The sequence below is a fragment of the Cynocephalus volans genome, chromosome Y (genome assembly GCF_027409185.1).
Source record: "Cynocephalus volans isolate mCynVol1 chromosome Y, mCynVol1.pri, whole genome shotgun sequence".
Lineage (NCBI taxonomy): Eukaryota > Metazoa > Chordata > Mammalia > Dermoptera > Cynocephalidae > Cynocephalus > Cynocephalus volans.
This window is the reverse complement of record NC_084479.1, coordinates 7,283,754-7,355,842: the sequence shown is the minus strand read 5'-3', so window position 1 is coordinate 7,355,842 and position 72,089 is coordinate 7,283,754. Positions and strand designations below refer to the sequence as shown.

Below are 72,089 nucleotides of genomic sequence, written 5' to 3'. Positions count from 1 at the left end.
CCCAATTTGAGACCGCATCCACTGACTGGAACATGTTCATCCCAGCAACAAGGGACAAATAAAATCTGACATTAGACTTATTTATCAGTGATGATTTCAAATAAAGCTCTTGATGAAAGGGGAAAATGTAAAAGTTGATGAAATTAATTTCTGTAAGAGACAGAAAAAATAGAGGCAGAAAATGCACAAGAGGTGAGGGCTCCTGCTTGCTTGTCTGAGGTAAGAATTTTTCCAAGGACCTTCCAAAAATCTACCAGAAAGTCCTTCACATCTTCCATCATATCCACCTTTGTACAAACACACACTTCTGTAACAAAGTTGATCATTAGACATCACTTGCTATTGCACTAAATCAGATAAAATGCTTCAAACAGAAACTGCCTAGTAATGGCATCTCAACCAAAGAACTGATGACAAATCTGACTTTGAGGTTCCAAAACCAATGAACTCTGTTTCCAAGCAGCTTATGTGACCTTCTCCCTTAATGCCAAGAAAAGCTTCTCTCACCCTTCCCTCACAGAATGCCTTCATGGCTTGTCATGGTGTGCTTTCCAGATTTCAATCTAATTTTACATGCATGAGTAAACTCAACATACTTGGAGATTATTATTCTCTACTGTATTTTTTTCTAGGTTAACAGAAGAAAAGTACCTTAACATGATACATGCCACATATGACAGCCCCAAAGTTAACACCATCCTCAATGGTGAAAAGTTAGAAAAAAACTTTTCCTGGAGGATCAGAAACAAGATCAAGATGTCCACCCTCTCCACCTTTGTTCATCATAGTACTAAGATTTCTAGCCAGAGAAATTGAGCAAAAACAAAGCAAAACAAAACAAAGATAAAAGACAACCAACTAGAAAATTTGGGCTATATGCACTTCCTATTAATACACTGATACAAGGCAGGACTCCAAATGAGTGTTTCCACTACACCACTTCTAGCATTTATATATGTAAATATTCTGAACATACGTATGTTGCAATTCAACATATTTCACCCAAACTTAGATAGAAAAAATACATACATAATTACATTCCTTGTGGTGTACTGTTCCAGTAATTGTTCCAAATGACAAGCATTCAGGTATCCACATCCTCATGTAGTCCCCTCTGACTACATGGGCTTTGCCATTGGACTTGCTTTGGTCAAGAGGACATCAGTAAATGTGATGAAAACATACATTTAAAAAGTGTCTGCTACTAGGGCCTGCATTCTTAGAAGTGTTTATATTCGAATGAAGTCTGGGGCTATCCTGTTTTAGAAAACGGGAATAGCCAATAGTCAGCACACACAGGACATGTAGCAAAGCCATCTTGAGCCAACCAGCCTCAGTCAAGTCACAAGGTGCCTACAATCTCATCTGCAAACCAGAAAACACCAGAAGAGGAATTTCCCCACTGAGTTCAGCCCAAATTCTGATCCGCAGAGACATGATTAAATTAAATAATTATTTTTAAGCCAATACATTTTTGTTGATTTCTCACATAGGAAAGGATGATATATCTAAGCATTTGAAAGTCAACATTTTTACCTATTTGAAGAGTGGGAGAGACACTTTTCAATTACATGCCAAATACACAAAGTGGAAATTTATAGTCACATGTAGAAGTTTGAAAACCACAAAAAAATCAAGTGAGTAAACCAATTTGGTTGAAGCTATGTGCATAAAACAAAACCAATTTTCTGAAGATTAAGAGAACATGTCTTGTTTATTACATCATAACATAATTCTGATAAGGGAGCACTGTACTGTGCTTTATTTACTTTTCATGTGTTTTGAGCAGAAATGTGATGCAGTCTGGTTTTCCCATTTCAAATAATGTAAAATAGGATTCTTATTATTTTCCTGCCCAATTTATGGGAACAGATAACTAACATTAGGGAAAAACACTTGTTATCAAACATTTATAGTCACATAACCTCCAGAAAGTGTTGGGATTAAAAATAGGTATGAGATGTTTAAAATATGGCATTTTAAAGCAATGTTTGTAAGTTGACTTCAGTGTAACAAAACTGATCTGAAGTTGACTTCAGTGTCACAAAAATGATGGCAAAAACAAACACCTGTTTTGACTTAATTGTGACAAAATTGATAACACTAATCAAAGCAGAAACACCTCAGCATATCTCTAGATGCCAAAGATATCAAGTTCTAAAAGCAATCGTTGAGGGGAGATTTTAAAACTAGATGAGTGAAAATTAAAAACAAACAAACAAATAAATAAAAATAGAAGTGTGTTTAGAAAGCTCTGTAGAGAGATTGTCTCAACTGTAACAGGTTATCGCTGTTCCCCCGTCCACGACTTCAAGACCACTCCAATAAGTCACATTTTCTAGGGCCTTGTCTATCATTATCAGTCAGACTCACCTCTTCATTCTGGAAATTGGTTCAAACCCTCCAATATCATCAAGTCATTGATAGCTTCCAGAAAATATAGTACCACTCAACTCTTGTTCATTGTAGGCAGTAGGATCAATAATTGCTTGGGACATAGAAAGCTAGGTTCTTGCCCTTTCTGGAGCTCTTTTGCCTCTGTTCTGATGTGATATTGAGAGGATTCTGGCTGTAGGAGTATTCTTTTGTGTGAAATTTCTATTCATACCATGTGTTCCTCCAAACTTTGTAAACCTCCTTTACTCCAAAGAAAACCAGACCGTCATCTAGTACCCAAATTTCTCTCTTAGAAGTCACTGTTCTGGGAAACTAGGTCCTGTATAAACTTCTGTAAACTCAAACCAGGAATGCTAGGCAGGCTGCACAGGCCCAGAGGGGAACACAAATTTCACTTGCTGAATAGACACCAAGAAACTCCACAAATACAACTGCCACGTAGTAAGTCTTGGCCTAAGCACACTTCACAATTATTTCTCTTGGAATCCAGGGTCGTTACTCCAGTACCGTTAATATCCTCAACAACTTACAGATGGGTAAACTGAACGTTATTTAGGCTAGTAACGTTGCCCATGTCCTTCAGAGTCAGATCTGTAATGTGAACTCACACTACAGATCTCCCACATGCATGCTCTCTGAACAAAACCTTCCCCCATTCATTCACTCAGCTTCAGGAACCAGCTTTTGTACAACTAGACAAAAGCACCTGGCAGCACACCTTCTGATAAAGCAATCACTGAAAGCACAACTCAAGTGACCCCTTTCTCAGACCCGGATCTGCAAACCCCAATGCTAGTGTTGGTCACTTGGCCTGGCCTGGACCCTCAGCTCACAATGGCATGTCAGATCTGTCCCAAAAAAGATCCACCAAGGTTTCTACTTCACCACCTGGTAGAACACACAACCCACTCCCCAGGGTTCCCTGAGGTCCTCAGGAGCTCCTCTTTAATTCTTACATTTACCTTCAGGGACACAGAACCCAACTCCACAGCCTACAGACCAGTGTTGGGGAGCAGTAGGGTCTGAAATGTCTTGGCAGAAGATGGCAAGAATGAATGAAGCAGCACATGTGCAGAAGAAATATAAAATATCTTTTTTCATCTTCTTCTGCTGGTGACATTATTGAAGGAAGAGAACACAATTCCACAGGCCTCAGCTCCAGTCCCCTACAAACCAAAGGAGGAAGTTTTGTTCATTTCCTGGGGAGTGAATCCTGCTGCCTGTACACAGGACCTGGTGGTCAGTACTGGTTTCTACTCACATGACATGTGAAATCCTCCTTCTTTATTAAATCCTGGTTTGACAACCTGACACATTGGGAGTTGAACGGGGAAAATTTGAATGTGGGCAAAACAGTTGATGAAATGAAATATTAGCTTAATTTTTTTTTTATGGTCGGTTAAAGATATTGTGGTTGTAGAGCCCCCAACCATTCTAAAGCTAAATAAATAAATAAATATAGAGAGTCTCTATTTTTTCTTTTAATTTGTTACCAATCAAGGAATTAATATAACTCTCTTCTAATCTACTATAAAAATGTTCCTTCTCACCCAGTGAACTAAGTTGTGCATCTTCAATGGATTATATCACTCAGTTGAAAACTCTGCTGTAGTGGACACTGTATATTAGAATAAAATACCAAGACCATAGGGAACGTGCACTGCATAATTCTTGTTCTAATTTATACTCTAGTTTCTAAAAATTATTTGTGCAGACCCCCAAGATCCATCCACCTGTCCATCTATCCATCTATTCAATCTTTAACTAATTATTATTTTCTTGTATGGGGGAACCTGACCTCTGTGTTTCCTTCCCTGGTTTAAGGCATAAACTAGGCAAAGACTCTCACACAAGGGTTTCTCAGAGCTCCTGCTGCTACTTCTCTTCCTTCTCAAACAGGGCCTGTTTGAGTTATCCAGGTTGATGTGGACATGTGTAAAATGATTAGAGTTTTAAAAGTGTGATGTTTCAGGAGGAATGAGTTGGGAGTGTGAGAGGGCTGACTCTCGTTTAACACTGATCCATGGTTTTCTATTTTTCTAATGTAGATGTATGTTCTGATGTGTTTTAATTCCTGTGTTTCGTCTGATCCTACAACCACCCCTCTACTACTTACAAATCTAGGGAACTCAGCCTTGATCTCTCCAGGGCCATTTTGACTCAGAATTTACCATCTAAAGACTTTATTCCTCAGACCCCTGGATCCCAGGCTCTAACATAGAGAACTATTGATGTGATATCTGGGCTGTATTAATTACATGACGATTGGCAGGTGTGAACTGGGGGTGAATCAGAGACTGATAGTCTATCCCCTAAGATATGGATTGTCACTTCCTCTTTGTGGGTCTCAGTCTTCTGTCCATAAAAATGGAGACTGTAAAACACATTTGGATGGTGAGACATTATAATATTTATATATCATTTTCATCTACAATTCCTCTCTCATGCTACTCTCTTACCTTCTCCTGCCTTTTTTTATCTGCTCCTTTTTCCTCTCCAGGACAGGAAGTCCTCTGACCCAGCTTAACTGATTGTAGGTGATAAGATCCCATTTCAGGAGGGGCTCTGCCCTATGCCAGAGAGGAAGGAATGCTGCACAGAGAGGTCAAGAAGAACCTGAACAAACAGGACTTGTTGGGTTTTCCCACCCAGTCTGTTAGTGTTAGATCATACCCTTTTGGTCCAATCACATTTCTACAAGGTTGTCCATGCTTCAATCATGCCTACCTCATAAAACTTCTATAACAACCCAGGAGCACAGGGTTAGAAGAGCTTCCAGATATAGAAGCTCTGGAAGGTGGCCACCTGTGGAGGTCATGGATGCTCCACGTTTCATCCCCTGTACCTCCTAACATGCATCTCTTTGTCTGTATCCTTTGTGATATTCTTTATAATAAACCAGTTAGCATAAGTATGAGTTTCCCTGAGTTCTTTGAGCCGTTCAAGCAAACTAATTGAATTCAAAGAGGGTGTCATGAATCCCTAACGTATACCTGTTTGGTCAGAAGTTTCAGAGGCCTGGACCTGCAGGTGCCCCCTTAAAAGATGGGACATCTTGGGGACTGAGCCCTCGTCTTTTAGGATCTTACACTGACTCCAGGTAGATCATGTTAGTATTGGTTAGGATATCAAAATCATGGTGATGTCTCAATGGTAGTGAGGACAGACACTTGGTTATATGAAAACGGTGGTGATGTCACCATTACGATCATGTTAGAACCATGTAGATGTTAGAATTGTGGTGACATCAGAATGGCAGTGATGTAAGTAGTGTGGAGATGTCCGAATATTGGTGTTATCTCCATTGCAGTGATTTTATAATCTTGGTGAGGTCACCACGGTGGTGGTGTCCCTCTCTATGGTGCTGAGGTCACAGTGATGGTAACCTCTCAACGGCAGGGATTTCAGGGTTGTGGTGATATGAGAGTAGTGGTGTCAGAGATGTGGCCTTGTGAGAAAAGTTGTTATGTCACAATGGTGGTAATATCACAATATCATCTATGTTACAATTCCATGTGATTCACTATGGCCTGGATGTTGTGCTTGTAGTGATATGTGTGTTGATGTTTTTTCCTTGTTAGTGAAATCTTCTTGGCGATGAAGTGAGCATATTGAAGTTAGCATGGTGGATTTATGCGGAACGTGTTGGTGTCTGCATGTTTTGGATTTGACAATGCTGGTGATCTCAGCATTGTGGTGGTGTAAACTTTTCGGTGATGCCACAATGGGGTGAAGTCAAAATGGCAATTTTGGTCACTGTGGATGGGATGTCACAATGATGGCGATTTCTGCATGGCAGTGTTTTCTGCATGGGATGGATGTCTGCATGGTGGTGATAGGAAAGGAATGGGATTTGACCATGGTGGTGATCTCAGAACGGTGTGGATGTGAAAATGGTGGTGAGTTCAGATTGGTAGTAATATCACGATGGTGGTCGTGTAAGAGCTTTGAGGCAGACACAATGATGGTGATGTCACAATTGTGATATAATGATGGGAGCAATGTCAGATTGGTGATATCACAAGGGTGGTGAAGTGACAAAGTAGGTTATGTCCCCATGGTGTGGACGTCACCAAGAAGATGATGTCACAATTGTGGTGATGTCACAATTGTGGTGATATCACAATCATGAGAGTATGGCAGTGAATTCAAAGTCACGGGGATGTGACAATGATACATATGCCACGAAGTTGGTGTGAAGTCCCAATGTCAGTGATAACACACAGGTGGTGAAGTCAGAATGTTTCTATGCTCTAATTACCGTGTCCTCAGAAGGATCGCGATGTTAGCACAGCTGGCCTGTCCCAATGGCGGTCATATCAGAAGGCTTGTGATGTCAAACTTTGGTGAAGCCAGAAGAGAGGCAATGTCAAATGTTTTCCATGTCAGAATGTTGGTGAAGTGACAATGGTGGTGATGTGTAAAAGGACATGTTGTCACCATGGTAGTGATTTCATCATAATTTGGATGTCGCCATGTTGGAAATCCCTATGGCGTTGATGTGAGTATGATGATGGTGTCACCTAGGTTATGATGTCAAAATGGTGGTGCTGTCCCAATTGTAGTGAGGAGAGATTGTCGTTGATTTATTTAATAGTGGCAATGTCACCATTGGGATCATCTTGGAATCCTGGTGATATCAAAATCGCAGAGATGTGACAATGTTGGGGATCTTACAGTGGCAGTGAGGTACTCATGGGGGTGATGTCCCAATGGTGGTGATGTTACAGTGATGGTAACATCACAATTGTTGTGACGGCACGAATGTCACAGTTGTTGTGCTATCAGAATTGTGGTGCTCCCAATGTGGCGAGGTGAGGATACTGGTTCAGTCCGAATGGTGGTAACATCGCAATATCACAGCTGTCATCATTCCACCTCAGTCACTGTGGACGGGATGTCTGGATGATGGTGATATGTGCACGTCAATGTTTCCTTCTTGGTAGTGATGTCTCCATGCCAGTGAAATGAGCATATTGATGTTAGCACGTGGTTTATATGAGGAATGCGGTGATGTCTGCATGTTTGGGATTGGACAACGGTGGTGATCTCAGAACCATGTCGATGTGCAAATGGTGGTGAGTTCAGAGCTTTAGCGATATCGTGATAGTGGTGACGAAACAGATTTGGAGAAGTCGCAGTGATGGTGATGCCACAATCGTGATATAACGATTGTGGCGATGTCAGATTTGTGATATCAGAATGGCAGTTAGTTCCCAATGGTGGTGATGTCACAAGGGACATGTGGTCACAATGATGGTGATGTCCCAATTGTGGTATCACAATGTTGTTGACCTCAGAAGGGTCATGATGTCACAATGGTCGGCATGTCACAATACCAGTGACTCAGAATATCAGTGGTGTCACAATGGAGGTGAAGTCACCATGAAGGTGATGTCAGAAACATGATGATGTCACAATAGAGGTGTTGTCACAAAGGTAGAGTAGTCACAGTGTTTGTGGCATCAGAAGGTTTTCCTGGTATAATTATGGTGTTGTCAGAATGATTTTGATGTCACAATGGTGGGAATGTCACTGCGGCGGTGACCTCAGTATTCTTGTGATGTCAACGCATTGGTGATGTCAGTAGAGAGACCATGTCAATTCACAAATGGATCTGGAGCCAATTTGTTGTAAGGTGGAAAAATCATTCCCGGGTCATCAAGATTAAACTTTGGTAGGATTCAAGAGATATGTTTTGGCTTTTGTTTGTTTGTTTTGTTTTGTTTGTTTGTGTTTTCTTTTTAATTATTTTTTAAAAATTTATTTACTGAATCAAAATCGATTATACATATTTTGGGGGTTGTTCATTGAGATATGTTGATTAAGTCAATATTACTAGCATATATATTGTTACAAATCGTAATTATTCTTTATGCCCCTTGTCCAACCTCTCCCCTTCCCCCATTCTCTCCCCTTCCTACTCTAATTGCCCTAGATTTCTTCTCTCCTTCTGAAATAATGGTTACTCTGTTAACTTGTTGCCTAGATGATCTGTCTAATGCTGAGAGATGTGATCAAGTCCCCCAATATTATCATAGAGCAGATTCTTCTTCTGTCACTCTGAATTGGGTTTTTTGGAAAGAGACATCCTCTTCTTTTCTTTGTCTCTGCTCATGACTCTTCTTGTGTGAATGCACTCCACTGGCTGGCAGACCATCTGCATTGTGGTTGTGGTGTCCAGCCGCTTTTGCAGCAGCCATGGTTATTGTGGTGTCTATGGTGGGCCACCCACGTGGAGGTGCTGTTTTTGGCATACTCCTTGGCACTGGCAGTATGCCTGGTTGTGGAGTGTGTTTGGTCCTCTTCTCCATTCCTCTGGTCCCTGGGCAGCCCCCAAGGCGCTGGGGCCATGTGCCTGGTTTTGGAAGAGGGGTCCATTCCCCTTATCCATGCCCCAGGTCCCTGGTTGGGCTCTGAGGTGCTGGTATGTTCTGCCTGGTTTGGGGAGGGTGGCCTGGTCTGGACAGGGCCCAAGGTGCTGGTGCAGTATGCCTGGTTATGGGAGAGAGGTCCAGTCTCCTTCTCCTCACCTCAGGTCCCCAGGCAGGCCCCAAGGTGCTGGCGTGGTGTGCCTGGTTGTGGGAGAGCGGTCCTTTCCCCTTCTCCTGGCTTTGGGTTTATGGGCAGCCCCAGAAGCACTGGCGCAGTGTGCCTGGTTTTGTGAGAGAGGTCCAGTCCCTGACTCAATACCCTGGGTCCCTGGGTGGGTCCCAAGACACTGGCCCAGTGTGCCTGGTTGTGGGAGAGAGGTCTGGTCCCCTTCTTCATACCCAGGTCCCTGAGTGGGCTCTGAAGTCCTGGCATGTTGTGCCTGGTTGTGGGAGGTTGGTCTGGTCCATGACTCCACACCCTCGGTCCCTGGGTGGGCCCCAAGGTGCTGGCATGGTTTGCCTGGTTGTAGGATAGAGGTCCAGTCCCCTTATCCATGCCTCAGGTCCCCAGGTGGGCCCTTAAGTGCTGGCTCAGTGTGCCTGGTTGTAGGAGAGAGGTCCATTCCCCTTCTCCTCGCCTCAGGTCCCCAGGCAGGCCCCAAGGTGCTGGCATGGTGTGCCTGGTTGTGGGAGGTTTGTCTGGTCCTCTTCTTCATGCCCCAGGACTGTGAGTGGGCCCTGAGGTGCTGGTTTGGTGTGTCTGGTTGTGGGATAGAGGTCCAGTCCCCTTCTCCTTGCCACAGGTCCATGGGTGTGCTCCAAGTTGCTGGCATGTTGTTCCTGGTTGTGGGAGAGAGGTCCAGTCCATGACTCCATACCCTGTGTCCCTGGGTGGGGTCTAAGGTGCTGGCCTAGTGTGTCTGATTGTGGGACAGAGGTCTGGTCAACTTCTCCTTGCCTTGGGTCCCCAGGCTGGCCCCAAGGTACTGGTGCAGTTTACCTGGAAGTGGGAGTGGGGTTCAGTCCCCAGATCCAAGCCTCCAGTTCCCAGGCAGGCCCCAAGTTGCTGGTGGTGTGCCTCGGCCGGAACTAATTTTTTATCCTTTCCTTCAAACATGGGGGAACTTCCTGTGGGAACCAGTACTCAAGCTCTGTGGTTGTTTAAATTGCTACTTTGCTGCTCTTTCCCTAGGGAAGGCTTTTTGTGAATTTCAGGATTTAATGGTTGATCTTATTATAGGTACTTCCGGCTCTCCAGAGACCTGGTGATTCTGTGTTCTGTAGAATCTCTGATCTGGGCCTGAGTTTTTTCATCAAACTGCACCCCATGCAATTCTGCATTCCTGACCAGTCTCTTCTGAGTGGTCCTGTGCTGATTGGGAGGCAGATAGGCTGTACTTGTTGTGCCACACTGTTCTCCTGGTGGGCCTGTCCCCCCCACCACCCATGCTGCAAACACTTCCCATGGGACATGCCTTGTGCCAGTCCCTTGTGATGACTCACTGGCTTCTGCATGGCTCATTTTTTCAGCTGTTCTGGCTCCTCACTCCTGCATGGGTCTACGGGAACCCTATAAGTGGTCTTGCTGTCCTGGGGGCCACCAAGGCCCTCTTCTCTCCTGCCACCTCCAAGTAACTCCATCTGAAGGGCACAGCTGCAGCTTCTGCCAGCTCCTGCTCCATGTGCTCATCAGCTTGAGCCTTAAAGCCGACACAGCCTGAAATGCTAAGAGCAGTTTTCTCTATCTCACATTGTGGTTTCTCCTCCCTTCATGAACTCCATAGGTCTTTCCTCCTCTTCCCCTGAGCTCCAGTGGCTCCGGTTTGCTGACATTACATTTTTATAGTTGTAAATTTGGTTGATTTGTGGGAGAGAGTGATGCTGCAAACCATTTATTCCACCATCTTGATTGGATCTCTGAAGAGATATGTTTTGAAAACAAAGGATTTGATACTCAAATAGGGCAAAGTCTCAGAGGAAAATTTCACATTCCCTGTCCCAACAAATTCCAGAGGAGAAGAAGGCCGGCTCACTGAGATTGCCATCAGCTTCCATTGCAAAGATGGAAGAGGAAATGTCCTGACCACTAAATATTTTATTTCTCTGACTTAGTGTTTTTCCCATTGCATGCACAGTCGATTCTGATGAGGTTGAGAAATTTTCTAAATTTTTAAAAAACTTCATCAATATACATTATAGTTTATTTTCTTCACCCTTTACCAATTCCTCCTTCCCCCCTTTCCTGCACCCCCCAGAAACTTCATAAAAGTTCACTTGACAAGTTCCTGAAATTTTTGTGATTGTTGTGTCTTCTTCTCCATTTGTTTTTATACTTATTTATTTATCTTATTAGCTTCCACAAAGTAGTGAGAACATTGGGTATTTTTCTGTGCCTGGCTTATTTCACTTAGTAAAATTTTCTCTAAGTGCATCCAGTTGCTGTGAATAATAGTATTTCATTCTTTTTTACAACAGAGTACTATTCCATTGTGTAGATACACCATATTTTTCTTATCTGCTCATGTGATAATGGGCATTTAGTCTGCCTCCAACTCTTGGCCATTATAAACAGTGCAGAAAAAAAACATGAGAGCACAGGTATCCATAAAACATCATGATTTCCATTCCTTTGGGTATATACCCAGCAGGGGAATAGCTGGGTCATATAGTAGATATATCTGTAATTGTTTCAAGAAACTCCATGCCATTTTCTGTAAAGTCTGCACCACTTTGCAGTTCCACCAACAGTGTAGGACTTTTTGTCTGCATCCTCATCAGCATTCATCATTCTGAGTCTTTTGGATATTAGCCATCCTATCTGGTATCTCAAAGTAGTTCTGATATGCATTTTCCAAATGATGAGTGATGCTGAGCATTTTTTCCTATGTCTGTTGGTCATTTGTTTATCTTCTTTTGAGAAATGCCTATTCAGTTCTTTGGCCCATTTTAATTGGGTTATTTGGCTTTTTGCTGTTAAATTGTTTGGGTTCTTGTATATTCTGCATATTAATATGTTGTCAGATGTATATTTTGCAAATATTTTCTCCCACTCTGCTGGTTGTCTTTTTGCTCTGTTAATTGTTTCTTTTGCTTTACAGAAGATTTTCAGTTTTATATAATCCTATTTGTTTATTTTTTTTCTTTGCCTGCCTGTGTTGTGGGGTTTGTATTCATAGTCTACGACCAGTACTACTTCCTGACGTGTATCCTCTATGTTTTAGGAGTTTTATTATTTCAGGATGAATATTTAATTCTTCAACCCATTCTGAGTTGATTTTAGTATGTGGTGAGAGGGATGGGTCTAGTTTTATTCTTCTATATTTGAATTTCCAATTTTCCCAACACCATTTACTGAAGAGGCAGTCTCTTCCTCAATGTGCATTTTTGGTACCTTTGTTGAAGATCAGAGGGCTAAAGTATATGGGATGATATCTGGGTTCTCTATTCTGTTCCATTAGTCAGTCTGTCTGCGATTATGCCAGTATCATGCTGTTTTGTTAACTATAGCTTTCTGGTATAGTTTAAAGTCAGGTAGTGTTATGCCTTTAGCTTTTCTTTTCTTTTTTTTCTTATGCTCAGGATTGCTTTGGCCATTTGGCGTCTTTTGATATTCCATATGAATGTTAGAATTGTTTTTTCCAATTCTGAGAAGAATATCATTGGATTTTTGATGGTGATTGTATCAAATCTGTAGATCACTTTGGGTAGTATGGACATTTCATAATGTCGATTCTTCCAATCCAAGAGGATGGGATATCTTTCCATTTTCTTGTGTCCTCTTCAATTTTTCTCAACAATGGTTTGTAGTTCTCCTCATACAGATTTTTCACATCCTTGGTTTACTTTATTCCTAGGATTTTTTTTTTTTTTGGTGACTATTGTAAATGGTCCAATTTTCTTGATTTCTTTTTTCTGCTAGTTCATTGTGGGAGTATAAAAATGCTACTGATTTTTGCATATTGATTTTGGAACCTGCAACTTTGCTGTAATCATTTATCAAGTCTAGGAGTTTTTGGTTTTTTTTTTTTTTTTTTGTAGAATCTTTAAACTGTTCTCTTTCCAATCTGGATGCCCTTTATTTTCTTCTCTTCTCTGATTTCTCTGGCTAGTACTTCCAACACTATGTTGAATACAAGTGGTAGAGTGGGTATCCTTGTCATGTTCCTGTTCTTAAGGAAAAATTTTTCAACTTTTCCCCATTCAGGATGATATTGGCAGCGGGTTTGTAATATATGGCCTCAATTATGTTGAGATTCTTTTCTTTTATACACAATTTTATAGAGAGTCTTTGTCATGAACGAATGTTGAATTTTGTCAAATGTTTTTCTCGGATCTACAGTGATGGCTCATGTGGGGTTTTTTGGGGAGGGGTTGTGTGTGTGTGTGACTGGTAAGGGGATTGTAACACTTGGCTTGGTGTTGCCCACACAGCGCTTGTGCACCAGCCATCCTCATATAGGATCCGAACCCGTGGCCTTGGCGCTCCCAGCACCACACTCTCCTGAGTGAGCCAAAGGGCCAGCCCTCATGTGGTTTTTTCTTTGATTTTTTGATGAGGAGTAATACTTTTTTTTGATTCATGTTTGTTCAATCAGGCTAGCATCCCTGGGATGAATCTCACTTGGTCATAGTGTACAATTTTATGCATGTGTTGCTGTAATCTATTAGCTAGAATTTCACTGAGAATTTTTGCCAATAACGTAGATATAACAGAAAAAAAACTACAGGCCAACATCTTTCAAAAACTTACTTTTTATTGAAATAATGTACAATGGAAAATAATACATCAGATTGTATCACACTTTGAAAAGATAAGTATTTTGTGTGTGAAAATGTGCTTCAATTTTTCAAGACTGAATAAGCATTTATTACCATAGCCTGAATTTCAAAAATATCTTAAAACCACAAGTTTTGTTGGTCAGTTTTTTTTTCTGCCTTTGAGTATGTTCATCAAGTTGCCTCTTCCTTGTAATGTGGTCTCACAGAGATCTGCCTACTAAAATGGAAGGTCTTATTTCCTACTGTGCTTGCATGTGTGCATGTGTGTGTGCTTATGTGTGTTTGTGGGGCTGTATGTTATCCTTTCTTGTGTGTCCTGTGCTGCAATTTCCCACTGATCCACGGCCCCAAGCCTGGAATAAAGATCTCATCACAAGTGCACCAGCACATTATAAAATATAATTAGGGGTGTGGTGTCACCATGAGTACATGTTGACAATAAGGTAAAAGGCAGAGGAGCCTCAGGTGCCTGTGAGTGCAGGGCAACTGAAACTACTTCAGATGTGTCACAAATAGTGCCAGCTCTATCCTTATCAGGACTTTTCCATTCTCTTCTTTTCAAAAGTCTTTCTTTCATGACCTTCACACTCTCTTAATGTCTCCCTTTAAAAGCCTAAGCCCTGTCTTCCTCTCTGACTTGTCTATTCTCATGTGGTTTGAATGAGGCATTGGGACTCCAGGACCTACAGGCTGTGATCAGAACACATCAAAAACTCTTAATTGCCCATTACAGTCTCTTTCTTCTCACTTTTGGTTTTTGGACTCTCTCCCATCTGCTTCGTTCCCACGCTCAGTTCTTCATACTCCTCATTATGTGGCTCTCAGACTGGCAGAGACAGTAAGTCTTGACAGTCACTTGAAAGCAGCAGAGAAAAGGATTTACTAAAAAGATAAGAAAATTGGTGATAAAGCCATGGTTAGAATTTCCCTGTCGACCTTTATGGAAAAGTGTGTATTATGTTTCTAATATGAAAAATATTGTTGGCTAAGCAAGTTGCTAAAGCCAGCCTACATTTAAAGGAAGTTAGTTTTTATCTTAAAAGTGGGAGAATTTGTGACTGCCTTTACTCTATCACAAATGTCTTTGGTACAATAAATTTTGATCAACATATATTCTCATTTCCTTTGACATTTCTTCTTTTATTTCCAAATTATTTAGAAGTGTATTATTTAATTTTTAAATATTTGAGGGTCTTCTGGATTTCTTTTTCTTGATGATTTCTAATTTTATTTCATTTTACTTAATTTCAGATGACACATGTTATAAGATTTCAACCTTGAGACTTGTTTTAACACCTAGCATACGTTCTGTCTGGGTGAGTGTTCACATACTACTTTATAATTTTCAGTCAGGCTAGAAGAGTGTCATTTATGTTTATATTCTTACTGATGTTTCATCTGGTGGTCGCATCCATTAGTGAACAGAATATTAATTGTACAACTGTAGTTGTGGATGTTTTTGTGTTTCTTGATTAGTTCTTTGGGATTTACTTAAATGTCTTTTGAAGCTTTGTTTTTAGGCACCTATACGTTTATAATCACTATAATATATTAGATACATTTATTATTATGAAAGATCTCTCTTTATCTGTGGTAACAAATTTTGTATTGAAGCTTATCTTATATGGTAGTAAGATCTCACCATGAGCATTTTATTCTTAGAGTTCGTGTTATATACACCTTTTTTTAAAAAAATCCTTTCCTTTCAGCCAGTGTCTTTATATTTAGTGTGTGTCTCTGTGGATAGAATATAGTTGTCTATTTTTTAATCAAACCAGACAATCTCTGCCTTTATTTAAGTATTTACTCAATTTCCGTAAAATTATTCATACGATTGAGTTTCCTGTACCAAAAGAAGCCCATATCCAGAAATGTTATAGGTGAATTCTAGCCAACATTTAGGGACAATTTAGTCTCTTCCTAAACTCTCCCAAAATATAGAAGCAGTAGATACACTTCTCAACTCACTTTATGAGGCCAGCATTATCTGATAACAAATTAACAAAATCACTTTGGATTTCCCAGCCTCTGGAACCACAAGCAATAAATATTTTATTTACTTACACTGTCCCCAGTTCTATGTATTCAGTTAAAACCAACGGAAACAGGCTAGTTCAGAGGCATTACAAAGTAAGAGGGAGGATGGCTCATGAATAGAAATCCCACATGAAAGAACACTCATATGGCCCAAATCCTCTCACTGGTGCTTCAGACTTTAGGAAAAAGTGTTCCAGAAAGGGGAAGATGTGACCTTTGCATATAACAAGCAAGTATTGAACCCACTACCTACCGTGAACAAGAGTTGACTGCATTACATTTTCTGAAAAGTATCAATAACTGGAAGTTATTGGAAGGTGTGAAGCAATTTTGAAAAGAGGGGGTGAGTTAGGCTGAGAATGATAGACAAAAGCCTAGGAAATGGTACTTATTTGAGTGGTCTTGAAGGTGTGGATTGGGATGCATGGATACCATCTCAAACCTGAGAGGATCTCTCCACAGTGATCTCTAAACACACTTTCATTTTTAAAATCTCCCCTCACTGACTATTTCCAGATCCTGAGCTCTCTAAATCTTAGTGTATCACTCCACTTGGCATCAAGAGATATTCTTGTGTTCCAGGTCTTCTGAGGTCTTTCCACTTTTGATTAGCGCTACCCATTTTGCCACAATTAGCTGAAAACCAATGTTTACTTCTTTTTGAGATCATTTTTGTGACACGGTAGTCAACTTAATGCAGGTTGCTTTCAAATGCCTGATTTTATACACCCTTATCCCTTTTTAATTGCAGCACTTTCTGGAAATTATGTGAACCTAAAGGGTCAATAACACAAGTGTTTTTTCCTAATGCCAGTAATCTGTTTACAAAATCATAAACTCTGCAGAAAAATAAAAATAACTCTATTTTACATTATTTGAAATGGGAACATCAGATTTCATCCCACATCTCAAAACCAATAAAAAGTAAATAAAACACAGTACAGTGCGTGCATATAAGTAACAGTATTAAGTTATGATGTATGAAACTTAAAAAGTAGTCTCCTGATCTCAAGAAAATTGCTTTTGTTTTATTCTCATTGCTTCAATGACAACACAGTTCATTCAGTTGGCTTTTATTATGATTTCAAAACTTCTACATGTGGTTATAAACTTGTTTGTTGTATTTGTCATTGAACTGAAGAGTGTCTCTCTCACTCTTCAACGTAAGAGACATTGACTTGCAGGTGCTTAGATGTATCAGCCTTTGCTGTGTGAAAAATCACAAAAAATTCAACCAGCCACCAAGGGGAAAAAAGAGAGAGAGAGAGAGAGAAAGAAAGAAAGAAAAAGAAAAACAGAAAAAGAAAATCAAAAGGTAAAGAAATCAACAACAATGGATTGGCTTTTGAAGAATTTTTAATTTTCATCATTTCTAAATCCAGCTTTTGGGTTGAGTTAAGTTCGAAAATTCCTCTGTTGATCTTGCCTGGATTACACATGAGGCTGTAGGCACCTTGTGTTTTGACCAAGGCTGGTTGGTTCAAGATGGATTCACTAACATGTCCTGTGGTTTTGGAGACTCTTGGCTACATCTTGTGTCTCCAATAGCATAGTCCCATTTTCATCAAGGTATGACTTTGTCCAAGAAGGCAAGCCCCAGCAGCAAGAAATGTTTAAGCCTATGTGTGCATCACATTGGCTGATGTCCCCTTGGTCAAAGTAAGATATTGACAGAGGGGACCATATAAGGCTTTGGATACCTGGAGGCTTGTCATTTGGAACAATTGCTGGAAGAGTGTACCACAAGAAATATACATGTTTATGTTTTTTTCCTATATAATATTGGGTGGAAAATGCTGAACTGCAAGTTGGATATCTTCCAAGAAATTTAGGTCTGTAAAAGCTAGAGGTGTTGTAGAGTAAACATTCATATGGAATCCCTTGTCCTATCCCATATTAGCAAGAAAATAGATCATACAGCCCAAGTGCATTTTTATAACATTAACTTTAGTAAAGATGGAATGTTTCTTCCTCTACTTTAAATGATTTAATTATTCCTTTAGAGAAGAGTAACTGTTGCTAAATCACTAGGAAATATATGTCTTATTAATTCAAAAATAAGTTGTGTCTAATCTGTACCAATAACTCACTTGTGAGTTCATCTTCAGTAGGGACTTTCTACCCCTTTTTTACCCCCCTTTGAAAACATCAGTTTTCCTCCACAGGGAGGCTTTTAAATTTTTTGTTTATTTTTAATTAATTAATTAATATTTATTTATTTCTCTTTTCTACAAGTAGCATGTCTTCATCAGGAGAATCTAGGACCTATGCCAGTTCTCTCATGACTCCATTTCTTCTTCCTTCTCCCTCATCCATGCTTTCAGAGTCCTCTATGTGTGTCCAAGAGCATTGAATGAATAAATTTTGATGAGTTATTTGTTTATGTATTACATATGTTGTTTTGCATACATTGTACTTAATGAGCTTTTGGGGGTCAATAAATTCAAAATGAAAAGTAGAAATAAAACACTTTCAGTTGGTGTTTATGTATAGGCACGTTATGAGATCTCATAGTCATGAAAGTTGAGTACAAATTTGTCTCTGGTCTTTCTGATGTCCTCACTAAAAGACAAACATAATTGTTACATGATTAGGAGGGAATCTGACAAAAGAGCATGCTCAAGTCTCATCTGACATCAAGACTTGCTGACTCCAAACAATGAAACACTGTCTTCACCGACTGTATAGACAATGGTAGTGAAAGCTTTTCACTACTAGTCTGGAAATAAATATTTTCATGTAGAAAAGTGGACACAGCTACCTAATACTAAAGCAAAACTTACCTTAAACATTCTGAGACTGTTAAAATAATGTGATCCCGGACAGCTTTTGGAAGGCTGTACTTGATTCAGAGATAAAATCTGGAAATGTTTGGAGGACTGAGTGGGCCACAGGTCTTTAAGTAAATTTCTATTCATTTCTCCCATGTCGTCTCTACATGAAGTTTGTGTATCAGACTGTTCAAAGTTACATTTTCTGGCAAATATTCCCAGAGTTCATTTAAACTTTAACCCACTCAATGTAATCCTAGTTCAAAAAAATTCAAAAACTCACAAATAACCTAATCCATATTTCAACCAAGAGTTCCATCTTGGGCCCATTCTTTTCCCTTTGCAATTCTCCTTGGCTGATGTAGTCCTCTCTGGCTTGCACTCCTATTTGTCTACATCTTACACATCTTCTCTATCCTTTAGAACTTAGATTGAACTCTCTGTTGGATGTTTCTTTGTAGCTATCCAAAAAACATCTAAAGCTCAACAAATCAAAAAACCAAAAAGGAAAACCACATTCTTTCTTTCCTTACTTACACTATCACTGTAATCCAGCCAGTGACCCCAACTTACTGTCAGAGGGTAAACAAAATCAATGCCGTTTTGTGCCCAACTTGTCCAGCTGACTGCTTAACCTCATTTCTTCCCTTCACAGACCAGTCACATATTAACCTTAGAGCTAATGTAAAGGGATCATCGATTTCAGGGAGTGAATAATTTTTTTCAGACAGTGGCATCAGCGATCTGAGCATAGACATCACAAGACACCCCCACACCCCCCACACTTCATGCATTAAATGACAACTGCTGAATGGTATCATTCACCTCATTTTTCTTATGATGTTTCTTTGTACTTATTCCTAGTAACAGGGACTTTTACTATATAAACATTGTGTAGCCTGCAGAGTAGAGAGGGTTTTTCTGCTGCTATCTGATTCTTTACTGCATCCAGCTTCCTTGTCTGTAAGTCTCCCTGATTAATAAATATGCCTGATTACCAAATGGACCTGCCTGCTTTCTTTTTAAATCTCAAAGTACATTCTTAACTTGGGGCACCATATTTTAACCCCCTTCCCAAACATTCACCAAAAGGAGATATTCTTCTGAAATGATTTTTATTTTATTTGTTCAGCTCTAATCTCATCTGGTGTCAAGTCCTCTACTTTTGCCTGTTCTTTTCCTTTCACTCTAATGTCTTTATGTTACTGTTTAATATACCGAGGCGATATTAATAGAGGAGATTTGGTGCTCAGAAATGAATACCATAACTATGTAATCTTCCTTGGCTAAATGCCCTTCCATTGGTATTGTTTAACTTATTTTCCTCCCTGTTTGGTACAAATCAATTGTTTCTTTTTGCAATAATGAGTAAAAGACTCATGCACTTAGAACAAACAGGAAGGGGCCCCAGTATGTTAAAAGGGGAATTTTTACATTACTGGCAAAGCCTAATAAATTTTATTAAAAGTACTATTAAGTTAGTCAGGAAGTCCTTTCACAGTGCATTCTCAGGAGACTAAGATAAAAAATATCATGACTTACAACCTGGAGACTTTATTTATTGAAAATAACATAAATAAATAACTCCCTACTTCCTCATTGTAAGGGATTTTGTCCGGTATTGATAACTATTTTGGGGGCAACTAAACATACTCATGGACTCATATTTATTATTTTAAAACGTCAAATTCACCTGAGTGGACTCCTTTCATCACTGGAGATTTTCTGATAAAGACAACTCAGAAAAAATCTTTTAACCAGAGGAAGCAGACAAAATCTGGGTGTGCTGCTTATCCCCACATTCACAACAAAATCTCTTTAAATAGTTAGTTACAATACATCCTTCCACTTATTTTATAATTGCTATTTTTGTACATTAAGAAATTTTTTGTCTTCTAGATATTTCATTCTATGTAAATGTCAGCCCTTGCATTTTTTAGAAGTTTGTGTTAACTTGGGAATATTTATACTCTTAGGTCTCTGCCAGACCATAGGACCCATCACCTTGATAAAACTCCAAAAAGACCCTCACATACATTTCTATGCTCAGTTTTCTTCCCCAGTCTTTGGCATGGAATACAGTACATTGATCTGACTAACTCAGTGTGTAGCTGATTGGGGAAATTTGACTGATTGCTGGATATGTTACATTTGTGGGGGCTCAGGGGTGGTGGGCCCTGAACCTCCCAGTAGCCCCTTTAATCCTTCCACCATGGATGAGCAAGAGAGGGAACCGGTAGGATTACTTCTGCCACCCTAGTGGCCAGGAGAGCCTGGGATGAAGTTTGAGTATGCCGCCCACCTATTCAGCCCCAAAGAGAGACACTCAGATTCGGCAGGGGTTTCTTCAAGCAGTTCCATTTATTTTCACACAAGCACCTGCTTTTATAAGCATATGGCAAGGGGATTTCCTAACTTCAATCTACCATCTTAAAGGTCATGTGAACATGCATCTTGCTCTAATGTTCTTCTATTGCAATCACGCGGTGAGCACGAGCAGGGAAGTATCTTTTATCCAATAATTTTAAACTGTGACTTTCCTTGGCCACTACCCGGTGGCTTCCATCAGGCACCATCTTTATCTCTCCTGTCCAGGTGAATGTTTTCAACAGATGACATACATGTATGTGGATGGGGTTGTGGCTAGTTCTCTGCCCTGGGTGGAGGTGTGTGGCCTTAATGCCCCAACATTATTCCTAGGTCTTTTTATGACTAATATATGCCACTAGTGATAACTGACACTAATTTTACAGATGTTCCTGATGCTACCTCTTATATGGAACAATAACTACAATACTTCTATGCCAGGCTTCAATCTATTTCAAACAATAAACCTTGTTCCCCCAGGCCTGTCTTTTAAACCAGTCCTCACACCTGAGCCAGCCCAATATTATTGTCATTAGAAATATGTATTAAGGAATTGAACAACAAATACTTATTACTCCAACTACTTCATTCAGTAGGTTACTATGTAAATGGATTTAGAAAGCCCATAAAGGATAAGATCCATGGTTTAATTTAGTATTGTCAAACCTTCCCTTGAATCAATCCTTTAATGGAAATACCCTCTAAGGAACTACATGTACCCCTTCAAAACACATTTTTTGTGTTACATTTGTAAAAATTCCCTAATTCTGTGTTGGTTTTTGTCAGTGTCTTAGTGGCTGGCAAAAGGAAAGGTATGCTATTAGGACTTGTCCTATGCTTTTAATTCTTACATAAGACATGTTTCCAAGAAAGACACTCAAATGGCCAACATGTACATGAAAAAACACTCAACATCACTAGTCATCAGGAAAATACAAATTAGAACTACATTGAGATACCACCTCACCCCAGTTAGACTGGGTATAATAAAAAAGACAGTGAACAACAAATGCTGGTGAGGGTGTGGGGAGAAGAGAACACTCCTACACTGTTGGTGGGACTGTAAATTAGTACAACCACTATGGAAAAGAGTATGGAGTTTTCTGAAACAACTACAGAGAGATTTCCATATGATCCAGCTATCCCACTTCTGGGTATATACCCAGAGGAATGGAAATTATCATGTTGAAGGAATACCTGCACTTCCATGTTCATCACAGCTCTGTTTAAAATAGCCAAGATATGGAGCCAAACTAAAAGTCTATCAATGGATGATTGGATAAAGAAACTGTGGTATAAATGCACCATGGAATTCTACTGTGCCATAAGAATGAAATTCTCCCATTTGCAATAACATGGATAAGCTTTGAGAAACTTTTGTTGATTGAAATAGGCAAAGCACAGAGGGATAAATACCACATGTACTCACTCATATGTGGGAGCTAAGAGAAAGAATGAAGGAAAGAAAGACCACAGTAGTACATTGGACTTGCAGAGGGAGAGAATATTCCTTGGGCTTCAAGGTGGAGTGGGGGGGAAGAGGAGAGGAAGGTTGGGGAAAATTGGGTGGGTGACATGGAGTACAAATGCAATTTGTTGTAATGGGTATGCTGCCAGTGTGAATTTAGCCCTCATTCTACGGGCACAGAGGGTGACAATCAGATTTGTATCTCATGAATATTAGAAACAAATTTTTGAAATAGTGAAAAATAAAACTACTTCGAATCTACCCTTTCCTCATTATCTAGTAAAGACCAAGTGTACTATGTTAGCAAGATATAACTACATTGTTCAAAGTATATGGGACTCAATACCTAGTGCAGAAGAGTATGTCAACAGAGATCTATCATTAGCCAAACAGCTGAAGATACTGTCAAAAGCATTAATGCTCAACAAAAATCTCTTAATTGTCACAAGTCATACTAGTTTAATAAAAGTGCACTAGATTATTTGTTAGCTAAACAAGTCCTGGTTCCTTTATAGATTTTTCTAAATTATCTTTGAAAGTTGAACATTTTTCTATAGTTCATCTCTCTCCTCTCTTATTGTCTCAAAGGAAGAGAAATAAGACCAGATAGTACTTTGTGTATTCTTCTCAGACATCTCCTTAGACACATCCCTGAGATAGTGATAGGACCTTTCAAGTTTTCATGTTATTGAAGGCAGTAGTATTGCCAGTTATCCTCCACTACATAGTCCATGGTAACACTAAGAACTGAAAATCAACAGGTTAGAGGCAAAAGAAAGCATCTAATAAGGAACAAGGATTACAACCCAGGTAGCATTGAGGCACTGCATCATTTGAGAGGTACAAGAGGGCTTAAATTTATGAAAACTTATTAAGATTAGAGAAGGTATTTGTTAGATTATTTCATTGGTTAGTTTAAGAAAGAAGTCTTTAATCATTAGTAAAATGAGGCATTTGCATTCATGTGCAAGGGAAAGCTATACACAGAGTATCCTCAAAGATTAGGTCAGTTTTCTTGTACTGTACATTGTGGGCAGCAACTTGATTTCTCTTAATTTCTTTGTGGGTCTCAACTTTCATAAATAATTCCACTGAAATCAGCATCTCCAAATGGACTCACTGATGTAACAACTGGAATATTGTTAAGCTGTCGTCTACATGCCTTTTTCTTCAGTTTCCAAAGAGATTTACCTCACTGCACTTCAGTCCCTCTTGAGGTGTCTTGACAGACTTCCAGTCTGTACTAATGGTCTCCTTTGAGTTCCAGCTTCTACTCAGGCTCAGAGTCAATGCTGAGTGTTATAGCAATTTATTACTGCAGCATCCCATTTCCAGACAGAAAATTTTGTTTCAGTTATCTATTCTGCTTAAAAATCCACACCCATGAGATGGCAGTTTATAAGAAATTATTACCATCTTTGGTTCTCTTAGAAAATCTTGTAGGCTGGCTTATATCCAGCCACTAAGTAGGGTAGCAGCTGAGAAAGAGCATGTCAAAGCACAACTGGCCTTGTGTCCAAGAAGGCTCACTGGTGGTTTGCAGCAGGTGCAGCTGGAGACTCATGGGATCTGTCAATGGACATACCTGCTCAGGGTCTTTCCATGGGGCTCTCTTCCAGGGTGTTCATGGTGTAGTTGTATTAGAGTGAGCAGGGGTGTATCTATGCTGGAAGCAATAATCACTTGGACTCTAGGCATACTTAAAAGACATAGGCTTTTTTTTTTTCTTAGCATGCATTTTTCTGAGTTTCCTCTTTTCCCACAGGTACTTGCTATTTTGAGCCCTGGTTATAGTGCAAGATGACATTATTTACATACATATCAAGTTGTTTTCCAGTTAACCTGGAGCTACAAACTTTCCAACAGTCATGTACTATCCAGACCATGAAAAACAAAGGAAGACATCAGTAAAGCTGTGTTTTTCCTACCTTAAGTGAAATCAAGATTCTGCAGGACCCTAGGATAGTGTCAAGGAGGAGAACGGAGGCTATACAGAGACTTGGTAAAACCATGCACCAGATTTCTTGCATGGGGTCAACACAGCTCGTGTCTCTCTCCCTCCTGCTCCTCATTTCTCACATTCCATTCCCTCAATCCTGTCTTTAAATATCCCCTAGTAAATATGAGTCTTTCAGATGGCTTTTTTATAACAATGCTCCTTTAATTTTACCAGAAACATGTGTTAATCTAACATCTCTCCTCAGGTTACTACACTTTCTGAATAAAAGTTGACTTCCATTTTCACCACCATTTGGGTTTGGGTTTTTTGTTTTTGTTTGGGGGCAGGCAGGAGGCTTGGGCTTGGTATAAAGATGTTTGGACGGCATCCATCGAGTAGCTGAGTGCTCCCCAATAAAAGGTTTTAGTAAACCAGCCAGAAGTGTGTCCTGGGTGGTTTCATTCTCCATCTTCTGTGGGAGTGAGTCTGGATCCACCTGTGGGTATCAGCTGCCTGTGGTAGGTTAGCCCTGAGGCTGGGATTTTGGAAATTTTCCTTGATCTTCTTGCAGCAGAGTTATCCACTGATTTCCCACCCTTTGGTTGGTGATGGAAAGCAGCACTTAAGGGGTAGACATGTTCTGAGCTGGGTAGTCCCACCAGTAATTCTCTTTCACCACTGTTTGTTCATGAAAGGTAATACTGGGGTGTGAGAAATGACTATTCTGCACTTTTAATTATTATTAAAGGTACCACTTGGGTGTGAGAAATTACTCAGAGACTAATAACCAGATTTCTTCTAGAAGGAGATTGTTTGTGAGCTTTGTCTGTTTGGTTTGAGCAAGTTGTGCCTCTAGGTCAGCAAAGACCTGATGACCAAAAAGAAAAATTTTGTTCTGAGTTTCTGTTAGCTTGAGAAATAGAAACCATTATAATTGTCTAAGTCTCTGGGAAAATTTTTTCTACCTGTGCACAGAGTTCTGTTAAACAGAAACTCTCCATTAATGGCAATCCAGCCAAAGATAAGAAACAAGAGAAATGCCTCATTAGAAAGAATTAAGGTTACTTTTAGATTTAGTTTTTCTTACACAATTCAACCAGTCCTAGCTAAGTGTGATGTTTGAGAGTTTAACTGAAAACTCACTTGAAACTGAAAGACAAAAAACCAGTAAAAAGTTCTGATTTAGACTGCTATGGAAATTGCTATACCTAAGGTCTCTTCCACAGCCTTTATTGGATCACCTACAGGAGCAAATAATGTTTAGCCATGTGAAAAGGTCCTATTTTGCCTGCAGAATGATTTGGATTCAATTCTATGTTATTAACTAGTGAGTTATTATTTACTATGTCATGACTGAAATGAAAGTATTAAGGTATTTGTGTGTATGAATATGTGTTTAGGCATGCTTACACATGTGTATGTGTATTATGTTGTATGCTGTCTTGGAATTTGAAGCAAAATACTCTGGTGTTCATGCTGATAACTCCCTATTCTCATCATTTGGGGTTTTAGCCATTTGTTTGTAGCTCCTGGTGAATAAAATAGTTACTAAATTTGCTGTTTTGTAACTCCTTTCCTTATCTTTTCAGCTTTTAGCCATTTGTTTGTATCATCTTATGAGTAAAATAGTTCTACATAGTATTTTTGTTCTGTTTTCTGTGGGTGTGTCATTTTGGTTGTTTTGTTTGTTTGGCTTTGTTGTCATTGTTTAAATCATATGTTGAATTTTTAAAATGGGATAAACTTTCATATATAAAATGTTGATATATGGAAGACAGTCCAAAATTTCCTGCTTCCTAGTTTTTTACTAAAAATTGGGTTGTTAAAAGTTAAAAGTCTAATTAGAATGTATACTTCTGTGGAAATTTGCATTAAAAAATAAGGTGTGTTTTTGATGAGAAAGGAATCAGTATGCAGGAGGAGACAGAGATGTGAAGAAAGCTATGAATATGAAGATGTAGTTCTGATTAGAAAGGTTAAAAAGAAAAGAGAATATTTTTTGTCTGAGAATGCATCTTCTGTAATCAGTTTTTGTCATTAAAATGATAGGCTGTTTAGGAAAGAGGAAGTATAGCACAAAACAGAATGTCCAAAGCATGTTATGAAAATGTCTGAGTAAGTCATACAATATTTTCTGAAGAATTTTGTGTGTGATAAGCTTGGATACAATTAGAAGGGAATTCTTTCTATATCTTTCTAAAGATTGAACTTTGACATTACAAAGACATCGATGTAGAACTAAAACTTCCCTCATATTAGAACACAGGTTTCTTGATGTAACGATCTGTTCTTAGTAAGACTTCAAGAAGTTCTGATTTTTCTCTAAAGGCGTCTACAGACAGATTCATCTAAAACACTATATCAAGTACTTTTAAACACAAATTTAAAGTTACTTCAAGATCAATGGCAAAATGAAAGTTGTCCCATATGCTAATAACAAATCTAGTGGGTTAAAAAACTCCTAATTAAGATCAATCAAATCAAATATTAATTATATAAAGTTGAATAATAAAGGCAAAGTTTAACCTTCCATTGTTGGTACTTTACTCAAATGTTTTGTTTTTCAGATATAAGGAAATTTTCTCCCTTAATTTATCCATAATTTACATCAAGTGGGTAAAATATATCTTTATGAAGAAAGATGGAAATATTTGTTTTTTAAAAACCTGATTCTGGACAAATCCAACTGTTTGTGAGTATCTGTATGTCTTTCATGCCAACATGTTTATTTACACAAATAAGTTTAATAAGTACTTTCTCTCTATGAAAGATACAATTGGAAATAATGGGTATAAAATAGCATGGCTCTTCTAAGTTCTTGACCATACTTCATGTTGCCCTAATTCATCCTCCCCCACACCCCCCAATTAAGATGACAAGCTGGGAATGAGCTTTTCCAGCACTGAGGGATCAATACAAAGAAAAGTAAGACATTTTCAATCAGAAAATTGATCATCAGTATTCCATGAGGATTGGTTTGATCAAAAAAGGAGGAAGTAATATGTTATCTACACACAAACAGTTCTCTAAAAATATTCACATCCTTGAAGTAGGGGCTCATAACTTGGATGAGACATCCTTTCCTAAACAAATGATTCATGTTCTTCAAATTGTCAATGTACCAATTAATGTATACCTTGCCAACTCAGTAAGCCACCATTGTCAATCAACTGTTAAGACAATAAATAAACAATTTTTAAAGGTATTGTTTGAGCTTTGGTATCAGTGTAATGTTGCCTGGTTGAATGAGTTTGGGAGTGTTAGTTTCTTTTTAGTTCTTTTGAATACTTTGCAGGGTATTGCTGTTAATTCTTCTTCAAGTGTTGGGTAGAATTCTCCAGAGAAGTCATCCAAACCTGGAATTTTCCTTGTGGGAAGGCTTTTGATTACTGGTTCGATCTCCATTCTCATTACAGTTCTATTTATATTTCTTATTTATTTAAGATTCAGAATGATAACTTAGTCATTTCTAAGAATTTATCTGTTTTATCTAGGTTATTCAATTTTGGGCAAAGAACTCATATCACTTTATAATCATTTTTATTTCTGTGGCATTAGATGTAATGTCACCTATTTTATTTATTATTTTACTATTTCAGCCTTTTTTTCTTTCTTCTCTGTTTATGTAGCTAAGAATTTGTCGATTTTATTTTTTTCTAAACCAATTCAGTATTGTTGGTTTATTTTTGCTTTCTTTTTCTAATCATTTTTTTCTAATCATTTTTGTTCTAAACATTTTGCTTTTTTCCCCTGTTGTTTATCTATGTTCTAATCATTTTTTGGCTTTTTTACTAGTTTGTTCCTGTTTTTCCAGTTTTTTTAAGTCTAGTGTTAGGTTGTTGATTTCAGATCTTTCTTCTTTTTAATGTAAGTTTTGCTCCTAGCACTGCTTTCAATGTGTCCTTTGAGTTTCCTCATGTTATATTTTTATTTCCAATTGTTTCAAGGTTTTTTGTCCTCGGAAAGTGTAATTTTATTGTTTTCAGTTTAGTGGTGTTATGCAGTATGTCCTCTATCTCTGGCTTATTTCACTAGGCATAATGTGCTTCAATTACTTCCATATTGTCACAGGTAGCATGATTTTTCTTTATTTTTAAGGCTGAATAACATTCCTTTTCCTGTATATACCACACACGTTATCTACTCATCTGTGGATGGACATTTAGTTTGTTTCCATGTATTGATCTTTGAAAATGATGGTGACAGCTTTTTGAGATCCTAATAGATTCCTTTGGAAGTATATCAAGGAAAATTCCTACATTATATGATACTTCTATTCCTAATTTTTGAAGTTATTCCGCTGTTATTTATTTGTGTCTATACTAATGAACGTTCTCACTATCAGTGTACAGGGTTCTATTTTCACCACAGCCTCACCAACATTAGTTATCTACTGTCTATTTGATAATTGTCAGCATAATAGACTTCAAGTAAAATCTCAGGTTGTTTTTAATTTGCATTTTCCTGGCAATTAGTGATGTTGAGAACATTTTGAGATATCTGCGGGCCTTTGTAAGTATTTTTTTTTTCTTTTTCTGTTTTAGAAATGTCTATTCTCAACAATTTAGCCAAATTGGGTTATTTGTTCTTTACTTTTAGGATTCTTTGTTTTTGCTGTTGACCTATAAAAATTTTTGTGGTTGTTGTTATATTTTTGACATTAGTCTTTTATCAAATACACAATTTTCCAATATCTTCTACCCATTCCATATTACTGCCCTTTCACAATGCTGATTGTTTCTCTTACTGGCAAAATAGTTTCTGATTTCTCTATATCATCTTTTTATCTAACAGTTTGTGTTTTTACATTTGTACATATAGGTGGATTTTCAAACTTTTTTATTTTTAATGTATTGTGATTGGAAAAGTATTTTTCTATGATTTTGTATTTTTAAATTTAAGGATTGTTTTCTGTCCTAACATGTGGTTTATCTTAAAAAATGTTTTATGAACACTTGAGAAAATAGTGTTCTACTGTTGTTGTATGATGTGTTCTGTATATGTCTGTTAGGGTCCAAGTGGCTCAATATTGTTGTTCAAACCCTTTATATACTTATTGGTGTTTTGTCTGATTCTGTTTATTATTGTATCTGGATTATTGAAATCTAGTATTTCAATTGCTATCTTTTTTTTTTTTTTTTTGAAGAATCTTTCATGTTTTGTGCATATGTATTTCTGGTGATCTTTATATAATCTTATATTTTAGTAGATTCCTAGCAATCCACACTTTCATTGTCTTTGCTATAAAACAGGCTCTGAGCCTCTATGCTCTCAGTGATTGTGTGACCCTTCCAGCATTCCCTGAACCCAAGCCTGAGGGATACTTAGGGTGGTTTCATTACAATGTCACAATTAATTACATCATTGTCGATTGGTGATAGAACTCAACCTTCAGCCTTATAGTGGGTGGCTGCTTGGGTCTCAGGCTTCTATTATATTTTGTCAGGTTCCAAAAGCAGGAGTGGTCTCAGAAATATATGGCTTTGCCCTCTCAGTCATTTTGTATAATTGAGCTGAAAGACAGTATCATCTTTTGCTCTGAGTCTCTTTCAAGATGTTGAGGTAATACTGAATTTGTCCCATTACATATTTTATTTATTTACTCTTTTGCTTTCAGCTGCTATTTCTCTTTTTCTTCATTTATACCCAAACACATTTAACACATTGGATGGGGCATTAGATTTGCCCACTGTGCTGTCCACGTTGCAGGCAGCAGTTTTACTCTAACAAATACCCACCCCCCCCCACCAGTCCCTTTCTGTTCATACAGGATAAATTTACATAGGTAGAGATTCAGTCTGCTGTTTTACCACCTGGCAATATGCCTGTATTTTCTGTTAACACCACTTTTATCAGTAGTTTCAGAATACAACCTGCTTTATCACACCCTTAGGAATTATGAGTCAAAGATTTAAAGATAAAATAAGTTTCTTGGTTTGAAGTAATTTCTGATTCCAGCACTTGCAGTTGTAACCCTGCTTCTGTGACAACTGGATCAGGTAGGAAAAAGAAAGTTGAAGTAATGTGGGAAGAAATCAAACATTGTACCAGCACCCTTCCTCACCCCCTCATCTCCATATCCACTTTAAAAAACAGAGAAATCAATGTAGTGGGACTCCCATCATTTGTCAAATGTTGAGTGTGAGCACACATTGAGAGTGTGGAAGCCAGTCCTTTCATACCTATATTCCCCCTCCACATTTTTTTCACACTTTGTCAAAAAATTTGGGGTCTGAGTGAGAATTAGACTCAAAAACCTCTGGTTCTTTTATCAATATTTATCATCATTAATCCACTTGACTGTTGCCTTTGTTAATTTCAGAGTAGATTTTTAATTATGAACTTCACTTTTCTTTTTTTCAAATTTCTCCAACCTAGGTAAACAGAGTGGACTTGTTTGAGGTACTGTAATTTTGGTAGAAAAACAGGCTGTCACTTTTGCCTGCCCAATCTTTGATACCACAGTATCAAGACTTTTTTTTATTAACCACACCAATGTCCATTTTGTAGACCTTATTTCTCAACTGTCATCTAAAGATTTCCACCCTCTTGGGATGAACCTGCTGACTCCCCCCTTTGGTTTTCATCTTAGTTTCACATCTCATTGTTTTCTAAAGTTATCTTAGGGAATTTGTTAATAACTATTTAAAATTTTACTCCTTCCTGGGATGGATAGACTCTTCCCTCTACATTTTCTTATTCTCTTGTTAATTAATTTAATGATTTATTAGCCTCTGTAACTCCCATGAGCGAAAACTGAGACATCAAAGTCAGTATGTCCTCCAGGACCGTTACTGAATTTTGGAATAGTACATTTCCTTGGGTGACTATGTGAAAGGGACCCTATTGACTACAGCATTACACCTAAACAAAAATGGTTGTGTCAAGCAGGTTAAGGCACACTACCAGAGCACTCTGGCATATTTCAAAATAATTTGCTTTTTCTCCTTCCCCTGCTAGAAACATGAGTTCAGCTTTCTTCAGTGTTTACTGTGGGAAACTGGTCGAGATCTAGAAGGTACATTTCACAATAACGGGAGGCCTCCCTATGACTGGGTTCAGCTGGAGTTTTTTACTCTCAGAATTGTCCACATGGAGCCTTCAGGAATTGGTCAGTCACAGTTTCACAGTCAGGGTTTCCTTTTCCTGCACTTGTTCCCATGGTGATTTCCCAGTTGAGTCTCTGTTTCTGTGAGTCATGACTGCCTATATTCTACTTTCTGTTTCTCTAATCTTGAGGGCAGCTGTTTTCCCTGTGTCATCTTCTGTCTTATGAATTGAAGAAGAGGTTTTGATATTTTAATTTCTTTAGACTTTTATTTTTTGTTTAAAAAGAGTAATTACTTTCACCCTCTTTACACATGGACCTAGAAATGTGGGTGGTGCTTTGTAAAGTATCTTCTTCATCTCTATGTGAATAATCAAATATTTATTCTTTGTAGCATTGTAAATCTAATAAATCATAGTAGTAGCATTCTTATATTGAGCTTTTTAAAATTCATATAATGAACTCAGAAAATTCTTTGTTAGTTTCTGTGATCTCTCTCTCCTTTTCTATCTGTAAATATTAGTTTCTCTTATAGCAAGATAGGAAGAATAAGTTCTCATGTTCTATGGTACTGTTAGGTGACAAATATTAAAAATAATTTACTTTATATTTTCAAATAGCTGGAAGAGAGGAGTTTGAATGTTTTTAACACAAAGAAATAATAAATGTTTGAGGTTATGGATATACTAATTACCCCGATTTGATCCTTACACATTGTATGATGTGACTACATGTATCAAAACATCATGCCATATAACATAAATATGTACAATTATTACTTGTCAATTAAAAAAGAATAAGAAAAAACGGGTTTTTTTTCCAGATTATTTATTTGCTCTTTATCTTTTTTCAACCTCTTAGGTTCTCTTAGAGATTTTATTAACAGGATTACTTCAAGCACCACTGAATTTAGGCTACATTCCAAAGTTTTCATCCTTAGCTTAGATTTCTGTAAATTGTTTAATTACATATCTATTGCCAGCTCGACAACCCACACGTTGGATCACAGATATATCAAGTATGATGTGTCCAAGTCTGTGCCAATTTGTTGGCACATCATATTCTTTTTTCATTTTATAAATTTCCCCTTGCAAAACCAGTGTCTATGTAGCTGTGATCATGCACATAGCCTGGAAATAAAACTTCTCTCCTTACATTCTGCTCACCAAATTAGTACCACATTCTGTTCTTTCTTTCTTTTCATCTCTTTTTAAGATAATTTCTTTCCTGTCATATGCGGTTGATGCTCTGTGTCCTACTGTAGATGCTCATCTGTCACCCTATCCTCTTTCCCTCTGACTTGCACTTCCCATTCTCATTCTGGGGGATAAGTGTTAAATTTCAAATCTGGCCATGTAGCTTACCTGCTTTCACATAACCTCATTATTCACACCCTATGGTTTGAATAGTGGCAGTGTTTTCAATCTGGGATGGCCACAGGCAATTATCTGGCATGTAGAAAAAATATTTCCAGATGTTTATGTAAATTAATGTGATTAAAAATGAACAATATGCTCATGAAATGTTTTGTTATTTGAACTAAGTTAAATATTTTAATGCAGAACCCCTACATAATTAGTTTCTTCAATATTGTGTTTACTTCTTATCATGGACCAGGATCATACACAGACACACCATGCTGTGTGTAGTTTCATTAATGAAGGTTGTATTCTTTGTGCTTTTTTGTTTGAACTTTTGATGTTACTCCATAATCTTGAGAACACGTTGTTGAAGTGGAAGAATTTTACATGTTTGGCTTTGCAGTAAAGTGCAAACTGAATACAGTATTATTTTGTTCTTTCTTGCCTCAGTCTATGTTCAGGTTTTATCTAAACTAGTTCATCTGACACATTATCTCCTGTATGTATTTATACTTATGTCTTCATACCTGATTGTAAGCTCTTTAGAGGAGCAGACTTTTACTCATACTTTCATCATTATCAACTAGGATGGTTTTAGATTTATAAAGTAAGTCTTGTGATACCATTTTTGGTAATTAATAAATTATTACAGTGGTTGGATATGTATTCTGTGGTTTTTCTGTCTCCCTCAAATCATGTATGAAAAAGCTGCACTTTATGTAAGATACATTTAAGACACATGCACAAATGAAAGTGTGAACTTTCAGATTCCTGTTTTGTGACCCAGAATTGGTGACTTGATTTACAAAGAAACATGCAGTTATAGGTATTGGTGTCATTTGAGAACATGGATGTGGACTCACCTGAGAGTTAAGACCTGGATTACGTTAAGAGAACCTTGTACAGAGATGTGATGCTGGAGGCCTACAGCATGTTGTTGGGTGAATGAAGCCCTTTAGTAAATCCCAGCAGCCACATTTTTTTCCATTGGTGATTACAGGAATTATTTATAAAGTTTAATGCTATATAGAAAGATTCTATTTCATGAAAAATATGATAGTCACCCCATCTTACAAAAGTTTCAAGTTGGTCCCTTCATTGCAGTTTCTGAAAATGAGATCTTGTCACACAAGGATCTGACTTAGTAGTTTTACAGAATTCTACACTATTTTGGATTAACAGGCCATTGCTTTAGCAAACCTAAGGTGATTTTCAAGTTGGTGTAAGGAGCAGAGCAATGCATGGCTAAAGAATCTCCAAAATAGAGCCTCCCAGGACAGTCACCACACATTGGGCAGGGAAGCTGAGAAGTGTAAAGCCCAGCAGATGCTGGCCATGTTCAGCTTTTAACCAATTTTTTCATCAGATCCTAGAACTGAGGACAGTTGGTCTGACTGCACCAAACACAAGCATTATGGAATCTCCAAGGCTGTCTCTCACATGTATAACTTCACCATTTGTATTCTTGGATTTCCTTTTATGTTTACCCAAACTCTAATTCCTACCTTACTCTTCACAGACTGTATTTTTACTATTCACTCTCAATCTTCTCAGTTGCCCTCTTTCCCTCTACTTGCATGTGCCTTTTTTTCAGACTGTGTAAGTGCATACTCTGTCTCTTATTTTTAAAAATGAGAAAGTCCTAAAGCTGGGTAACGGATTAAGAAACAAAATTGGTTTCTAACAGTTTTGGATGTTAAGTGTAATGTCATGGGGGTCCATCTGCTGAGGGCCTTCTTCCTCTGGGGGCTTTCTGCAGAGTCCAGGTGTGATGCAGGGGATCACACGGTGAAAGTGGCAAAACTATGTCCACATGCTTTTTGTCTCTTTTTATAAAGCCACTTATCTACTTATGATAACCCATAAAGCATTAACTCATTTCCCCATGAATCAATTAATCCACTTGTGGTGGCATAGCCCTCCCAATCTAATTATGCTAAAAAGGCCCCACTTTTCAAGCATCATAGTTGAATTTTCCACCTTCTTAACATTGATGTAATGGAGATCAAGCTTCAGTCTGAGTTCTGGGGGCATAAACTATAGCAAGATATTAATTTATACATTCTGCTGTGAACAGACTGTCCCCATGTCCTCAAGTTCAGGCAAGCTGGACACTTCTGAGGAACTCACTACATTCCTCTGTGATTGCTTATTGGACAAGTGTATTTTTTTATTTTTTTATTTTTGCTGTGATTCATTTTGCTTACACTCTATAGAGATGGGTTACTCCTATTTGTATTCAAGTCCTAAATTCTCTAAATTTATCCCACGTCCTACCTTTTCTTTTCTTTTTTTTACTGAAATATTTGCAGATACTTTTGCATACATGTGGTGTCTAATGTTAGCTTTCCATTACTTTTAATACATTGTGCAGTAAATCTTTTCTTTTTCATTATCACTTTTACATTGATCCTTAGTTTTATTTAAAAATCAATGTCAACTTCCTTTCCACATCGACAAATGCCTACCAGAGTTTGATGGGATTTACATTCAGCTTAACTCTTAGTGGGTATCCACTGCATCGATTGTGTGAGCCATTCCTAGGACATGAGATTACAAATGCAGTGTGATATTTCCATATGTGTATAAATTGTGAAATGAGCAAATCAGACCCATTAGTATATCTATCACCTTGTATACTTATCATTTTGAGGTGAGACATTTAAAGTCTCACCTAAACTTTATAAAACTTTGAAATATTCAACACATTAATTTTTGTGAAGTATATTCACTATGCTGTGCGATACCTCACAAGAAGTATTTCATCCTGCCTAACTGAAACTTTGTACCTTTTGGCTATCTGTTTCCCTTTTCCCATCAACATCCATCCTGCCCCTTAGCTTCTGGTATCCTTCATTCTATTCTGTACTCCTATTGCAATTTGATTACCTTCTTTTGAAAAATATCTATTAAGGACTATTGGCCATTTTTATTAAGGCATTTCTGTTTATTGAGACATTTGAATCCCTTATATATTTTCGATATTTTGCCCTTAACAAATGTCTGATTTACAAATAGTTTTTCTGAATCTGTGGGTTGTCTCTTTTGTTTGTTTTTTCTGTTTTGGTATGCAGAAAATACTCAGATGTATGCAATCTTACTGTTCTATTTTTACTTTGTCTGTGCTTTTGGAGTGGTATCTAAAAAATCATTGCTCAGATCAATATCATGGACCACTCCCATTAGTTTTTCTTCAAGTAGTTTTCAAATTTTAGAAAATCAGGTTTAACTCCTTAATTTACTTTGAATTGATTCTTGTACGGTTGAGATAAGGGTCTTATTCTTTTTTTAACATTTGGACAGGGAGTTATGACAATATCATTTACTACACAGACAGGCCTTTCCTCTTTGTGTGTTCTTGGAACTTTTGTTAACAATTAATTGGCTGTGGATGTGAGAGTATACTTATGGGTTATTTATCCTGACTCATTGGACGATGTGTGAGTTTTCTGCCAGTAACATGCTGTTTTGATTACTAAACTCTGCAGTATAATTTGAAATTAGGTAGTGGAAATTAGGTAGTGAGATTCCTCCAGCTTTTTGTTGTTGTTGTTGTTGTTGTTGTTGTTGCTCAAGATGATTCTTTGCTGTCTGTGGTCTTTTGTGATTCTATACATATTTGAAATTTTGTTTTATACTTATGTAAAGAATGACCTTAAAATTTTGACTGGCTTTGCATTGAATTGGTAGAGTGCTTTGGGAAGTATAAACTATTTAATAAAATTGAATATTCCAACAAATAAACATGGGATATCTTTCCACTATTTGTGTTGTATTTAATTTTTTCATAAATGCTTTACAATTTTCACTGCAGCCATTTCCTCATCCTTCGTTAAATTCACTCTGAATTTTCTTAAATGCTGCTGTAATTGGGATTGTCTTATTTCTCCTTCAGATAGTTGTTAGTGTGTAAACATGATACTGATTTTGCTATGTTATTTTTGTATTCTGCAACTACACTAAATTTCCTGTTGAGTTCTAAGAGGTTTTTTGTTTGTTTGTTTATAATTTGGGGGAGCCATTAGATTTTCCTATGTGAAAGACCATGACTTTTTCTCTATTTTTTTCTTTCATTTTTTTTTTCTTGCCCAATACCTCTTATTAGAAATGTCTTCCACAAATTTACTGGCTGGAAAGTTTTCACTGCTTAAGAGGGCCCTAGCTTTGGGCTTGTCCTATATGGCATTTATTTGGTTAATGAACATTTCCTCTGTTAACTGAGAAAAAATACAGTGCAGAAAAATATCTTCAAATTTGTTGAGATTCTTTGTGAACACAAAGTTATATTAAAATCTGGAATGCATACCACAGCAAGCTACAAATGCATTCAGTGGTGGAAGACAGTGTTTTCCTTTTTTGAAAGATGGTCGCTAAGGGTATCTTAACCCTTAACCTTGGTGTTGTCAGCACCATGCTCTCCCAAGTGAGCTAACCAGCCATCCCTGTATGGGGATCCAAACCCTTGGCCTTGGTGTTATCAGTACCACACTCTCCCAAATGGGCCACAGGCCAGCCCCAAGAGAAAGCTTTTATTAGCATAAAGAGAGAAGTTCACATAAGCTGCTTAGAGACAGTGTTCATTGGTTCTGAAGGTTCAGAGTCAGATTTGTCATCAGTTCATTGCTTGAGATGCCGTTACTTGACAGGTTTTTATTGGAGTCTCTTAACTGAGTTACTGCAATGGCAAACAATGTCTAATGATAAACTTTGTTGCAGAAATAAGTTTTGTATGAGCCAGGGGATACAGAGAAAAGGGAAGAGATTTTTGATAGGTTGTTAGAAGGTCCTTCAAAACAATTCTTACCTCAAGCAAGCAAGCATAAGCCTCCCTCCTTGTGCCTTTCCTGGTTCTATTTTGTCTTCATATTACAGAAATTGAATTCATGAACTTTTACATTTCCCCATTTTGATCAAGATCTTTCTTTGAAAATATTACAGATAAATTACTCCAGTGTCAGATTTTATGTGTCTCTTGATGCCACAATGAACATGTTCCAGTCACTGGATCTGATCTAATATTAGGAAAGGTAATGAGCAATGCAAGTCGATGTCAAGATATTTTAATTGCATTTAAGCAGCAAAGAGGGCAGGAAAATGTGCTTTTGTGCCTGGGTTACCTAGGTGTCATGTTTAAGTTCATCTGTTTGGTAGGTATTGGCTTTTATCTCAGAGCACTGGGCAAACATCATTTTGTTAGTAGTTGCATTTCTGCAGAACTTGAACAGATAACAAGTACATAGTTTTAAAAGAAAGGAATAAAGGAAAGATGCCAACTTTGTAGTCATGAACCTACGGTAAAAGACATTCAATTACATAAATCAAATGACAATGGAGAACTAAGGGAGGTTTATTGTAGTCACGTGGCTTCTCTCTTATTTTATGCAACTGAGTCTCAATTTCCTCAGAGTTTATGCAGGTACACCATGCAGTATTAGCAAGCATAAAGACATCACCTTCCTTAGGTAATAGATAATCAAGAAGAATTCTATTATCTGAGAATACCCTGGCTAGAAATGTTAATATGCTATTGTGCAGCAACAGCCTTTGCAGTGGAGACTGCAAACATTCCTAGCGTAGCAGATAAAGATTTGTTATCATTTCTTCTTTAGTGGCTACAGCATACTTTATTCAAGAGATCTACCAAAGTAAGAAAACCCAGAATTCCGTAATTAACCAGACAAATCAGATTTGACCCTTTGATGAACTGGGAGGGGATTTGTGCAATAATTATTCTAATGACCTATTTTAGATCTATTATGTATTGATAATAGAGGAGTCAAATATCCCAATCCATATTGGGCTCCTATTGTCATGGTGTCTAAACATCTGGAAGCCCATATTCAGACATTCCACCTATAGAAATTAATGTACTTGGTACAAACACAAATTATTCATTCTTGAATTATTGTGTGTAAAGGAATTATGCCAGGAGTAAGTAGTAAGGTATATTACTACATATTGCTAATGACTCTTCCTTTACACATATATAATACATATATATGTCATATAATATATAGATAGATAGATAGATATAGATATCTATGTATATATAGATATAGATATAGATATAGATATAGATATAGATATAGATATAGATATCTGCTCAGTGGAGGTGAGGCCAGGGTAGGAGGGTGAATCTTATTTGACCTCAACTTCTCATTTGGCCCTTTCTCTATATTGAAGCTGTGCTGCCTGTGAGGGTCAGGAGACTGCCCACCATCACTGAGAGGCTCTCATTTCACAGCCAGGAGGCAGCAACAATGCAGTAAGATGCATAGTTGGAGATTGAGAGGGCAGAATGAGTGAGAGGTGCTTACCCCTTAGCACCAGCCCACAGGCAGCTATTACAAGAGAATAAGGCTAAGGAGCTTCTGGAGGCTACCATCCAGCACCACCAGCACCTGCAGCAGTAGCAGCATTGGTGGGCATAAAGCACCTGTCACAACCAACAAATGTGGTCTCCTGTCCTCTTTACCTTCTTTCTGTGTCTGTACACTACCTCGTCTCAAATCCACCCATCCCATTTCTTTCCTCATTGCACCTACCTACGCCACCCCTTTCATCCAGTTGAAGGGAGACCTGACAAGTGTGTGCAGAATCCTGATCATGTCCTGAACAGTCATGAAGAGGTTGATCCAAGAAAGGTGGAAGGTCCCCATATTCAATGGAAGGCATCAAAAACAGCACCTAAATGTGGCCAGGAGACTGAGCACAATGCAGTCCATAGAAATCCTGAGGAGTGTCAGCAAGACAGGGCACTCTTGCTGTGGACACAGCAAATGCAAAGGCCCAAAGGCACAGTTTTGGCTGGGTGGAGTTTGTTATGAGCAAGTAGACAGTAGAGATGTCCTAGCCCAGGTGTGACCTCCCTAAGACAAGTCCCAAGTTCCTAGAAGTCCTTGAGGAAATTGACCCACAGCTGTCCACTGAGCATGACCCAATGCCCTTCCAGGCCAGGAGAACACACCCAACCTTGACCTTATCTGAAACTAAGGGAAATAAAGACATTATTCTGGTGCAACGCACTTCAGCTGAGCATGTGTTGAGGGAGCGGGGAAGGAGGTTGGCCCAGCACCCCCAAGTCCCTGATTCTTTGTAAAGACTTTGCCTCACTCTGCCTTCAGCTTGGACCAGAGTTTTCATAACTTCTGGGTTCCTGGAATGCTAACATAAGAATGGATAAGTTTCTGGAGCTCCTAAGGTAGAGGGATGAGGACTGAGACCCTCTCCACCTGGTTTTGGAGGATCTGCGAACCACCAGACTCTCATAATTTAAAAAGAAGTCAGTGCTCTGGCATCCAAAGACAGTCAGTTACATGTTATAGTTATACTGGTTTATTGAAGAAAAAGAAGTGTAATTTGAAGCTGTTTGTAGTTTGTCCTCTTACAGACATAAGACATATAGCTGACTTTTTGACAGGAACATATCTAATATGTTCAGTGTGAAGAAAGTCAATCAACATTGTCTTAAACTGTGTATACCACATGCAATTTCAGATTCACTGATATGCATTAACCCAGTTAAGGTCAGTGACTGAGGGAAGTAAAGGTGTGCATCTCCTCCTGGGTCCTAACACATTGATTTAAGGACAAAAGATCCCTTCTCTTTATGGAATCCCATGCCAAGTATGCCAGTAACATGGTGGGGTTGAACAGAGAGGCTCACCCAGCCTTCCAGATTGGTGAGCATGATTTCCACAGAAGAATGGAAGAATACAGCATTGTGGAAAAGTTTGATAGCCAGTCTGAGACCTCAAGCAACAAACCTAAATCTCAAATTCTCATTTTTCTAACTATGATATGGGGTTAACTACACATGTGTTATAGATGAAATGTTGACACACAATCAAAATAATTTTACATCCAGTGGAAACTAGAGAAGAAACTGAATAAAGTGCAGACATCACATGTAAACACTTCAATTTAGCTAATCTCATGGTTAGAAGAAATTTATACCATCAAACTGAAAAGCTTCTGCACAGAAAATAAAACAAATATCAAAGTGAGGAGACAACCCAAAGATTCAGAGAAAACATTTGCAAGCCATACATCTCACATGGGCTAAATCTAAAGCACATACAGAACTCAAAATACTCAATAAGAATAAATAGATAAATAATCCTACTAAAAAATTGAATAAAAACCTGAATAGACGTTTTTCAAAAGAAGACTTGAAATGGCCAACAGATGTATGAAAACATTGTCAACATTGCTAATCCACAGGGAAATGCAATTTAAAACTACGGTGAGATCCATGTCAGACCTGTTAGAACAGGTAATTATCGGGCCAACCCTGTGGCACACTTGGGAGAGTTTGGTCCTGGGAGTGCAGAGGCGCTCCCACCACGGGTTCGGATCCTATATAGGGATGTCCGGTGCGCTCACTGGCTGAGCTCAGTGTGGGCAACACCACACCAAGGGTTGCAATCCCCTTACCGGTCACACACACACACAAAAAGAAAAAAAGAACATAATTAACAAAAAGATAAAAGATAAGAAGTATTCATGAAGGTGTGAATACACAAAGTGTATTAGAACACTGATTTGGAAAGTAGCATAAAGTAGTCACAAAGATAAAAATAAAACCACCAAATGATTCAGTAATCCCAATTCTGGGTATATGTCCAAAGGAACTGACATCAGTATGAGAAAGAAGATGTCAGCCCTCCCATGTTTATGGCACTATTATTCACAAGAGCCAAGATATCAAAAGTACAGAAGCACTCATCAATGAGTGAATGAATAAAATAAATATTTACATATAAAATTGTACTCAGACATTAAAAAGGAAACAAATTGTCAATTGTGGCAACATAAAAGAATCTACTGTACTTTATATTAAATTAAATAAATCAGGTACAGAAAGACAAATGCCACTTAACTTTATTTATATGTGGACTATTAAAAAGTCAAACTAATGCAGAGAGAAGAATGAAGTTTACCAAAACTGAGGTTTAGGATGGGGTAAAAGATCAATGTGGATGTGTTGGTACAAGAGTATGAAGTTTCACTTCAGCAGGAGGAATAAGTTCTGGTGATCTATTGCACGGCATGGTGAATAGAGTTAATAGTAATATATATTTCAAAGTTGCTAACACAGTGGATTTTAAATCTCACTACAGAGAAATAAGTGTGTCAGATAATAAATATGTGAATTAGACTGATTTAATAATTTCACAATATAAACATGTGTTGAAACATCAAATTGTACCTCATAAGCACATACCATTATAATTTAAGTAAAACAAAATTTAAAAATTTTTAAAAGACTTGTCCAATAGTACTTTTAAAAAAGAAAAAACTCTACATTGAGCACAAGAGAAACACACTAAGATCAATGATATGAACAGGTTGAAAGTTAATGGGCAGGAAAAGATATAAAATATAAAACAACCATAACACAGATACATCAGCTGACCATACTAATACCAAACAAAATTAAAACAAAATTATTAATAGGAATAAAGAGGGTCATTTATTACAAAAGTGTCAGCCAGGAGGACACCATAACAATAATAGGTATACATGCACCAAACAAATAAGTCCAACATCAAATAAAAATAATTAGAAAAGAAATTAAGGGTGAAATAGACCGTTCTATGTAAATATTCAGATTCATCAAGTGCAACTTTTGATATTCAATAGAACAACTATGCTAAAGACTGATAAGCATATAGAACTCTTGGACAATATTATAAAACAACTTGAATTACAGATATGTATATATAGACAAAACACCCAACAATAGAATACCCAATCCTTAAGCCCTTGGAACGTACTCCAGAAAAGACCATTTGTGATGCCATAAAATATCTTCAATAAATTTGAGGACGGAGATTATACAATGTATGTTCTCTGACCACAATAGATTTAAACATTTAAAATTATTAACTGAATGATGTTTCCATTGTTCACAATTACATGAAAGTTAAACAATAAACTCCCAAACTGCCAGTGAGCCATAAAAATGACACTAAAATTGGAACATTTTGACAAACAATAATACAACATACCAAAATTTTTCTTAGAGTAATATTTATATTTGTAAAGGTATACATTTTAGAAAGGAAAGATCTGAAATCAATAACCTAACCTTTAACTAAAAACCTAAAGGATGAAAATTAAAACTCCCAAAAGAGAAAGAAGAAAATAATTAAGATTAGAGTGAAAAATGAGAAATAAATGATGGTGCTGTACTCTCTGCCCACTGTTGCCAGAGATTTGAGGACAGAATTGTGGCATACTGAAATGACCTCCATGCCCAAGAGGATCCCAGAGACCCTGATTCCAACAACACCCCTCAGGTTCTATGCTGGACACCATTTTGTCTTCCTTGCTCATAAGCCTCTTTGAGTCTTGGGTCTCCCCTACACCAAGGGCTCTGAGGGCAGACAGGGAGCCACCACAGACTCAAGAAGACTCCTTATGTGAACACAGGCTCTGGGGCCATCTCTAGGTCTGGTGGCCTACATACGAGCACAGCCAGGCACAAGGCAATACACAAATAGAGTCAGGATTTACCTCTTAGTGGCAAGATTCAAAATAGTGCTCTATCACTGTAAATAGAAACACAAAAGATTTCTTAGCTCTAGGGCATGTTGTACACACTCATACCTATGATTTGGAACCATTTAAAAATATGAGGAATAGGTATAAAAGGTATGTATCCCTTCCAGACACTGCTTTTCACTGAGTAAAATAAGAAAACCACTATTTCTGACAGCTGTTTAAATAAGTTCAAACAAGTTTACAATTATGTGCCTGTGAATTTGTGCATTCACATAGAAATGTTTGTATGCAACACATAGACTCACTCTGCATTACCTTCAAACATCAGGAAAAAATTGCCTTTACTCAGATAGTTTTGTAATACAAATCTACCTAAAATAGGAGAGTGGGAAAAAATCTCGGGTGGCCCATGGCTCACTTGGGAGAGAGTGATACTGACAACACCAAGTAAAGGGTTAAGATCCCCTTACTGGTCATCTTTTCTTTTAAAATAATTTGTGTAGTGCAGTACTTTAGGCTTAATGTATCTAACAAAATATTCAGAAGTTTGAGTGGCTGTTAATGCCAAAAATCCTGAAGTAAGTCAAACCAAACTACGTATTATACTAAATGTACATATTCCCTATCCAGTTATGTTGGATTCCATTAAGAATTCTTAACAAACATTTTTATTCATAAATGTTGCATGTGAGATTGCTTTCTTTTGCATTGTAGGTTGTTTACCAACATCTGTATCTTCTGCCCGCTCAATGGAGTAGGACTTCCCAACCTTCAGTCATGACAACTCAATGGAGTAGGACTTCCCAACCTTCAGTTATGACAACTAAAGCTGTCTTCAAAGACAAAGACAAATGACCCCTGGAAGGCAGTGTCGCCAGTCATATTTAAATATTGGTAACACTCAAAATGTTAAAAATACTTTTAGTACTCCATTTATCATTTCTATTTGGAAATTTACAATTATTACATAGATAGTTTTCATTTCAAATTCTGACATAAAAAGTGTTGAAAGTTTTCTTGAAAGCTCCAACACATTAAAGAGATTTAGAAAGATATTTATTTTCACTCTTCAATGAGCTGTGCCAATAAGAAATGTCACATTTATTGTATTCTTTCTCCCCATAATTTGATTTTCCCTCAAACTGACTTGAGTTTAAATGGTGACAACACAGGATTCTCTTCCCTAATATGATGACTGGTAAATTCTCTCAGAAAGCTTACAAAATCATTTAGCTGGAGTGCACCGCTTCTGTTGTAATGCAAAAAGATCACACATAAAATGGCTCAACAAGGAAATAATTTCTTATATAATGTGTAAATGGAGGTTTGGGGATAGTGGTGAGAAAATCTCTGGTTTCTTCAATTTTTCTGTTTTAAGTTAGGATGTATTTCTTTCACCTGTGGCCCCAACTCCACCCAAGAGTCATCTTCATTCAGTTGCAGAGAACGTGAGAAATCAGGAACTGCATGAAAAAAATTTTTTTATTTTGTTTCCTGAACTGGAGTAGTGTTTACCACTTACATCTACATTCTCCTGAACAGAGTTAAATTACATGGTTATCCACCCAATCATGGAATGCTCAGATTGCAGGCTATGCAAACAGGAGAAAAGAATGGTTTAATTTTTTAAAAGACGGTCTAATCCATATAGAATTTTTCCTGTCTTTAAATTCTCTAATGCCTGTTATGATGTGATTTATTTGTTTATTTATTTTTTTATTTTTTGTTGCATGGCTGGTTTGGAGATCATTTTTGTTATGATCACCAATGTTATAAGCAAAAATGTTCTAATCATAGCGAGCCTTGAGACTTTGGAGAAAAGATGTTTTCACACTCATTACAGACCGCCTTCCATATCTGAGGGTTACACATCCGGTGATTCAAGAAACTACTTTTCAAAAATCCTAAAAATTAAATAAAAACAATGAAACACTATTACAACTGAAGCAACAATTTACATAGTATTCATATTTTTTTCAGTATTAATCTACACAAGATGTAAAGAACACAGCAAGAAGTGAACTGGTAGTACATAAACACTAAACCATTTACAGAAGGGACTTGAACATCAGCAAATTTTTATATCAATAGACATTTTTATATCAAGACATTCTTCAATACCTGAGGACAACTGTGTATTTATATATCTTCTTCTTGATATAAGCTCTCTGATGTCTTGAGGTATGATTTCTGGCCAAATCTTTTCCCATATAAACTACAATCACAGAGATTTTCCTTTGTGTGAATTCTTTTTTGTTTGTTGGGGCAATTCCAGTACAAGGCCTGTCATATTACATTTATAAGGAGTTTTTTTCCTGTGTGAGTACCCTGATGTATTCTCAACTGTGACTTTGTAAAAAAATCTTTTGTCACATTCATTACATTCACGTGGCTTCTCACCTGTGTGAATTCTCTGATGCATGCTGAGGGCTGACTTTTGGTAAAAAGCTTTTCCTCATTCCTTTACATTCATTCATATGGTTTCTCACCTGTGTGAATTCTCTTATGCCTGCTGAGGTATGACTTAAACTTAAACGCTTTTCCACATTCTTTACATTCATACAGTTTGTCATAAGTGTGGATTCTCTGATGCATGCTGAAGCACAACTTTAACTTAAAAGCTTTTCCACATTTTTTACATTCATATGGTTTATCACCTGTGTGAATTCTCTGATGCCTGCTGAGATTTGACTTTTTCTTAAAAGCTTTTCCACATTCTTTACATTCATAAGGTGTTTTCCCTGTGTGAGTACTCTGATGCATCCTGAAGGATGACTTGTTCAATGTTTTTCTATACCCATTACATTTGTAGGGCTTATCACCTGGGTGAGCTGTCTGATGCATGCTGAAACCTGATATTTGGTTAAAAGCTTTTGAATTTTCCTTACATTCATATGTTGTTTTACTTCCTTTTTTTAAAATTTTTATTTTGTCGATATACATTGTGGCTGATTATTGCTCCCCGTCACCAAAACCTCCCTCCCTTCTCCCTCCCCCCTCCCCCCCAACAATGTCCTTTCTGTTTGCTTGTCATATCAACTTCAAATAATTGTGGTTGTTATATCTTCTTCCCCCCCCCCCGGTTTTGTGTGTGTGTGTGTGTGTGTGTGTGTGTGAATTTATATATTAATTTTTAGCTCCCACCAATAAGTGAGAACATGTGGTATTTCTCTTTCTGTGCATGACTTGTTTCACTTAATATAATTCTCTCAAGGTCCATCCATGTTGTTGCAAATGGCAGTATTTCATTCGTTTTTATAGCTGAGTAGTATTCCATTGCAAATAGATCTACCATACGACCCAGCTATCCCACTGTTGGGAATATACCCAGAGGAATGGAAATCATCAAGTCGAAGGTATACCTGTTCCCCAATGTTTATCGCAGCACTCTTTACAATAGCCAAGAGTTGGAACCAGCCCCAATGCCCATCATCAGATGAGTGGATACGGAAAATGTTGTTTTACGTCTGTGAATTCTCTGATGGCTGTTGAGGGCTGACTTTTGGCTAAAAGCTTTCCCTGTAGATGTTCTCTGATGTGAGATAAGATATGATTGTTTAACAAAAGATTTCTGACACTCACTGTATTTATCATGTTTCTCTCCTGTGTGTATAATCTGATGTTGAGTAAGCTTGGTCTTTTTATAGAACATTTTCCAATATACATCATATTGAAAAGTTTCCTTTCCTACCTGAGTTATCTCTTGGGCAATGATAGATGACTTATTACAGACTTTTCCACATTCACTATATTTACAAGTGGTCTCACCCACATGAATTTTTTTATATGCAAATATTATTGGTACTGTGTTGGAGGATTGTCTTTTCAACTATATTCAAAAAGTTCCCCAACTGAAATCTTAAGATGTTAAAATGCTCATGATGACCATGTGATTTCTCAGATGTATTACGCTCATCAGGTTTCTGTCCAGCACACATGGCATCAGTCTCTGGAAGAACTGCATTATGACATTTGTTAAACTCCTCATGCCCCATTCCTGAATAGTTTTCATTAGTCCAAACCAGATTCATTGATTTTCCTAACTCCATTTTCTCCTCAGTTGACTGGTTGCCATTAATGATTACACCTTGCCATAGTATCCACCATGACTTTCTTGGCTCCTCTCAATTAGGTCATTGCCTATCTGGACATATGAAACAACAAAAAAATACTCACATCCATGAACCACACATAAACATATTTTATTGCATGCTCATGTAAATGTACAGAAGTTTCTCCCAACCCAAGTAATAAAAGATTTCATAAAAATCAATAATGGGTATTGGTTTCAGGAGTATATTCATTTTCTCCATACTAACATGTTATGTTGTATTAATATGTTTTTTAACATTATGTCACATTCCCCTTTGCTTCTTTATTCACTTTTTTGTTTTTAAATCATGTTAAATATTTGATCATTTTTACCTTTTTCCTAATTGCTGATTTCACATAATTGCTTATCACCTTCCATTTGTTTATTACCCTTTTGGGTTTTACTCCTATTTTTAAAGTTTTTACTCTATTTTATTTTTATAGCAATAGTGGTTGTCTCCTGCAGCTCTTTCTCATTCTTCTGCGTTGAATATGGTCAGGTTTTCCTTCATTGACTACCTTCAGGTGCAGAATGATCCAATTTTCCATTGCATATGGAGGAAAATGACTTAGGTTAACAATTTTGCATTAATGTTTCTATACTTTTTACTCTTCCTTAGGAAATGTCTATAGGCATGTGGAAGTTTTTCAAATTATAAAACCTCTTTTTTCCCTACCCTAAACAGAGCCTCCCACAAATTACTCATTTAAGCTGACTTCCTGTGCTTCAAAAAACCATCACTCTAGAGAAAATTTCAGTCCACCCCTACAGACACCCTGCTAATCTAAAATATTTGGTTCTGCAACCAAGACTTTGCCCACCATCTTTGAAAAGGTGCTTTTGACTCCTTATAAAATCAACCTGTATTATCTTCCCAAACTCTGGAACACACACTCCCACTTGATAACTCATTGCTCATGAAAGCTTTAGTATTATGCACTAGAGTTTTGGATGGGTACTATGCTCATACAAACTAGAGTCTTCCATACACTTCTAAATTTCTTTGTTGTTTTAGAATAATTTCTACAAAGAGAAGTGGAAAATACTAACTTCAAATTCCACTTCCAAACAGCGATGTCAGTCCCTCAGCTTGAAACTCTTGTTTCACTTGACCTTCATACCATGAGTCTCCTGGTTCTTCTATAAAATCCAGAACTCTCCTTTTCCATGCCCTGTGCTAAGTCTGCCTCAGCTCCATAATTTCTGATGTGGTGGTATAGAAGGCTCATACCTGGACCTCTTTTATTTTCTTATCAACTTCCTATGTGATATCCTGCACTACTTTGGGATTTTGCCTACAATCACCACCAAAAACAAGCCCCTTACCACATGCAGCCCCTAGACCTTGGAATGCTCAGCCTCCAGGACAGAACAGTAAGACATAGTTTGTTTCCTCATAAATTACCCAGTTACAGATATTCTGTTTTAAGCAACACAAAAGGAGAAAGTCTGAAAAACCATGTCCATGAGAGTGCAGGACATGAGGGCAATTGAGAATATTAAAAAAATGAATAGCAAAGCAAATGTCAAGAGATGTGTAGGTATTATATTTAAGGAAAATACATTGTTAAAAAACAGCAAAATACAATATGGAGCTATACATGTATGAGTCCATCTGAGAGGTTATATAATACATCTGTCTGATGCAAAGAGATGAGCCAGCCTCATCTCACAGACCTGTGAAAAATTGCTAGAAACAGCTGAACACAGTCAAGATCTGCTGGGTTTTACTCTTCCTGGACTCTTCTCAGGATGTGCTTACTAACCTGGGAGCTCTGGTTTGGGTGTTCTATTATTATCCATGGCTCTGCTCCTTTCTCCAACTTGAGGATCACCTCAGGTTTACTAATGCAGTACCCTGTTAATGGGAGGTAATATAGGACTTTATAAAACTGCAAAGTCAGATCTTTGGAAGAATGACAAGAGCTCGGCTCCAGAAATTATACAATAAAGAGGACAATTTAAAACTTTTGTTAGATAGGGATGACATGTTTTTCATGAACTGTAATTTCACCAAATAGCATAAAACCCCATAAACCATCCCTATCTTTATTAAAAAAAAATAACAAAAAGTTTCTCCTATAAATTACTGGGGTGTTTCACTCACCCAATGATACCAGGCTGCTGAAGTTCTCCAGCATCACATCCCTGTACAAAGTCCTCTGAGCATCATTCAAGACCCTCCACTCTTCCCAGGTGAAGTCCACAGCCACATCCTCAAATGACACCAACTCCTGGAATGGCACACTGAACTCAATTCAAGCCAACAGCCATGGGCCACAAAATAGGAACCTCAGAGTTCACACTTCTGTGTGAGGATGAGTGTCTTACATGTTAAATAAGGTGCTGCTTTTCTATTCTCCATATAATGGGGGGATAAAAATCCCAGCAGGAATATCCTGTCATTTTAATAATATATTAATTACTGAAAATATCATTACAAAGCTTACCTTATGGCTACAAACCATTCTTCTTGCTAGTTATAAAAGTATGAATAAAATCCTGCTTTTCCAAGAAGTTTATAAGCATGTTTGAAAACATAAGTTTTCAAACATACATACCTGAACCAGTGTATGAGATTAACAAATTTTGACAGTTCAGTAGATATGTTACATTCTGTTTGCACTCCACTGAAATGCCAAAGACATTAGGCTCTTCCACATGAATCACATGTTCTCATGAGCATTAGGCAACAGTAAAACTGCAGTCACTAGAGCAAAGGAAGACACCCCACATTAATACAACTACACACAGCGCCATGTCTTAAGTGAATGCCCATGGGCAGTGATAACAGATACACCCTATTAAAGAAACAAATTATGGAATGCTTCTGCATTTAAATATTTTTCTCTTTCAAAAAGTCAAACATTATATGAAATTGCTATTTTTTAAATACCTGTAAACTGAAAGCATATACAAAGGCACTCCAAAATTTCCTTCCCACATGCTAAAGGATTGCTTCTGTCTGCATGAGTGAACACTGATACTTCCTAAACACAGGGTGTGAATAATGTGGTTTTGTAAGTACAAATCCGTTACATACTAGATTTACAATTTAATAGTCATCCATGAGAAGAAGAATGGAAAGAGATTTAGAGAGAATCAGAGCAGAAGAAAACAGGGTGTTGAAGACCAGCTGCATTAGAACACAGAGCTAGGCTGGTTAGCTAGTTCACTTGGGAGAGTATGCTTCTGTTAACACTAAGGTCAGATTCAGATCCCCACACAGGCCAACCAATAGAAAATAAGTAAACAAATAACAGAGCAGTAATCATACAGAAGAAAGTAATACAGAAAAGAAAGCAGGAAGACACTGTGTTAATAAATTCCTGTGCAGGAAATAAAAGCATTTTACTTTCAGGCTCTCTACACAATTACAGCTAATTGGGTGCTAGCGCCATAAAGTATAGCTTTCAGAAAGACAGAAAAATACAATGGGCAGAAATAAAACAGACTTGAATACATCACACTTGAAATATCTGTGGGAATGTCCAAATTGCAATTGGATACATGATTCCAGAGTTCGAGAGATCCAAGCTGAAGATAAAGATTTGGAAATGTATTAGTCCATTTCTGTTACTTATACTAAACTACCTGGAACTGGATGATTTGTTAGAAAATGAAATTTACTGCTTGCAGATTCAAAAGCTGGGGAGTCCAAGGAACACAGCTTGTGAAGACCTTGGCGGAGATGACAGTGACCCTGGTCTCTCACATGACAGAAAATGGCAGGGCAGAGAGTTCAACCTCTCATGTGTTCTTTTAAAGCCCTCAGAACCACATCCCTGCCCACAATTATTAACCCATTCATTATGGTATGGTCCTACAAACTAATCACATCATTAAGGCCCCATCTTTCAACTACCACAATAGGATTACCCACCATCCTAACACTGTCACAGAGGGAGTCAAGTTCAGTCCAAGGCAGGGAAATATCAAAATTTCAATGTTACCTGAAGAAATCAGAATGATTGAGCAAACCTAACAAATTCCAAGTAAAAACAAAACATGAACAAGGATAGAGTCTGCAAAAGAACTTTATCTTTAAACATAAGATAGAGGAAAAGAAATACAATGTGAAGAACAAAAAGAAATTTTCTAAATTTATGCCACAATTAAAGGAAAGCTCATTATTAAAAAGTCTATAAATATAATTCATCATTTGAATATATAATTCATATATATATATATTTGCATTTGGTCTATTTGGAAACCCAAGATATTTGAAGTTATATGAGTGAAAATCCTTTAAATAATTATATAGATGTTAGAAAGATACAAAGGAGGCAGGCCAGTATAGGGATCAAACTGTGGTCCTTGATAGTAGTGATACCACACTCTCACCAACTGAACATAGCTGACGGAACACAGTTGAGAAAAAAATCTCTGTGTTTGAGGATAGATCATAGATATTAAAAACAAAAGCATACACACACAAGAAAAACACAAAAGGAACAGAGCATAATATCTGAAGAGGGGTGGACAATGTCAAAAGTTGTAATATTGAGTAATGAGAAAACAAGCAGAAGAAGAGAGATGGAAAAAAACAGAAGAAACACTTAAAACAATAATGACTGAGAACTTCCACAAATTAATCTCAGGCAACAAACCAAAGATCAAAGGAGTTAAGATAACACAGAACCAGATAAATGCCAAAAATCTACATTTTGGCATGTAGTTCTCAAACTTCAGAAAATCAAAATAATAAAAAATCTGAAACCAGAGGGAGGAAAAATATCTTACCTAAAAAGAAACGAGATACAAATTATACCCAACACCTCCTGAGAAACCACGTAAGTAAAGAGAGAGTACAGTGATATCCAAACAGTTGATGAAAGAAATCCACAACATAGAATCCTGTACACTATGAAGTCAACTGTAAAAAAGAAGGAAAAATAAAGACTTTCTCAAGGAAACAAAAATTGAGAGAACTTGTTGCCGGTACACCTGCATTGGAAGCAATGTGAAAGAGAATTAAAATTTTACAGAGAAGAAAAAAGATACAGGTTACAATCAGGATACACACAAGGAGAACTAAAGAAATGTGAAGGTTTAATAAAAAGCTTTTTTAATTAAGCTTTTTTCACTGCAACATAGTTGACCAAACATATCTTTAAGGTCAAATATTGGATGTCAATGTGTGTGCAATACGTGATGTTCAAATCATGATAATTAGTTTATTCTTCTATATAGTGTAATCAATTTTTGTGACCCTTTACAAATACCTCCCTTCCACCATCCCCCTGAGCATTTCCTCTCTAGAGTAATCTCAGTTCTGTTTTCTACTCTTAAAGTTCAATGCAATATTATGATTGCTGTACATTTCTATTATTTAATTTTTAAGTTATTCATTTATTTTCTTAGCTGTCACATATAAGTGAGAACATGCAAATTTTTTCTTCTGCACCTGGCTTATTTTACTTAACATAATTTTTTCAAAGTTCATCCATGTTTCTGTGAATGGCAATATTTCATGCTTTTTAAAGGCAGAGTAGTATTCCATTGTATAAATACAGCACATTTTCCTTATCCAGTTTTCTGATAATGGACATTTAGGTTGATTCCAACTCTTGCCTAATGTGAATAGAGCTGAAATAAAAATGGGAGTATAGGTGTCCCTTCTACATGATTATTTCCAATCCTTTGAATGTATATTTAGTAGTGGGATTGCTGAGTCATATGGCAGCTCTATCTGTAGTTGCTTGAGGAACCTTCACATGGTTTTCAATAATGGCTGCACCAAATTACAATCCCACCAATGGCATAGGAGTGTTCCTTTTTCTGCATTCTCACCAGCATGTTATTCTCTCCCTTTTTAAAAGTAGCCAGTCTAACTGGAATGATAAGATATTTCAACGTGGCTTTGATTTACACTTCCTGGATGCTGAATGATGTTAAGCATTTTCTCCTGTATCTGTTGGCCATTTGTATATCTTCCTTTTGGAAATTCCTATTCAGCTCCTTTGCCCATTTTAAAAATCAGACTATTAATCTACAATTAAGTTGTTTGAGTTACTTTACAGTCTGCATATTAATCCTTCATCAGATGCATAGTTCACAAATAACTTCTCTCATTCTGGAGGTTGTTCTTTTCCTCTGTTGTTTCTTGTACTGTGCAGCAGCTTTTCAATTTGATATAATCCCAGTTGGTTTCTATTGTTGCATATGCTGTGGGATCATATTCATAAAGTCTTTGCCCAGTCCTACTTCCAGAAGCATTTCCCCTATAATTTCTTTCAGGAATTTTATAGTTTCAGGTCCTATATTTAAGATTTTAATCCATTCCTTCCAATCCAAGAGCACGAAATATCTTTCCACTTTTTGTTGTCTTCTTTAATTACTTTCAACAGTGATTTGTAGATTCCATTGTTGAGATCTTTCACACCCTTCATTGGCTGTATTCCAAAACATCTTATTTTGGGGGTGACTATCATAAATGGAATATAGCTTTCTTGACATTTTTTTCCTACTACTTCAAAAACACTAGTGATTTTTGCATGTTGATGTATCCTGCTGCTTTACTGAAATTGTTTACTGAATCTAAGAGTTTCTTTGGAGACTTTTCAGGCTTCTCTGTATATAGGATCACTACGTATGCCAACAGGGATAACTTGACTTTCACTTTTCTGTTGCAGATGCCCTTGCTTTCTTTCTCATTCCTGATTCCTCAGGCTAGTACTTCCTATATATGTTAAACAAGAGCTGAGGGTAGATATCCTTGTCCCATTCTTAAGGAAAAGCTTGCAACTTATCCCCATTCACAATGACAATAACATTACGTTTGTCATATATGGCTTTTATTAAGTTCAGATACTTTCCTTTTATACCTAATTTCCTGACACTCTTTACCATGAACTGATGTTGAGTATTGTAAAATGCTTCTTCAATGCCTGTGGAGACAGTCATATGGTTTTTCTCCCTGATTTTGTTGATGGAGTGTATCACATTTATTGACTTGTGTATGTTGAATGATTCTTGCAGCCCTGGGATGAATCCTACTTGATCGTGATGTATAATTTTTTGTATGTGGTGCTGTATTCTACTTGTGAATATTTTACTGATGATTTTCCTATCTATATTCAATCTTGGCTTATAGTTTTCTTTTTTGGTGGTGTCTTTATGTGCCTTTGGAATCGGGGTGATATCTGCCTCATAGAATGAGTTTGGGAGAATGACCTCTGTTTCAATTTTTTGGAATAGTTTCAAGAGAATTGGTATGAATTCCTCTTTAAAGGTTTGGTAGAGTTCAGCAGTAAAGATATCTGGCCCTGGCATTTTCTTTGTTGGAAGATTGCTGATAACTGCTTCAATCTCATTGCTTGGTCTTGGTCTATTCAAATTTTCTATATCTTCCTGATTCAGTCTCTGTAGTTTCTATGTGTCCAGAAATTTCTCTATTTCCTCCAGGTTTTCAAATTTATTTTTTTATAGTTGTTTATAATAGTGTCCAATGATTCTTTGTGTTTCTGTGATATAGGTCTTGATGTCTTCTTTTTCATTTCTGATTATTATTTGTGTCTTCTCCTTTCTTCAGTTAGCCTACCTAAAAGTGTTTATTTTGATTAACTTCTCAAAAAAAACCATTTCCTTTCATTGATCATTTGTACCATTTGGGGTGTTCTATTTCATTTTCTATTGATCTGATCTTGATTTCTATCTGCTAATTTTGTTGTCGGATTGTTTTTATTTTTCTAATTTTTGAGGCGTAGTGTTCAAACAATTATTTACAGACCTTCTAGTCATCCAATATAAGCATTTGTCACAATCAAGTTTCCTCAGTACTGCTTTTGCAATATCCTACATGTTTTGGTATGATCTGGTTTTGTTTTCATTACTTTCAAGAAATTTTTTGAATTCCTGTTTAATTTCTTCTTGGACCCATATGTCATACTGGAGATTGCTGTTTAATTTTCACATATTTGTAGACTTTCCAGGGGGTTTTGTTATTGATCTCTAGTTTAAATCCACTGTTGTCAATTGATAAATGAAATAATATCAATTTTATAAAAATTTGTTGAGACTTGATTTGTGACCTAACGTCGTGTATCCTGAAGCATGTTCATTGTGCTGATGAGAAAAATATATATGCTGTGGTTGCTGAATGAAATGTTCTGTAGATGTCTGCCAAGTCCCACTGGTCCAAAGTGCCATTTAAATCATGTGTTTGATGATTTTTCACTCAAATGATGTGTCTGATGATGAGAGAGGGGAACTCAGGAACCCAACTATTCTAATATAAGTGTCTATCTCTTTCTTTAGGTCTAATAGCATTTACCTTATTTATCTGGGTACTCCAATGTTGGGTGGATATATACTTATGAGCAGTATGTCTTTTTACTGGATAGATAACATCATTAATCCAGTCAGTCTGCATCTTTTGAGTGGTGTTTTTAACCCATTTACATTAAGAGTTACTATTCAAATATGCCAGACTTATTCCTGTCATTTTAATTTTGTTTGCATGTTTTAAATACCTTTTATTCCTTTATTTCCATTTTATAGTTTGTCTTCTGTGTTTGTTTGTTTGTTTGTTTGTTTTTTGAGGTGGTTAGATAGAAGTTTTTTTCTCAACATTAGCATTTTTGTTCTACTAGTGGATTTTATTCTTTCTTTTTTATTCGTGGTAATGACTTGTTGTTCAGATGTGAGATGTAGTGTACCTTTTGGAATATCTTATAGGGCTGGTTTTGTGGTGGTGAACTCCCACAGCATTTGTTTTTGTGGAAAATATATTTTTCCTCCCTCATTTCCAAAGGATAGACTTGCTGGGCATAGTAGTCTTTGATGGCAAATTTTGTCTTTTAGTATTTTGAACATATCACACTATTCTCTTCTTGCCATTTGGGTTTCTAAGGAAAAATCTTTTGTTAGTCTATTGGTGGCTCTGTTATTGGAACTTGATGTTTTTGCCTTATTGCTTTTCAGATTCTGTCTTTGAGCTTTTCCAATTTCATTATAATATAACTTGCAGAGGACCTTTTTGGATTGAAATGGTTCTGGGATCTGAGCCTACTCCACCTGAAAATCCATTCTCTCCCTATACCTAGGAAGTTTTCTTCTTTTACCTAATTGTATATATTTTCAATGTCTTTTCCTTTTTTCTCCCCTTCTGGAACACCCATCATTTGGATGTTAGTGAAGTGTCAGTTTGTCTGTTCATTCTCTTTGACTTTCTTCTTTTGTAAAAATTCTTTTTTACTTTTTTGTTTTTGTTGTTCCACTTGTGTTATTTTGAAAAGGCTGTCTTCAAGATCATGAATTCATTCTTCTGCCCATTCTAGCATGCTGTTAAAACTCTTAGTTGTGGTTTCAGATTTCACTTAATGTCATTTCCAGTTCCATGATTTCTGCTGCATTCTGTTTTTAGGGCAATAGTCTCTTTGTACATTTCCTCCTTCAGATTCTGGATACTTTACTCATTTTGTTGTGCTTTCTCAGTCATCTTCTATCTCATTCAGTTCCCTTGGGATTGTTGCTTGAAATTCCTTTTCAGTCATTTCAAGGACTTCTTGATCTATATAGTCTGGTACATGAAAATTGTTATATTCCTTTGGTAGTGTCATAAGTTTTACTTTTCATATTTCTTGTATCTCTATATTGGTCTCTAGTCACCTGGTAGAGCAGTTATTTTTTCACAGTGCTCCAGAGTGGGCTTTGAGGAGAGGGAGCCATTTTGTAGATGCATTTTATATTGACTACTGAATGGGTGATTTAGTACTGGTTTTAGGTAGATGCAGTAGTGTAGTCTCCATGCAGTCACTTTGGCAAAATTCAGGGCTGGAAGTGTACATGGGTAAAAACAATGAAAAAGCAAAAATCTGAAAAAAAAATTAAAATATTTTAAAGTAAATAAAAGAGAAAATGCAACTTATCTAAATTTGTAGGTTGCAGAAAAAGGAATACTTTCAAAAAAATTACAGTTTTGAATGCAAATATTTTTTTTAAAAGAAACACCTAAAATCAATGAGCTAAGTCTGTATCTTTGGAAACTACAAGAGCAAATTAAAATAAAAGAAACAGAAAAAATAAAAGAGCAAAAATAAAATTAAGAAAGGAAATTTTCCAAAAAAAGTTGACTCTTCAAAAAGATCAATAAAATTGATAAGCCTACAGCTAAGCACACTAAAAAGATAATGACACAAGAGAAATTATTAATATCAGAAACAACAAAGGGGAAATCACTACAGAGCCTGTGCACATTAAAAAAATCAATAGTATTAACAGGGCCGGCCCCATGGCTCACTCGGGAGAATGTGGCACTGGGAGCACTGTGGCGCTGGGAGCACCAAGACCATGGGTTCATATCCTGTATAGGGATGACTGGTGCACTCACTGGCTGAGCATGGTGTGGGTGACAACAAGCCAAGGGTTGCAATCCCCTTACTGGTCACACACACAAAAAAAATAGTATCAACAAAACTGGACACAAATTTGATAACCTAGATGAAATGGAACAATTCCTTGAAAGACACAATTTCCCAAAACTCACAAACACTAAAATGCAGTATTAGAATAGGACTATATCTATTATGAAAATTGAGTAATATAACAAACAAACAAAAATCTTCCAAACAGAAATCACTTGAGCCCTATGTGTTTAGTGTAGAATTCATCCAAATATTTATTTATTTTTATTTTTACAAGGTGGCCAGTAAGCAGATCTTAACACTTAAATTGGTGTTGTCAGCATGACGCTCTTCCCAAGTGAGCTAACTGGCCATCCCTGTATGGGGATCCAAACCCTTGGCCTTGGTGATATTAGCACCACAATCTCCCAAGTAAGCAACTGGCCAGTGTGATCCAAACATTTAAAAGGAAGAAATTATACCAACTTTCTACCATCTCTTTCAGAGAATAAGTGATAAGAAACATCACAACACTTTCTACAAGGGTAACACTAACTCAATACGAAAACCAGACAAAAACATTACAGTAAAAAAGTAGAAACCTTTATCTCATATGAACGTACAAATATCTCCAAGAAAATATACAAAAGCCTAATCAATATTTAAAGGGAGTCATGCACCACAACCGAGTGGTGTTTATCCCAAGCATGCAAGGGTTATTCAATACGTGAACAAATTAATTTAATTATTCACATCAAAACACTAAAAACAAAGAAGTTAGATGGTCATATCAACAGATTCAGAAAAAGCCTTTGACAAAATACAGCAGCCATTCATCATAAAACCTCTCAGTAAATTGGAAACAGAGGGGAACTTCACAAGTTAATAAAGACTAGCTACAGGAAACTGTAGTTAACATTATTATTAATGGTCAAATACTCCAGAAAATTAAGAAGAAGGAAATAATAGGCCCTCTCACCACTCACAACATCATACTAAAGTACTTCATAATGCAATAACAGAAGAAAATGAAATAAAAGATTACAGACTGGGAAAAATAAATCAATAAAATTGTCTTTTGTTGCAGGTGATATGAGTAACTGTGTAAAAAATTCTAGTAAGTAAGTGGAAAAACTAGAATTAGTAAGTTATTGCAGCAAAATTTCAGGACAAAAGGTTAATAAACAAAATTTTATCACGTTTCAACATACCAGCAATGACTGTGTAGAATCTTAAAAAAAAAAAAAAAAAACAATTCTATTGTCAGCACCTCAAAAAACACAATAGTTGCAAATCATCTGTCAGAAGAAATTAACATCATGAATACATGATGAAAAATTGTCCCACAGCTACACAACAAGAAAACAAATAACCTGTGTAAAAAAACAAGGAAAGAAGATGGCTTACTGATTAGCTCTGTTGGTTAGAGAGCAGAATTGTTACACCAAGTTCAAAGGTACAGTTCCTCATACCAGGCAGCCACTCCAACATCACCACCCCCCAACAAAAAAGTAGCAAATAAATTGGATAGACATTTCTCAAAAGATGATATACCAGTGTCTAACAAACACATAAGATGCTTATTAGCATAAACATTAGAAAATGCAAAACCACAATGAAATATTGCTTCACCACTCAATAGAGAGTAACAGGTTTCAGTGAAATTGTAACTAGTATGGCTGTGGGTGGCAATATAAAATGGTGCTGCCCCTGTACCATTTTTTAAAAAATACTCTGGCTTCTCAAAAAATTAAAAATGGTATTACCATGTGATTCAGAAGTCCAAGTTCAATGTATATGCCCAAAATAATTAATAACCAAATCTTTAAAAAAAATTTCCACACCAGTGTTCATAGCAGCATTAATCACATAGTGAAGTGGTGCAAGCATTCCAAATGTCCATCCAAGAATGAAAGGACAAATAAATTGTGGTATGTACACAGAAAGGAATTTTATTCAGCCATAAAAATAAATGAAATCTTGAAATATGTTATAACAAGGAACAGTGAGAACACTATGCAAAGTGAAATAAACCACTCACAAAATTGCAAGTATTGCATGGTCCCACTGATATGAGTCAAATTTTGAGAAACGAAACTAGAATATCAGGTGCCAGAAGCTACAAGGAGGGGAAAATTGAGAGTTGTCATTTAATGGATATAGAGCTTCAATATTCCAAAATGAAAAAAGTTCTTGATATCTCCTGCAAAACACTGTAAATGTACATAACAGTAATTAAAGGTAAAAACTGATTCAAAAGCTTAAATTTTGGTTATATGTATTTTTCTTTATCAAAACTAAAATTAAAATAAATATCTTAAAAACCAATAGATGGAACAAACTAAAATATTTAAAAATATTTCATTTAAAATAATTTAGGGAAAAGGAAAAGCAAAGGATTAAAATGTAGATGAGACAACAAGAAAGAAAAATAGCAAGACGGCAGACCTAAATCTACCCCTTTTAATAAGTAGATTAAATGGAATTAGTCTAAATATTCTACTTAAGGCAAAAACTAGCAGATTTGATAGAAAACTTAAGACCCAATAATATGCTGTCCAGAGACATATACTTTAAATACAAAGACACAAACAGACTGAAAGTTGAAAAACAAAATTAAATTGAAAGTACTACACAAAAACTAATTGTGAAAAGCTTAAGTTGAAATATTAATACTAGCCAAAAGCAGCTTCAGCACAAAATATATTACCAGAAATAAATGGATCAATGAAGGATGTGGGACACAATATTGCCAATGATAGATAGCATGGAAAATGGAAAGGAAATCTCAACCTCTCAGGGGTCAGCTGAAACAGACATCTGTGAACTACAGGAAAAATGTTAGCTGGTTTCCTCTCTCTGCCTCTGAGAAAATATGAGAAGAAAGATAAATAAAAGAAGGTTGGGTGGCCAGATCACTAAGATGGTTAGAGCATGGTTTTGATAACACTAAGATCAAGGGTTTGGATATCCACATAGGCCATCCATCAGGAAACTAAATAACAAGAAAACAAAAAAGTTGTTCAAGTTCAAACAAAATTTGAAGAAAATGTAAAGAAGTCCAAACTTGCTGAGTTTAAAAGAAAACTGCTTTTCAATCCAAGTTTTTTCCAACAAAATATTTTCAAACACAGAATCTACTTTGTTATAAGAATTACAGAGTTTTCTTAAAAAAAAAAAAAGCTAAAAAAGAAAACTATTTCCAGTATTCTAAGTACCACAGGGTGTGACACACAGACAGTGCCCGATAAATAAAACTTCTTAAGAAATAGCCGCCTCAGAGAGAAGGCAGGGCCAGAGAAAAAAGGGCCTAACACAAACGTAGCATTGGTATAATGGATTATAGTACAATGAAAGCTCATGCTTTTTAAAGATGTACAAGAGTAATGTCCTGTATCAAAAGAGCATAATTAAAAACATTTTTTAAAGGGTCACTTGATTTTCAACTATTATAACCTAAAAATAGACAAAGAAATTGGTCAACTGCAAACTCAGGAATTTAAGAAAAATGGATTTTGACAGAAAATAGTGAGAGCCTGAAGGGCACAGTGCATAAGAAGGAGACATTGTTTCCAGAGACAAACCCAGGGCCCTAATCAAAGAACTAAACCAGGTGCCCAGTGGGCACAACCTATTTCTCAAACCTGTGCCTGCTGTGTACCACCCCTTATTGCCCACTGTGTCTGAAGGGAAGTGTCTACATGTTTATGCCATTCTCTGCAATGTGAGCTGGCCACATGTTGAGGAGACATAAGATAACAGGTCACTAGACATGATTTACTTGGGTTTTCAGTCAATTGTATAACAGGAGAAGATTTCTAGGGCTCTTGAGAGGAGCAAAGTACATTTCACATGTGGTAGAAACTTGTGGCCAGAGAGAAAACTGTGGTCTATTAAAGACTGCTGCAAAGTCTTACTATTCCTCTTATTGGGAGGTGGAATCTAATTGTCTTCCTCTTGAATCAGGGTGGCTCCTAGTGATGCACTTGACTACCAAAATGTGTTAGGAGATATGCTTTGGTATCTGAGTAGAGATACCGAGAAGCCTCACAGCCTCTTCCTGGTCCTCTTGGACAAATGCCCTGGGAGAAGCCAGACAAACCTGACTATCGTGAGGACTGCCAGAATCTGAGGAAGCCCACCAGGCCACATAGAGAGGGCTGGATGTCTGCCCAATGTCCCCAGCCACTCGTGTCCTTCCATGTGAGACCAGACACATCATAGAACAGCTAACCCACACTGACCTTTTACAGTCTTACCCACAACATTCCAACATGGAGTAAGGAAGAAATTCTTACTCTAAGCAGCTAGATTTTGTATCAGTTTGATACACAGCTGATCATTGGAACACCAAACAAGTCATTAGAGACCATAGACAGTACTCTGATATGCAACAGGAAGCACTTAAGTTCACAGTGAACATTAGTTCCAAAATAAAGCCAGCATTTCACATCTTATGTTACATATCAAACTCTGAGAATGTCAACTTTCAGTCAACAATTTTGTCACTTTTCTTTCTTAACCAACTGTTAGCTATGGTTCTAGTTTATAAACATACTGATGCCTAATACACATATCCATTTTTCTCATTTATTTCTAAGTGATTACCTGAAATAGGAGAATACAATACAATAGGTAAGAAAGTTTAAAAACATGAAAAGTCTCCTGAACTAGAAACAGAAAACTGTACAGTAAGAAAAACTACACATAGAATCATTGACATAAATTTATGGAAGCAAAATGTACAAATTATGAAAATCTGCAATTTCTGCTATTATTCTTTGCATGACTTTTTATTGGCTCTTCATGAACATCCCACTAACTTCTGAAGGCTTTCTCCCCTCAGATGCTTAAGGATGTCACCACCAGTGCTGATTAGAAGCACAGTAACCAGGGATTGAACCTCATCACCCAGGAAACATGCCCTTCAGGGTTTTACAAGAATATTTCCAATGGAACAAAGTTATTGTCTTTATAAGTACCAATACCTCCTCCCCCAATATAGGCAGTGTATACAGAAATCAGAATGAAAAGAATGAGCAATCAAAAGTAGAAAGAATTGACACCAGAAAGGATTAGACACAATAGGGAAGAGTCCATGAAACACCCCATTTCACTGGCTTTGGTCACTGCATGGATTGTAGTGATACCACATGTAAAAGAAAAGAAGTAGATGTCAATCTCATTTTGGATTCACTGACGTTGAGGTGCCTTTTGAATAGCTACAAAAAGCAGTCAACAGCAAGTTGAACCTATGACCCAAGGAAAAGAGAAGAAGCAGAAAAGGGAAGAAGCTAAAGAGAACCAAGAGTGCAAACTACAGAGGACTGAATCAGTAAAGAAGAAGGGCACAGTGAGAAGAGCAGCACTCAGAATGAAGCCCTGTGATGAGCAATGTTTAGAAGAAGAAAGGAGAAGAATTCAGAACAGAGAAAACCATCAGTAATGGCATGAGAGAAATTAACACAGAAGAATTTCCATGAGAAAATCATGAACAGCACTTTCAAATGTGGCAGAGGATTCAAGTTAGAAAAATACTACAAAATAGCCACAGACTTCACTGTAATTTAAGTGGTAATTCCATATTTTATCCATGAATCAAGTACAGTCTTCCAAATCTCTACGCACACCACTGGACGTGTAAGTGAAGCCATCTTGTATCAACAGCCTCAATCACAGCACCAGGTCACTAAAGCTGCATTTGCCACCCAAGTAATGCTAGCATAAAAACTACCCAGCTGAGTACACTCAACATGTCAATCCACAGAACTTCAAGGAAATAAAATGGTCAGATATTTGAAACCATTGCGTTTTGATTTGTTCTTACACAGCAAATGCTAAATAATACACATAACCCCCCAGAACACAGTATATTTAAGCAAAATTACGTGGGTGAGAAAGTCTTAAATTATATGAAACCTTACAGTCTGCTTGTTTAGCCATATGTGCCTTAGCACTAACTAACCATTTCCACTGTGGAAAGCTATGTATTTATTTCCAGGTTGGCAGTCAAAAACATTCTAATAGAGATGGAATTTCAGAATTTAGAGGAAGGCCTGGCCCATGGCTCACTTGGGAGAGTGTGGTGCTGATAACCCTATGGCCAAGGGTTTGGATCCCCATATAGTGATAGCCAGTTAGCTCACTTGAGAGAGCGTGGTGCTAACAAAACCAATTTAAGGATTAAGATCCCCTTTCCAGTCATCTTTTCAAAAACAGTAACAACAAAAAATTTAGTGCCAATAAATCCTCATATCCCATGAGAATTTGGTATATTCTCTACTTGGATTCCATTCCAATTGTGTAGAAAATAGTGTCTGCCTTTTTGACATGACATCAGAAAGCCCAGAGACAATTTTTTAGTAAAGTTAGATACTCTGAAATATTATATCTTTCTATATCTACATGCAAACTTGACCTTACATATGTACACTTCCTTCAAGGTGAGGTTTACTCATTTTTACTTTCCCATTTTATTTCATGCTCCCCATAATACCCAGGTAATACAGTGAAAAAAAAATGAGGAATAAATAAACAACTCACCAGAAATGTATCCATCTTTTCTTGCTCTTGGAAATGCACAGTGCACTATGGCAGCTTAGCTGGAAGAGGAGGGAATGGAGTAGGTTAAGGAGAGAACTGTAGTATATTGACCCCAGATTCTCCTGCCCAAAACTCTATACACGTTAGCTGGAAAAGACAAACAAACAAACAATAAGCCACCCTGAGAGACAACAATATTTTATTCTCAATAAGTTGCAACAAGGACCCAGTAAATGTGCATCTGCAAGTACATTAATTGGTACACATTAGACAAACAATTTATTTTTGAGTTAATGAAAACATATATTACCTACTGATTTAGCAAGAATTAACATTACCTAAAATAAAACTTCATCATTTAAACCAAAGAAAAACACATTGTGTCATTACTAAAACTAATGCTTTAGAAATGTAGTTAGGCTATATTAACTATTTTCATATTAACCTAATGATTCCACAAAGCTCCACTAAGATTGGTGTTTCCACTACAACACATCTTATTTATATGTACCTAAATATCTGTTTAGTACACATCTTGCAACCCAACATCTTTCACCCATGATCATATACGTAAAAAATGTACATTATGGGGCTGGCCCATGGCCCACTTGGGAGAGTGTAGTGCTGATACCAAGGCCAAGGGTTCAGATCCCTGTATAGGGATGGCTGGTTAGCTCTATTGGGAGAATGTGGTGCTGATAACACCAAGTCAAGGGTTAAGATCCCTTTACCAACCAACTTTTTAAAATAAAATAAAATGCACATTATGTATCTTTCTTTTGGTACACTATTCCAGTAACATTACCCAGTGATGGATCTCCCTGCACCCAAACCCTCATGTAGTATGCTCTGACAATGAACTGGGCTTTGCTACGTGACTTGATTTTACCAACAGCACATTAACAACTGTCATGCCAACATAAGTTTGACAAATACTGGCCACGGGAGCTTGCCTTCTTAAACACATTCACAGTGTGAAGAAGTCTGGGGCTACACTTTTGGAGACACAGGGCCCAGACAAAAGTTTGCACAAATCACAGGATATGTGAGCAAAGTCAGCTTGAACCAACCAGCCTCAGTCAAGTCACCAGGTGACTAAAGCTGAACTACCCAGCTAAACACACCCAAAATGTGGATTCATAGAACTTAAACATATTAAAATGGCTAGGTTTTAAAAGCCATTTGGCTTTTGATTTGTTCCTTACATGGCAGATGCTAAATGATACACCTAAGCCCCCAGAACTCAATGTTTTGTGGGGAAAAAAACCTTAAATTCCATGTCAAATACAACCAATAGACCTTCAAAACCACAGGGACAAGTTTTGAAAATTACAATGAATGTCAATTAAGAGGACTTCATTGAGGTTCCTGGCGCTAGCACAAGCTACATGAACCAATAAAAGCAACTATTTGCATATCAGTAAATTATGGTGCAAGATTTTCTGGTTTTTTGTTTTGTTTTGCTTTGTTTAATATCATGTAGAAGCTGTTTACTTTAAAAACATGAAAAGTATCTGTTTCTTATAAGTTAGCAGTGAACTGTACCAGAGTACTTTCTAAAGTTCATGGAAAAATATAATTATAAGAAAATAAGGATCTCTCCACGAAGTGTTTGAAGCACGCTAGTGCTTCAAGAACAGAATACTGACATTAAGGGAAGTACTTGTTACTTACTCTTTGTGGTGACATGATCCACAGAAAGCACTGGAGATCAAAAAAGGATAGGTATGTGTAAGCCAATGTATGTTAAAGCATACATTGTTTTAAGTTGACTTCAGCATTACAGAAATAATCTCAACAGTGAACAAACAGTTGTTTTGATGGAAGTGTGGCAAAATGAAGAATAGGCAAAAAGTCAGGATGTGTAAGATCAACAAATCATGTGACGCTGGGCAACCCACATTTCTTCATATCTTATTATTTTCACTTTTCTTCCAAGATAGAAATACCTCACAAAATATTCCTGAACTAACATCAAGAAACAATGAAGATATAAAACCATCAGCATATCTCTAGATGCCAAAACTAGTGATACGTTGGGTTTGAGAGAGCTCGGACACTAGGAACAATTAGGAAAAATTGAAGGAATGGGAGTGGGTTCAGAGAGCACTGCAGACAGATCCTCTCAGCTACAACACGTTATTCCTGAACCCCACAGAACACCTTCAAACCTCTTCAGTGACTAACATTTCCTAGCTCCTTGCCTATTCTTCTCAAAGTCACACTCCCTTTTGAAAGTTGGCCCAAACCTTCCAATACCACCCAGTCTCAAAAAGCTCCTGAATGAGATATTATCATCCAACTCTTGCACACTGTAAGCCCTAAACTGAATGCGTGGGCTGTGAAAGCTAGCCTTTCTAGGACTCTTTTGCCTCTGCTCTGAAGCAGTACTGAGAGGGTTCAGGCCAAAGTCATGTTCTCCCAGGTGGGATTCTTATTCATATTCACAGAGCGCCCTCCTTCAAGCTTTGCCGCAGCTCTTATACCCCAAAGAAAACCAGTATGTCATCCCATGCCCCAATGCCCCTCCTAGAAATCACTGTCCCTGAAAACTTGGTCTTATATCAAAGTCCGTAAACACAGACCAGGAGTGCTAGGTAGACTACGCAGTGCAGGAGGGACCAAAAACTTGACCTGAAGAGACACCAAGAAACCCCACCCCACAACGGCCACAGAGTAACACTCTGAACACACCTCACAACTATTTCTCTGGAAATCTGGGGCCTTACACTAACAGCAACACGCTCACGTTACAGATGGATAAAGTGAATGTCGCATAGGCCGGTACCAGGATCCTGATGGCGGAGCTACAACGTGACCTCCCGCACACCTCCCAGGCTCACTGTCCTCAGACACCCCCACCCACGATCCTGTTGCCACCCTGTACCTAAACCCCCATTCTGGTACACCTGGAACCAGCTTCTTCACACCCAGCAGCGCAAGCCCGCCTTCCCGCAGTGCCCTCGTCTAACAGAACCGTCTGGAAAGCGCAGCCCGGGTGCCCCTTCTGGGCCGGCCCAGGTCCGCGCTCGCGCCGCAAGTCAGGCCCTCCCACCCGAGGCCCACTGCGCTTCTGCCCCCCCAGGTGCCGGGACACCCATCCCGCTCCCCAGCACCCCCAGGCCCAAGGAGCTTCTCTTTCACCCTCACGCCCACTTTCAGGGACGCACAATCCAACCGCAGGAACTGAGGAGCAGTGTTGGGGGACAGGAAAACTCCCAGAATCGCCACGCAAAAGACTGCACCGTGCCCAAAAGCCGCACATGCGCAGTAGAGACCCGAAAAACCCTGTCCCATAGTACTACTGGGAGGGTGACGTCATTGCAAGGCAAAACTACATTTCCCAGAAAGGAGGGGGGGCGGCGGCGCAAGGATGCACATGCGCAGAAGAAACACACCAGACCTTTCTCTACTCTTGTACCTGTTCCTTCAGCGATCAGTGAGACTACATTTCCCAGAATGCTCTGGGGCTTTGCATTAGGAAAGAAACGAGAAAATTTTTAAAATTTTCCCTGCATGGAGTACTGCTATGGGGAGATCAGTCCTTCTTAGATCACGACTGGTCTCTAACCAGGCAATAGACTAGTCTCTATTCCACAGATGTGGAATTCTGGTTTTTTATTAGATGTTGGTTTGACAACTTGAGACATTGTGGCAGTAACGGGGAAATTCAAATGGGGGCCTGGCATAGCTGTTATAGAACTATAGTCATAAGATACATTCTTCTGAATTTTTCTTTGCTTGTAAAGTGTTTGTAGAATCTCGGTATCATGGTAATACTGATGCAGGCAATGAGTGGAAAAGCAGGTCTACAACGGTTATCTTGGAGAGACTTTGGAAACAGTTGATGGTAAATCTGCAAATGTTTGATAGTTTTTATCATTTAAGTCTCTGGACATGATCCTTTCTTGTTATGTACTGGTTTTTCACTGTTAATACAATCACTTCACCTGTACTAGGTCTATTATTTTGATTATTTTTTCTTGACTCAGATTTTGCAGGTTGTTTGTAGGAATTTGTCCATTTCATGTACATTATCTAATATATTACATGCATTCTGCATATTATTCTTCTCTAAATAGTTTTATGTGTGAGGATGGCAGTAATGTCTCCTCTTTAACTTCTAAATTTAATTATTTGTGTCTTCTCTCCCTCCTTCCTTCCCTCTGGTCTAGCTAAGTATTTGTCCATTTCTTTAATCTCCCATGATCCTAATTTTGATGTTCTATTGTTTTTTTTCTTTTCCCATTAACTATTTCATTGATATCTCCTGCAATCATGATTCTTTTCTTCCTTCTGCCTACTTTTAATTTTATTTGCTCTTCTTTCAGTGTCTTCACATATAAGCAAAGATTACTAATTTCTGATCATTCTTTTTAAATATAATTATGTACATCTATAGGCTTTCCTCTAAGCTTTGCTTTAATTTTCTTCCACACTTTGTCTATTGTATCTTCATTTTCAGTCATGTAAGTGTATTTTTCTAATTTCCATTTTGATTTCCTTGACCCATTCATGATTCTGGAGTGTGTTGTTTACTTCATATAAATATATTTTTAATTGAAACGTAATGTAAAATAATATATCAGACAGTATTTCTGATATATTGTCATGTATAAAATTTAAGTTTTTCATGTGTGATAACGTGCTTGAATTGTTCAAGGCTACACTGGTGTAATATGAAATGTATTTCTTACCATGTGCTGAATTTCAAATTATTCTTAGTCACTATTTTTGCCTTTGAAATGTGTTCATGAAGTTGCCTCTTTCTTCTAATATGGTCATCACACAAATCTGCCTGTAAAAAGAAAGTCTTATTTCCTACTGTGCTTGCCTGTGTGTGTGTGTGTGTGTGTGTCTTTCTGTCAGTGTGAGAGAGACAGAGATGGAGACAGAGAGTCAGAGACAGAAACGGAAGCAGAGAGGGATAGAGATATACTCTCTTGTATCCTGTGAAGCAGTTGCCCACTGCTCCTTGGCCACAGTCCAAAAATAAAAATCTGAGCCCAATGCACCAGCATGCATTATTCAAATATAATTTGGGGAGTGGGGTCACTATGAGTAAATGTTGATAATAACGTGAAAGAGAGAAGAGCCTCAGGTGTCTGAGCGTGGAAGGCACTTGGGTGGTTCAGATGTACCATGGAAATGCTGAATTCACCCTTATCAGGAGCTCTCCATTCTCTCTTTTTCAGAACTTTTCCTTCATCATCTAGACCCCTACCTCTTAATACCTTTCCTCTTAAGAACTAAACCCTTTCTCCCTCTCTGACTTGTCTTCTTCCATGCACTTTGAATGAGGCATTGGGGCTCCAGGACCTGCAGGCTGTGATCAGAACACATTGGAAGTGAATTGTTAACCCTTTGCTCTCTCTTTCGTCTCACTTTTGGTTTGTGGGCTCTCCCATCTGCTTCATTCCCACACTCATTCTTCCTCATACTCTTCCTCAATAAATGGCTCACAAGCTGGTGGAGGGAGTAAGTCTTCAAGATCACATGACGGCAAACAGAGTAAAGGGTTTACCAAAAAGATAAGAAAAAAAATAGTGATAAAGCAGAGGTTAGAATTTCAGATGCTTTTTACATGAGCCAACCCTCTTCCTGCTTCTGCTGTTATTCACAGCCCCAATGGGACTGGTCCCCTGGCTGCCATCTCATTTCTCATACTCTCTTTGAAATGTCTAGTCACTTTCATACAAATTGAAGTTGAGTTTTCTTTACTGTTTTTCCTACGATAATGGTTTATTAATGATGAATATGTATCCTTACCAATGTGACTAATGTCCAGATTTATCTCTCTTGGGTAATTCCTTTTCCACCAACTTAGGAGCTGAGAAATTGACTTCTGAATTGAACTGGGATAGCTGACATCTCCTGTCATGGGCTGGGACCATTACAGTTACGCAGGGTCAGAGGAATAGTATGCCCCATGATTCACCTCCAATAAAGTGTAGAAGAATCAGTGTGCAACCTGAAATGTGTTCCAGATAATGTAACACTGAGAGTTCAGAACAAGAATCAGCCTAGGTCCCTGAGTCACTCTGAGCAGCAACATGCACTCCCTGTTGACCTGAATGTAAAGGCAAGTGAGAAATATGTTCTCTTCTCTGCAACCACTGAGATAAGAAGATTATTTTTAAATGGAGAACAAGAAAGTCAAATCTGGTCAATCTCACAATCTGCTATAGCTCTCCACAGCACACAGAAGGGAGTATGGAGATGTGCTGAGTTGAAATGACAGTGGTGAAGTTTCAGAGATATGAGGCCACAGGAATTTGCAGAGTTGTGATGAGGAAGAAGCAATGCAGAGAGAGAGAAAGAGAGAGAGAGAAAGAGGGATCGTTATATGTGCATATACTCCAGGGTGTTTGGAAAAATACAGCACCTCACATGCATTGTGGGGCTGGGAGTAGGTGTTGTCGGGGGGGAAGATTGAGATGCTTGCAAAAGACAGAAAGAGCAATAATCAGAACACTACAGGGCTCTATGGGGCTTGAAAATGTTTTCTGTTTGCAGTCAAAGTTGCAGACACGGTGCTCCAAGTGGGCTGGGCTCTGTCTCCTGCTCTCCATCTAGACTCAGCCCTCTCTCTTTTCCTAACTCTGCCTGGGTTCAGTGGCCTCCAAATGCACTCCATTTAAAATTCTGGAGGTGTTGCACACTGCTGTCACCTCCCCATCTCTGTTTGATATTAGTCCAGTGACACTAATTTAATATAAAGTCTGAAAAAACTAGTGGCCAGCCCGTGGCTCAGTAAGAGTTAAGATCCCCTTACCAGTCATCTTTAAAAAATAATAATAAAGTCTGCTCATACTGTCTAAAATATATAAACACAGTAGAGACACTTTTACATTCATTATATGAGGCAGTTTTACTATGATACCAAAATTATGCTGAGATATTATGAGGGAAAAAAATTCAAACCCATTTACCTTGTAACTGTAGATACAAAATCCTTCAAAAACAGTACAACCAAGCAGAATTCAGCAACATATAAAATAATTAGTCCCAACGAACAAGTTAAATTCTCAGAAATGGAAGGTAGGTTAACAGCTAATAACCATTTAACATAATAAATCTTATCAACAAAATAATGAAACCACACGACCATCTCAATACATGTAGAAAATGAATTTGACAAAATTTCACATTCTTTTCTGATGAAAACAGTTAACATAGGAATACAAGGCAACATCAACAACATTAAAATACAAACTCACAAACAAACAGAAAACCCACAGTGAACATGATTCTTCACAACGAAAGCCAGTAGACCTCTTTTTATTTCCTAAAGGCTCTGAAGTTTTAGGTCCTAGCATGGCTTGAGTCCAGCTCGCTCCATATTTTATAACACTGATGCTTTATTTCAGTATAAATACAAAAGCAGTTTTTCCAACTGTGTAATGTAATCCACTGAAGACTCATAAATTAGTTTACTGGGGCCGGCCCTGTGGCTCACCCTGGAGAGTGTGGAGCTGGTAGCGCCAAGGCCGTGGGTTTGGATCCAACGTAGGGATGGCCAGTGAACTCACTGGCTGAGCCTGCTGCAGACCACACCATGCTGAGGGTTGCTATCCCCTTACCAGTCAAAAATAAATAAATAAATCAGTTTATTGGCTAAGAAGAAACATCTTTCAACAGGATGAAAGAATTATATAAATTTCTTGTTTGTTTACAAATTCAAAGTGAAACAGAGAAGATATTTCCATAGTTTAAAATGCATTTGTAGGGCTGGCCCCGTGGCTCACTCAGGAGAGTGCGGCACTGGTAGTGCTGAGGCCACGGGTTTGTATCCTATATAGGGATGGCCAGTGCACTCACTGGCTGAGCGTAGTGCGGACGACACCGTGCAGAGGGTTGCGATCCCCTTACCAGTCAGGAAAAAAAATGCATTTGTAAAAAATAGATATGGGTTCTACAACAGGAATACCTATATCAAAACTAAAAAAAGAGAGAAAGAAAAAGAAAATGTTACTTATGATAATTGACTAGTTGACCCACATTTGAATTTCCCCATTATTCCCACAATGTCCCAGGTTGACACGTGGATAGAGGCC

At 37.5% G+C, this 72,089-nt stretch overlaps 1 protein-coding gene across 1 annotated transcript; it reads right to left on the bottom strand.

Annotated features, from left to right (window-relative positions):
* Window positions 1-47,262: 47,262 nt before the first annotated feature.
* On the bottom strand, window positions 47,263-67,279 carry LOC134368940 (zinc finger protein 37A-like). Its single transcript, XM_063085178.1, has 5 exons — window positions 67,203-67,279; window positions 64,033-64,091; window positions 49,251-49,377; window positions 48,910-49,001; window positions 47,263-47,661 (listed from the first exon to the last, which is right to left on the bottom strand). The coding sequence occupies exons 2-5, from the start codon at window positions 64,045-64,047 to the stop codon at window positions 47,581-47,583; spliced, it is 315 nt and encodes a 104-aa protein (XP_062941248.1). The 5' UTR covers window positions 64,048-64,091; window positions 67,203-67,279; the 3' UTR covers window positions 47,263-47,580.
* Between the last annotated feature and the right edge of the window lie 4,810 nt (window positions 67,280-72,089).

Bases quoted from the DNA above. Each gene is read 5' to 3' on its own strand.
- LOC134368940 (XM_063085178.1), bottom strand. The intron at 49,002-49,250 runs GTGAGTGAAACA...TCCCATTAACAG, and splicing joins CAGCAGCCTGGTATCATTGG to GGTACTGCATTAGTAAACCT. The intron at 47,662-48,909 runs GTTAGTAAGCAC...CTGCACCTGAAG, and splicing joins ACCCAAACCAGAGCTCCCAG to GTAGTCAATGAAGGAAAACC.